Source organism: Nicotiana sylvestris, chromosome 4 (assembly GCF_000393655.2).
Source record: "Nicotiana sylvestris chromosome 4, ASM39365v2, whole genome shotgun sequence".
Classification (NCBI taxonomy): domain Eukaryota; kingdom Viridiplantae; phylum Streptophyta; class Magnoliopsida; order Solanales; family Solanaceae; genus Nicotiana; species Nicotiana sylvestris.
Window position 1 is genome coordinate 2,883,071 of NC_091060.1, and position 72,089 is coordinate 2,955,159.

Below are 72,089 nucleotides of genomic sequence, written 5' to 3' on the forward strand. Positions count from 1 at the left end.
GTTAATTCCTCAAGTCCAAAAATGTCCCATTGGGCATCCGAAACACACCCGAAGCCCTCGAGACCTCAACCAAACATGCCAACACATCCCTTAACATCATTCAAACTTAGTCGAGCCTTCGAATTACTCAAAACAACACCGAAACACCGAATCAACCTCGGATTCAGGCCTAAGAACTTATCAACTTTCAAATTTCACAAATGAATTCGAAACCTATCAAATAACCTCTGAATGACCTGAAATTTTGCACGCACATCCAAAATGACACAACGAACCTACTCCAATTTCCGGAATTCCAATCCGACCTCTATATCAAGATTTCCGCTGCCGACCGGAAAAAGCCAAATTTTCAATTTCGTCAATTCAAGCCTAAATCTACCACGGACTTCCAAAATACATTCTGATCACGCTCTTAAGTCCTAAATCACCTAACAAAGCTATCCGAACCATTAAAATTCACAACCGAGACCTTCTACACATAAGCCAACATCCGATTGACTTTTTCAACTTAAGCTTACTCAAAAGAGACTAAGTGTTTCATTCCTCTCCAAAACCACTCTGAACCCGAACTAACCAATTCGATACCACATAATACAACTGAACAATACATAAAGAAGCAGAAATAAAGGGAAACGAAGTGATAATTCATGAAACAACCAGCCGGGTCGTTACATTATGTTGGGACGTAGGGAAGAGGATCATAAACAAGAACATGAAAACTCATGTACGGAGCATAGGCAAATTTTATAGCTTTAACTAAATTTATTATATTTTAATTTTTGAACTATGTACTTACCTAATACCTATATGCCAAAAAAAGAGAGTAAAATATATTATAATAATATTATATTCATTCTGAATTCATTTAACTCTAAATTCTTGATTAGACTAGGTCATGCCGTTAAATTCAATGGCTGGCACTTGCAGTACTGATTTGGTGCATCAGTGGAAGGTGTGGTTGCATTCACAAATTGCGCATATTTAGGAGAGGTAAAATAAATCTTGGTAGACATGGTGGGATTTCCTATGTGAAGTCATAATTGGTTGTACTATTGGTGTAGTATTTACTATTTCAACTACCCAGTAGCAGTAGCCAGCATTTATAAGAAATATTCTTATAGAGTATTTGGTGTCCGCGGTTCGCTAACTCGACTAATTTGTATTTGCGCCATAAAAAATATGTTATTAGGGGTTTCGCTCTTCTCATCAAAGATGATGTTATTTTCAAGGCTCCAATCGAGATCTATGGTTAAGGCGAAGGAACACTTTGAGTATATGGTATTCAGAATTTATTGGCTCGACTAATCCGCATTCACACGTGGAAAGTACATTATTATGGGAGAAAGGTTGGCTCTTCCTACCAAAGAGAACTCTATTCTTAGGTCTCGAATATGAGACATATATGATTAAGAGTAGATGAAAAATACGCAACAAGGTCGGATTAATCGAGCTAATATATATTGAATATTTGAGTGCCTAAAAAAAAGAAAAAAATTTACCCTGTAAATTCATCCATTAATCTAAAGTGAGTAGACATATAGGAGTAAAACTAGCACGGTATAACTAGTTTTCGGACTGGTCATTCAAAAATAGCCAGCGTTTACCAAGTCAATGAAAAATAGCCACTATTTTGCTGCAGCAGAGACCGGTCCGACATAATATACTGGAATTCGGTGCACCTGTGTATGAACTCCAGCATATTATGTTAGATCGGTATACTTTGCTGGCTCCAGTATAATATACTGGAGATTGGAGCACCGGTGCTCCAAACTCCAGTATATTATGTTGGACCGGTATACTGGAGTTCTAGTGTACTTATGGTGGAACTAGCATAAGTATACTTGAACTCTAGCTGGAACTCCAGTATAATATGTTGGAGTTCAAGTATATTTATGCTGGAACTTCAGCATAATATACTGGCGTATTTTTCGGGTTTTGAACAGTGTTTTCGCTCAGATTTATCTTTACATGAAAAGTGATTAAATTTCGATTACTTTTGAAACTGAGCTATTTTTAAACGACCAGTTGTAAATCTGGCAATTTTTGAATTTCACCCCATATAGGAGGGGCAATATTATATCCCCTCCAACCGGACATTTGTCATAAATTGAAGCTGGCAATGTAGGGTCTTTGCAATATATCACTAAATTTAAAATTTTGTATAGTTTTCGTATTTGTATAATATTGTAATAGGAATAGCATAAATCAGTAGAAAATGTAACAATTGATATATCTTCACTTGTATAATACAGGATTATGGAGTGACTTACCTCCATAGAAATCTTGTTAGACCAATAAATTTTTCTTTTTGTTATTTTTGTTCGATGTTCAGTATCCATATTAGAGTCTTGACTAATTTGAATTCGGATAATATAAGACTCAATAATAACAACAACAATAACATATTCAGTATAGTTCCACAAGTGAGGTTTGGGGAGAGCAGTGAGTACGATAGTCTTACCCCTACCTTTATGCAAGTAGAGAAACTATTTTTGATAGATCATCGGCTCATTAAAAGAAAATATAATTCTATTAAAAAAAAATCCTTTCTTTGTGCTCGAACTCGAAATTTCTTCTATCAATCTCACTCTATGTTGTGCGGACTCTCTAAAATGATGTTGCACTCGTGTCAGATCTTTCAAAAATATACTATTTTTAAAGGATCCGAGACACACCCGACAATATTTTCGAAGAGTTCGAGCAACATATATCTCACTACAACCTTTGGGATGGACCAACAAATTTCTTATACCAAATACCAAAATCAAGAAAAGAAAAAGATCGTATACATTAGGCTGCAGACTGTAGCTGCTACTTTCCTAGTAGTAACTAGCAATTACTAAGTACTCCATTAAACTAATTGGGCGGAATCAAGATTTAGGGTGTGTTTGGTACGAAGGAAAATGTTTTCATGAAAAATGAGTGGTTTTATAACTTATTTTTTCTTGTTTGATTGGTAAATGGAAAAAAAAATTCGGAGAATATTTTCTAGTGTTTGATTAGAGAATAGAAACTCTATTTTCTTGAAGAACTTAATTATTTTTCTAAAAATTCACAAAACCCAAAAGAACTAATGTGTTGTATTAATTTTTTACGCAAAAAATAACGTTGAAATTTGTGCTCCATCACTAAAAAGAAAATACTTTTTTTTGTTCAAAAAGAAAGTACTCTTTCTACAACATGAACATAAAATACTTATTTTGTTGAAATGAAAGAAAATACTTTTTCGACATCATGAATTTTTATTTTTTTTTCAAATGAAAGAAAATTCTTTTTTTGCATCACGAAAAAAAAGTACTTTTTTTTGTTAAAATTAAAAAATATATATATGATGAAAAGAAAAATATTCATTTGTTGAAATAAAAAAAAAAGTACTTTATCTATAACATCAAAAGAAAGTACCATTAATAATATTTCTGTTTAGGGTGGAGGGTTGGGAGTGGGGTTGGGGTAAGGGTGGGGTGGGGGTGGATTGGTGGGGATGGAAATAGGGTGGGAAAGGTTAAAAAGAGTATTGGAAAATATTTTCCCCCATTTTTAGGAAAATGTGTTCATGAGAAAAATGTTTTCCAAAATATTTAAGCCAACCAAACATGGGAAAATTGGAAAATATTTTTCTAATAATATTTTTCTTCATACCAAACACACCCTTAAAATTTATAAGTTTTTATCGCAATTCTTAGATTAATCTATAATATTAATAATTAAGTTTACGGTTAAATATTTATAAATATTTAGTGAATTTATTAATTTATATAGGAAATCTATGAAATCATCAAGAAATACGTGAATCTATAAATAATATTATAAATCCGCCCCTATTAAACTAGCACATTTTTCATGGAAAGTTCTATGAAATCATCATCATTCTTTCACATTTTTGACTTATAAAAAACAAATAGCTTTATTGGGACATGATCATAATGGAGGTTCAGTTTGACCCTAACACAAGACTGACAAGATGGATTTCTTAAAAATATTTTTCTCCTTCATTGTCTTTTTATGTTTGGTAGAAAAATACTTTAAGAAAAGAAATACAATTACATGTTGGCATGTTGCGAACGAAAGCTTGAAGTAACGGTAAAATGATCTGTGTATGGTCTATAGATTACGTGTTCGAGTTGTCGAAGTAGTCATTAAAGTTTGCTGTTTACAATATATTTAACACCCCCTAGGGTATAGCTCTTCCCGAAACCCTACATGAACGGGAATATTTTGGACATGAGGTTGCCTTTTTCTAATTTGTCATTACATATCCTGTCTTGATAGTGATAATTTACAATTGTTTCGTCTGTATTTTATACAGATATTTGACTTGTTTATATAGGTATTTTCTTAATACAGCAAGAAAAATTTAAAGCAGCAGATGTAGAAATACCATACAATTTATAGCAATTGAAAACTATAGCCAGAGAAACAAAATAACTATTTTGAGCTTGTCCATAAACTGTAGGCTGGCCCCTCCATTTTAGGATTCATTTACATTAATACACACATTTTCCTCATTTATTAAAATCTGCCCCTCCTGTCCACCGACGTTTCACAGTAACCCCACTTTCCTGTCATTTTTACCATATTAATACATTGTCCTTTATTAATTTAAACCATATCATAATTAATTTAAAAAGTACAATTACTAAATGATTTTTCAATGAAATCTTGACGGAAATTGAAATAAGAACACATGTTTATCGTTTAATTATTAATTCTATTAGTCAAATTTTATATCTTTTTAAAAAACATATTTAATTTATTGATGAAAATGAAACTTTTAACTTGTATAGTATGTAGAAATACTTTGTTGGTTAATGAAACATTTGGATATATGTCCAATTGCGTGAATTACCTCATTTAGAAATTAGAATTCCATCAAAGTTATTTGCATTTGGAAAAAGTATAAATAATTAAATTTTGCTAAATTGTGTTCAAATAAGACAGAAAATTGATAAAAATTAATCACCAAACTCGATTATGTCTCTCAAAGTGGAATGAAGGCCGTAAAAGTTATTGTAGACAAAGTTCCACCGATTATTTCCTTTCATTTGTCTAAGTTTTTAATGGACAGAGTTACTTATTATTTATAGTGGTTGAAGATAATAAATACCTGATAAAATAATCAAAGTGCGTGTAAGTTTGCTCAAACACTATTATTAAAAAGAAGAAGAAAAAACATAGAACTACAAAAACTTGATTAAAAGAAAAGGACAAACTTGACCAAGTATATATTACCACAATAACAACAATATATCCAGTGTAATCTCATAAAGAGGGTGTGGGGAGGATAGTATGTACGCAAACGTTACCTCTACCTTGTAAAAGTAGAGATGTTATTTTTGTAGACCATCGACTGAATAAAAGCATAATCACAACTGTTTTGAAAAAAAAAAGTACTATAGTGAAGAAGCCATGAGAAAAAAAAAAAAAAAAGCAATAATCACAACTAGAAAAATAAGATAACAAAAACAATGAAAAATCCAGTATAATCCCGAGTTTGGGAAAGATATTGTGTATGCAACCTTCCTTTTACCTTGTGAAGATAGAGAAATTGTTTCCGATAGATCCCGTCTCCTGTTTACATGAATCTATAAATAATAGTATAAATCCCCCTCATGGAAAGTTCTATGAAATCATCACCATTGATTCACATTTTTGACATATAAAAACAAAGAGCTTTATTGGGACAAGACCATAATGGAGGTTCAGTTTGACTCTCATACAAGACTGACATGGTAGATTTCTTAAAAATCTATTTCTCCTTCATTGTCTTTTTATGTTTGATAGAAAAATACTTTAATAAAAAAAATAGCAATACTCATTCCATCCTCAAAAGAAAAGAAAAATTAAAGAAGCTTACTCCTATCCTACCATCTAGAAGTACAAACTAGCTATTGTTTCTTAAAAGTGACACACAATCTGTAAAAAAAAATATATATATATTTTAGAGCACCATAATTTAGAACTATATAAAAAATTATAGCCAAAATAATTAATTTCAGACCATATATTTTTATAACTTTTTAGATGCCTTGACTATTTATTTTAATTGTATAAATCTTTATTTTCAGGCCAAATTAAAAAAAATATTAACTAAAACTTTATTATTTCTAGCCAAGTAAAATTTTTTAGCCTAAATAATGTAATTCTATCCAAGTTTTATTATAAATTGTATTCAAAAAAAATTATCTAAAAAAGTAACATACTTAAAACGTAAAAATATATTTTATTTTTCAAAAAAATGCCACATAAATCCACGTGGTAGGCGAGTGCACCCACACAATTTGCCACATCAGCGTCCAGTGGTAATGACTCTTAAAAGGCCTAGTTGAGGGGGGTAATTAAGATCACAAATAGTTTAAGGCTGTAACTAGTAATCCGTGACAAGTTTAGGGGGTGATAAGGTATTTTGCCTATTAAAAAATAACAAATGCCTTTGATAACATATCATTATATTATATTTCATATTTGACTTGTTTATAAAGATATTTTCGTATTTTGTATCCTGTATTTCATATTTCATATCTCTTATATATTGTTGTTGTTATTGTTGTTATTTTTATTACGCATTTTTATGGCACTAATATATCATCTCCTATTGCTTTTTTGAGCCGAGGGTCTCCTGGAAACAGCCTCTCTACCCTTCGGGGTAGGGGTAAGGTCTGCGTACATATTACCCTCCCCAGACCCCACTTGTGAGATTATACTGGATTGTTGTTGTTGTTGTTGTACAGCAAGAAAAATTTAAAGCAGCAGAAGTGGAAATAGCATAATTTATAGCAATTCAAAACTATAGCCACAGAAACAAAATAGTAAACTATGTTTGTCCATAAACTGTAGGCTGGCCCCTACATTTTAGGACTCATTTACATTAATACACACATTTTGCTCGTTTATTAAAATCTACCCCTCCAGTCCACCGACGCTTCACAGTAGCCCCACATTCCTGCCATTTTTACCATATTAATACATTGTCCTTTACTAATTTAAACCAAAGCATAATTAAATTTAAAAAGTACAATTAGAAAATGATTTTTCAATGAAAATTGAAATAAGAACATGTCTAATTATCAATTAAATAGTCAAATATAATTTCTTTAAAAACATATTTAATTTATTGCTATTTTTTTTATAACTTGTCAAGTATGTAGAAATAATTTGTTGGTGAATGAAACATTTAAAATTACCTCATTTAGAACTTAGAATTCTGTCAAAGTTACTTGCATTTTGGGAAAACGTATAAATAATTAATCCATTTATCCCAGAAGAGTGCCTACTATATATTGTTCCATTAAACTTTGGTAAAGTGTGTTTAAATCAGGCACAAAATTTATAAAAATTAACCACCAAACTCAATTATATCTCTCAAAGTGGAATAAATGTTTGTAAAAGTTGCTCTACACAAAGTTCCACTGATTATTTCTTTTTATTTGTCTAAGTTTTTAATGAACAGAGATACTCGTTATTTGCACTAGTCAACAACAACAACAACAACAACAACGACCCAGTATAATCTCACAAGTGGGGTCTGGGGAGGGTAATATGTACGCAGACCTTACCCCTACCCCGAAGGGTAGAGAGGCTGTTTCCAGGAGACCCTCGGCTCAAAAAAGCAACAGGAGCCGATATATTAGTACCATAAAAATGCATAATAAAATAACAACAATATAAGAGATATGAAATACAGAATACGAAATACGAAATAGATGGCTGATATAGTAAAACTAGCAGGTAAAGCCCTGCATCAATAGACGACCAATGACATACTAGTCAAAGATAATAAAATTATCAAAGTGTGTATAAGTTTGTTCAAACACCATTATTATTAAAAAGAAGAAACAGAAAACATAAAACTACAAAAACTTGATTAAAAGAAAAGGAAAAACTTGATCAAGTATAATTATAACAACAATAACAACAACATCAACATCTCCGGTGTAATCTCACAAGAAGAATATGAGGAAGGTAGTATATACGCAAACGTTATCTCTACCTTGTAAAAATAGAGAGATTCTTTCCGATAGACCCTCGGTTTAAGGAAAGCATAATCACAATACTTTTGAAAAATAAAATAATACTCGTGAAGAAGCCATGAGAAAGAAAAGCAGTAATCAAAGCTAGAAAACTAAGATAACAACAATAACGATAAATCCAGTGTAATCTCATAAGTGAGATTTGGAGAAGGTAGTGTGTAAGCAGTCTTACTCCTACCTTATGAAAACAAAAAAGTTGTTTTCGATAGACCCATAAATAATCACTTTTTTAAAGCTAGAAAAATAAGATAACCGAGAAAAATATAATATATACCCTTTTTGCCCCTTAATCATTTTAACATCTTCCTAATCACACCTCCAAGAAAGAGACAAAGAAAGTTCATTATAACTTCATATATATATATATATATGGAGGTGGAAGATTGAAAGCTACTTAGAGAGAGAAACACAACAACATTCACAAGAATATAGAGCTATCTAGAGAGAGAAAAAAAGTTTTTGTGTGTGTATGTGTGAGAGAGAAAGTAATTTGGCTATGGGATTTACAGCAAAAACCAAAGAAAGCAACTCCAATAGCACTAACAATAGTAGTGAAAGTTGGGCAATGGGCTTCCTCTTCATTTTCTTCCCAGAAGAAGAAGATAACAACAACAACAACAACAAAATTCTCAACAAAAAACCCAATAATTTCTCTTTTTCTTCCTCTTCTTCTCCTTCATTCAAATCCATTAATGCAATTCTCAAACGTTCAAATTCAACTCAACTTCTCTCAAAAGCTCAATCCACCATTTCAATTTGTGCTCTTCTCATTTTCATTACTCTTCTTCTCTTTACTCTCTCAACTTTTGAACCCACTTCACCTCATCATTTCAATTCAAGAAAACAACTAAGTTCTTCATATTTAAACCCTAGGAAAAAACCCAACAAATTAATTTCCCCACATGCATTACAAGGAATGGGTTCTTTATACAGACGAGGAACAAGAGCAATGAATGATGTTATTATTGCTCATGTAGTTGAATCCGTTACGGTTAATGAACTGAAATCATTCCTCAGGCTTATACACAGATCAAGTGTTACGTCAAAATCAGATATTTTGTTAATATTTCCATCAAAGTCGAGTTCATTTGATAACGCCATTGTTGAAGAGAACACCTCGTTCTTGAAACTCATTCATGGCTACTGTAAGGAAACAGACATTTATACTTCTTCGACTACTTTCGACCCGACCCAGTTCGTGATTTCGAGCAAGAAAGAGAATTCAAGTGGAGAACCCATTTGGGGTCGCAAAATTCGCAGCAGTAATGACGAAATTGGGAATAAAACTGAGTCAACTCGGTCAACTCGGTTGAGTTATGGCTCGGTCGTGAGTTTCGACGTGGATGAACTCGACCCTGAGAATTCTTTAAGTGGATTTTTAGACCATGTTCCATTGAATTTAAGAAGATGGGCTTGTTATCCAATGTTATTAGGAAGAATTCGAAGAAATTACAAGCACATTATGCTAATAGATGTTAAGGATCATCTCGTACTCGGTGACTCACTGAGTCAACTCAAGAATCGTAGTCCAGAAACCGTTGTATTACCAACAATCGCACATAAGAAAAAGAACTCGGAGAAAAAACTAGTTGACTCGGGGATTGTATTTGGTGGAGCTAGAGGTATACGAAGAATGTCAAATGCTATGGTAACAGAAATTGCGCGCGTCGCAATTCAACACAAGAAGAAGAACTCCGTGTCCGAGTCAGGATTATTCAACCAACTCGTTGGAAATGAGTTCATGTTAAAGAATGTGAATTTGATCAACTCGGGTGAGTCAATTCATGAACTGAGTTCACTCACTGGGTTGAACTCAAACTCGAACTCGAAATCGGGTTTTAATTCTTTGTCTATAGTATCAAAATATCCTATTGTTAGACGTGGGAATAGTAATTTAGATATTAATTCTGTTTTTAAAAAGTATTTGTGTTCATCTCCTTTGGATTCTATAGCTTATAGTGATTGTTAGTAGCCAAGAGAAAAAAAAAAATATACAGTTTTATATATTTTTTGTGCTCTTTTTGGGAGTTTTTGTAGTATTTTGTTCATAATACAATTTGTTCAATAATATTTTAAGTTTTTATATAGACAATTTCTTTTGATTAACTGGTCAAGTTGTTGCCATGTGACCAGAAGATCACAAGTTCAAGCCGTGGAAATAGTTTTTTGCATAAATGCAGATAAGACCGCGTTATAGATCCTTGTCGTCCGGTCGTTACCTGGTCTCCGCGCATAGCGGGAGCTTAGTGCATCAGGCTGCTCTTACATTTTTATGCTACAGTATAATTTAGTTGGTTATAACTCAATACTGATAATGTAAAAGAATTTTGCTTCATCACCCTTTGTTTTTTCATATAGAAACATATATTTTCACTCCTAAATTTTTGAATAAATTTTCCTGAATACTTTAATATTTAGTCGAATAATTTAGTTTTATTTAATTTCATTTGGCAGTTGATTTATGATAAGAAATTAATTACTCCAATAAAAACAAAGGAGTAATTACAGTATTTAGTGAAGGAACTGGCATTCATAATTATTGGTAGCAGAAAGCCTGCTGTCATTCTTAATGAGGGACAGTCTAATCAGGTCCTTGTGTCTATCTTGCATTAGCAATTCAAACTAATTTTTATTCCTATTTTTTCTTTTTTTTTCATTTAAATAATTCAGTATCGGAATTTGAGCCGAAGATCTATCATAAACATCCTCCGTAAGGTACGATTAAGGCGACGTACATACTACCTCCTCATACCTCACTTGTAAAATTACATTGAGTTTGTTTATTTTTGTTGTCGTTGATTCAGTATCTGAATTTAATAATTTGATTATTTTAAATTCGTGTCAGTAAAATTCATCAGCGGCACAAACATTATTTACCGACTTTTTTCATTTTTAAATCCTAAACTTGAGACTTGTGATTAAAAATCGAGAATATTAGTTACCGAAGGGTTTACTTTGAACATAATCAGTGCACACGCACCATAAGCGGGCTTCACGCACCATAAGCGGGCTTAAACGAGGAGGTCAAAAAGCGCATAAAAATGAAGGAAAAGAGTCATGAAAGGAATGTGATGAGGCAGCTAAAGGCTTGGAGATTGGTGAATGCATTGATTGAAACCATGTGTTATGTAACACATTTTCACCCTATTTTTTCCCCCTTTGTTCCCTTTCTTTCCTTCCTTTTGACTAAATATATTAAAGGAGAGAAAAAATAGAGGTAATCACAGCGGAGGAAACGTGATTATTTTCATGCCTTTGCTTTTCTTTGTTGTTCTTAAATACTCACCTTTCACAGCTTTTTCCAGCTAACCAAACAGGCCTAACACACACACACACACACACATATATATATATATATATATATATATATATATAGATATAAATATAGATATAGATATAGATATAGATATATATAGAGGCCTATGGAGAGTGCTATCTTCGATTTAGTTTTTTAATTATTTGTCTTGTTATTAGTTGCTATCAGGGCTTTTTTTACCTTCTTTAGTCGACGGTAAAAAAAAGCGAACGATATATCATTAAGGACCTTCTTGCATTTAATATAGATAGATAGAACGATATGTAAGTTATTATGTATTCTAGAAATTAATCAATATAGTAGTGTACTTGATTAATCTTCTCTTTCTTTCTTTTTTTAACGTTTTAATTTAAAATCCTACAAATGATATGGAGATTAGACGTGGTAAAAAGCTAGTATTGTTTTTCCTTTTGAAACAAAAGTCTTTATTGTATTAAAATCACGTCTTCCTATTGCAAATAAAATTGTAATACAATCTAATAAGGAAAGATTAACAAATTAATTCTAGTTGATTTTAAAGTTCTAACTTTAGGAAAATTAGCATAAATGGTAATTGAATGTATATTCTTAAATATTAGGAAGACAACTTAAATTACAATTTTATCTAGTGTAAAGTCGATTTTTAAGGGTAAAAAGGTCGAACGACATTTCGCTAAGGGCTTTCGTGCTTTTAATATAGTATATATATATATATATATATATATATATATATATATATATATATATATATATATATATATATATATATATATATATATGGAGAGTGCTATCTTCGATTTAGCTTTCTAATTATTTGTCTTGTTATTAGTTGCTATCAGGGCTTCTTTCACCTTCTTTAGCCGAGGATCTATCGGAAATAGTTTCTCTGTCCTTCCAGAGTCGGGGTAAGGCTGCGTACATCCTACTCTCCCAGACCCCACTTATGAAATTATAATGTGTTGTTATTGTTGTTGTTGTTGTTGTTGTAATAGGCCTATGGAGAGTAATGTGTACGTAAATCTTATCCCTACATTGTAAAAGTAGAGAAGTTGTTTTCGATAGACCCTCGGCTTAAGGAAGCCATAATCACAACAATTATGACAAAGAAATACAGAAGGAGAAGCAGTAACACATCAGGAAACTGATATAATCGAAGCATATATATATCAAATGACATTATACGAAGCGTATAATGTGACTCTATTTGAAAAGGATAAAAAAGGCTAACAATATTTCGTTAAGGGGTTTTGTGCTTGTAATATATTGCTAACTTTCTCCGCTACCAAGGAAAATAAAATAAGAGCTTAAAAGGGTCTTGGTATTTAACTATTTATGAATAGGTAGAATAAAGAGAATAATAATTTATTTCTAAGTTCACATTACTCTATTGCCTTTCCTCGAATCATCATATTGATATGCAAACTTTAATTAAATGTATATTAAATCTTGCACACACAATTTATGTCTCCCCATTAATTACGTCTTAAGAAATTACATTACTTAAATCACATTTATTTAATTAATCACCCAAGATTAATGGCAGGGTAAACTCAAAAAGTTAAAGAGACATTGAAGGAATATGAGGTACTTAAGCTTTTTGAGAGTGGAGAGAACATTGATTGAAACCATGTGATGAATCATTTATTTAACACATTTCCACCTTAATTTTCCCTTTGTTTCTTCCCCTTTTTTCAAACTTTAGTAAAACTATTAAAAAATAAAAGAAACACAACAAAGGAAATCTTAGCCAAGAAGATATGATTATTTCAAGACTTTGCACTTCTTTTTTGTTCTTAAGACTAACTTTTTGCAAGCTTTTCCAGCTAACCAAAAAGTCGAAGAGTTAATCAACCCGGTGCACAAAGTATTATGCGTTCACGTCAAAGGCGAACCTATACTATACCAAGAGGTGTCATCGGCATTTATAAAGTTCGACAAAAACTTCATATATATATAACTTTAGAAAATAGTGATATATTAGTAATTGACACCCTATATACAAAGCAGATTTTGGTTGAATCTAAAAGTGTACCCCCGACCTTCAAATCCTAGGTCGAGCCGCTTCTGGTTCACGCCAATGGCGGACCCAGAATTTTGTGCAAGCGGGTTCAATCAACACATAACTTTAGTAGTAAAATAGTAGTTGTCAAGTGGGTTCAAATAAAATATTTGTACAAAATTTACGCAGCTTTAATCGTAATTTATACATATACACAGTATTATTTTTCGATGAAGCGGTTTCAGTTGAACCCGCTTGCCACCACGTGCGTCCGCCATTGGTTCACGTGGGGTCCCAAGAAGAGCTACATTTTAAAGGATTGTGATGTAGACAACCTCCCTGATACAAACATTAATTGCGGATTTCAAAGTTCGAAACCATGACTTATATGCCACGAGAATACAACTTAACCGTTGCTATAAGGCTCTCATTCGCTAGAGTAAAACATGAAAAAGAGCGGTAGCAGAAAATCTCGTTTTTTGTCCTTAATTCGTAATTTAGCTCCAACATGATAGTAATTTTAAACTATAGGTTAATTAAAAACCTATTGAGCAAGTTATTTATTTAAGAAAATAAGGGAAAACATAGAAAGAATAAATTTATTTTTGACTTCACTGCTCTCTATGCTGATCTCCTTAGTAGAAGCTACATTGACGTTTCCTCGAATAATCTAATTATTGTTATTTTAACTCATTGAGATGAGCAAAAGAATTATCCTTTAATTACGCAAACTCTCTTTAATTGCATCTTAAATATAGTACACTATTTTTTGTCTCCACAATTATTTAAATTCTAGAATATTAAAATACTATAATGGTTACTCAATCTTGCACAACCCAAGTCAACTTTCAATTATTTAATCTTAACTCTCCTTTCATAATATAATATTTTTTGAATGTCTTGGCGGGGAATTGACTCCACTCTCAATAGTTCAAATTTGCCCTTAAAAAACTAAGGGGTCGTTTGGTAGGAGGTATTAGAAAAAATAATGCAAGCATTAGCTCTATGCATTACTAATACCTTGTTTGGTATCTTTTGTCAACTTGTGTATAACTAATACTTGTATTAGTTATACATCATACTTGGCATTATCCTATGCATAAGTAATGCATAGAAAACTATGGCATTAGTAATACCAAAGCTTTAATGCATGCATTAGCATGGTTAAAGACAAAATTGTCCTTAAAGTCCCTTAAAGCTAGAGAATATGGAGGGCATTTTTGTAAGCAACTATTTTTTTAAAAAATTATGTAATGCATTATAATTTTAATACACCACACCAAACTATAGATAAAAAATAATATTTGCATAACTAATGCTTGCATTACTAATACACATTATTCTGCACTATTCTTATACACCCTACCAAACGACCCCTAAGGGAAATAGGGGATTTAAGCATTCAGCACAAAGTCCAACTAATTAATAAAGAGTGGAATATCTCAAAAGTTCTTTCAAAATAAATTAATTTGAGACACAAAGTAGAAATCTGGTGTTACAACCCATATTCATGTATATTAGCTCATGCCATAAGGTAGTCAATGAAAATCCATGAAGAGATTATCTTTAAGATGATAAGAAGTTAATCATATTGGTCTTAAATAATACAAAGGTGTATAAGGGTGGTTAACAAGTATTAGAAGTTAAACGAATCAAGGATGTTGTCAGCCGTATTTTCGGATAAACCTAGAGGTGCTTAGTACACTCAAGAGGTAGTGTTTTAAGGTATTTGAATCATATAATATCCGTATTATAAGTCTTGAAGTCAAACGAGTTATGAGATAAAAGTCGACAAAAGTTGTCACAACTTAGGTTTATAAATTTACTTAAACATTAGGTCAAATGCTACTAAGCTTTTATCCCAATTTACTTAGAATTATGGGGTAATTTACCTACCAAATTGAAGATCTATGAGTCTAGTTTCCAACGCATTAAACCGTTTATCGATACGATCTCGGAGTAGAGAGATATTCGCGTTTTCGTGAGACTGTGCCAAGCACCTCTCTATGGGGCCCACTTAGGCGGTTTAAGACATTTGGGTATATATATGATGCCTCCAACCCGTTTCAAGTCATTTTTTTCACGATATTCAGACCTTAGAACCCTAGGAACACCCTCTCAAGGTTCTCTCAAGATTCAAGACCCAAACAAAGGGCAAACAACATAAATCAAGTGTCGGGAATCCCGTGGCGCTAGTAAGTTTCTTTTTCTTCTTGTTGTTGCTCATTTTTGTGTTGTTCCAACTCGTGTGGGAGGTTGTTTTAAAAGGTTTATGTTCTGTAAATACTCCCTCAAGTTCTTAATATCAACCCTAGGAGATTTCAAGCCTTCTAAAGTGATTTTATTGCCAAAAAACACTAATTGATTGCTAGTTTCGTTTTCTTGTTGTTGTGGCAGCATTGGAGGGATATTTCATGGAAAATTAAGGTCAAATTGGAGTTGTTCTTTCTGTATAAAGGTAAGTAACCTCTTACTCTATATGTATTTAAGATTATCTAAGTTGCGGCTAAGTCAATGAAGCTATAACTTGTGGAATATATATCGAAAGGCTTGGTAGTAATGTTATCGGTTGGTGGACTATTTTGGGAGGTTCAATATGATTAACATTAATGTTGTTTAGGCTTTTTGGTGATTTTTTTCACTTGTGTAAGTCATATAAATAGGGGAGGTGCTGTCCGTTTCATCATAAAATAGGTTGTGGTCGGTACATAATAGTTCTGACGCTTAAACATTAACGATGGTGTCATTTCTCCTATTGTAGACTAAGGAGTCTTGACATTTGCATAGCTTGAGGTTGGGCAGTATATACAAGGTATGTGAGGCTATCCTTTTCCTTCTTTTGCACGACTCCGATTATACATAATGTAATGAACGAGCTTCCAAAGATACTGTACTCTTAGAAGCTAGCAGTACTTACATTATTTTCCCTCTTATGGAACGATTAATGTTGATGTTGCTTCTCTTATTCTTATATTATCAATGTTGTTGATACTTCCTAATTCTTATAAGGTTCATAGTGAAGAGTTAGTCCTAATAACGTGTACAAAGGATACCGACCTTACGTCACTCCGAAAGGTTTAGAACATGATTCCATGAGTCGAGCATGCAGTATTATATATGTATCTATTTTACTCTACCGAGCCGCGCTATAGTCGGCCGGGTACGTCACCTATTATGCAACCACTGATCAGTTGGGTTTTACCGAGCTCCACATGGCCGGGTACGATTCTACTGAACCTTATGATGGTCGGGTACGTTTTTACCGAGCCTATTACGGCCGGGTATGATATGATGATAATGATGCCCACAGAGGCGTATGTTTTAAAAGTTTATGCATATATACATATGTATCATGCATTGCATGTCAGTAGCCCTCAGAGGTACCCAGACGTTACAGGTTATATATTCTTTATTCCTGCTTACATTACTGTTCGTACTTATGGTTCCCTGCCTTACATACTCAGTACTTTATTCGTACTGACGTCCTTTTATTTGTGGACGCTGCATGTCGTGCTGCAGGTCCTGATAGACAGCCAGGCGCAACTCCCCAACCACAGTAGGTGGTCCAATTCAGCGGTGATTGGCGAGATCCCTTCTTCAGACTTGTCGTGGTCTTGGTATGCATTTTTGTTATAGACGTTATGGGTATGTCGGGGCCCTGTTCTAGGAATGTTGCAGCACTTATGTTCTTTTAGAGGCTCATAGACAAGTGCCGACTCATGTATAGTTTGGTATGCTTTGTCGGTTGATTTTTGTTGTACTCTTTCATGGTAGCATGGTAGCATGGTAGCTCGTACCTTATATATAGTGTCTTGATTGTCTGGTCATCCAAACATGTATGTTCATGTCATCATCTTTTGTTGTTAGTTGTGCATGATCCATGTCTACCAATTATATTGATCTCGTTGGCCATAAAAGATAATAAAGAAGGTTAGATAAAATGTACGTTGGTGCTCGACAAGTATGTCGGGTGCTAGTCATGGCCCTCCAGTTTGGGTCGTGACATACAACTACAATAGTGTCAAATCCAAATTACTTACAAGTCAAATTGATAATTGATGCCTCCGTTCACGTTTACTTTTTCACTATACTAAATATAAATATTTGTTTTCACTTGTCCAATTTGAAAAATAAATAAATAATTTATTATTTTATATTTATTTTACCCTTTTTATTAAGTACTACCTTCAAATCTCTCTATAACAACATCATTTGTTTTGATATTTTTTTATTGTTATAGTGAAGTGCTATTATAGAGGACATATATTATAACATAACATAATAATTGGTGCCGAAAAAAACTCGAATTTAATAGTAAATGATTATTATATAGGAATGCTATTATTGAGGTTTAGGTGTTAAACGGGTGGGCCGGGCTAGGTAGGGAAAAGTTGAAACCGTTCGGGTTTCAAACCGAGCCGGTTACGGGTTAGGAGTTACCAGGCTTAACGGGTTCGGGTCCATCCGGGTAAAAAATAAACTGTAAGGGTTACGGGTACAAGAGGTCGGCCGGGCCGGGTTAGTGTAATTTTTAATTCTTTTTTGTATTTTGTATAACTATTGTAAGCTATATTAATATAAAGTAAAAATATAAAGAATACAATGAAGATGGGAAAAAAATTGCAATTATAAATTGCAAGTGCTACATTTATTTCAAAATTCAAACTTGCAAATTGAAAGGTTTACATTTAACAACAAGTAAATTAACGAAAAGAAAGAGTAAATTCAACGGCCATTGGGCAACGGTCCCTTGGGCTATTTGTGCAAAATAGCCATTGGGCAACGGCCCCTTGGCCCAGCAGACTGTTGCCAACAGTCAGAAAGTCAGAAATAATTAAAAAAAAATTAAAAGTAGCCGTTAAACCGGTTTGGGCCGGTCCGATCCGGTCGGGCCTGTTAACTGGTTCTATAGTGAATCGTGTTGATCGGGTTTGACCGATGCGGTTAACCGGTGGAACTAAGGTGGTTGGACCAACCCCCTTACCCCTTAACCCAGCCCACCTGGCCCCCTTGTACCGATCCGGTCCGGTTCCGGCTTCAACTGGTCTGGGCCGGTCCGGAAACGGGTTGATCCGGCCCGTTAGACACCCTTAGATGTGACTGTACTTATTTTCAATGTATTTCTTAAGCAATGTGCCAAGTCAACCGTATTTTAATAAATGAATCTTGAGAATTAATTAAGTACCATTTAACACTCTCAAGTGATATAGTTATCTTGAAACGCCATAAATTAAGGGAATCCTAATTTCACTCTAACAAAAGGTTTAATGATGACTTATGATGCAATTGGTTCTTAACTATTTCCCTACCCCAAAAGGTTGATGATGTTTATCATGCTATTGATTAAGTCAAATTATAATGATTAATCACAAATACGTTTTTTTGCTAATCATCACTAGTTAAGCACTAGCTATTAACCTTGCAAAAAATTATTTCCCTGATAATTTTTACCTCACTTTAGTTAAAAGAAAAAATACTGATTCAAAGGATTCTTTTGATAATATTATAAACACGTTTAATTTAAAATCATAAGATTCAAAAAAATTCTTAATATTTATACGCTTTACTCGAATCAAACTAAAGCAATCCGTTTCAACTTAGTTGATCGGAAAAATATTTACATAGATATTATTACTATCCGAAAATCTCGTCAAAATAGCACGGGCTAACCATTTTCCTGATTGGTAATCGAAAAATAACCAATATTTGTGAAATCATTAAAAAATAGTCACTCTTTTGCTGAAACACGAAAAATTCCAGCATAATATGCTGGACTATTGAGCTTCCGCATATACAATATATTATGTTGGAACTCCTAAATACGGAAAGTTCCAGCATAATATGCGGGATTATAGAGCTTCTGCATATAAACTTTATAAAATTTATGATGGAACATAATATGATGGAACTCCAACACATTATAAAATTTCAGCATATTATGTTGCAAGCTCATATGTAAAAAATTGGAACTCCAGCATATTATGCTGAAATATTTTCGGACTTTTATCAGTGTTTTTGTTCAAATTTTATCTTTACATGAAAAGTAGCTAAACTTTGATTACTTTTAAAACTATAATTATTTTTCAATTACCAGTGATAAATCCGACTATTTTTGAATTTCACTCGAAAATCTTTTTTTATATTTTGGGGGGGGGAGGGGGGTAGTATAAGCTTTTGAAACTACTTGCCTAGGATACCCAACCTAATGAGTGCTTCATTATAAACATTCATATCCAAAATTGGCCAATAGCCAATAGCCACCGACAATCATAATTGTGCCACGTTTCAAACACTCAATTAAAAAGAGACAAAGGAAAATCCTTTCATTTTTAGCCATTTGGAGTGTTCATTTAAATAGTGGTCCAAGCAATTTCTTTTTTGGCACTTTGGGTTCAAGTGGGAAGAGTTGAAGAAGAAAGATATGTAGGTTGGGGGAGAATCATCCATAGAAATTGGGATCAAAAAAGCTTTGAAATTTTGAGTGGACTAAATAGAAACTTGGCATTGTGCTATAATAGAACAAATTGAGGTCCCTAACATATCTTGTGTTATCAAATAATTCCTTTTATATTTTCTATTGTAATAGAAAATATTGTCAAATCTTTTTATAATAGTATTATTTGTTCCGATAATTTTTTGGCTGTTATAGCAAAATCCTTTTATAGAAAATATATAATATAAGATAACATGATCAGTTCTAGAATAAACTTGGCCATTAAATGAAAATATTGTTATAAAGAAAAATACTGTGATCAAATAACTCTTTTATATTTCTTATTATAATTGCAAATACAGTCAAATTTGTCTATAAAAATATTGTTTATTTCGATATCTTTTCGCTGCTATAACGAAATAATATTATTAAGAATATATAATATAAGATAACATGAAAATTAGTTCCAAAATAAACTTGTCCATTATAATGAAATACTGTTATAAAGGAAAACTGTTATAGAGAGATTTAATTGTACTCTTTTTATTTGGAAATTAAAATTGGTATAGTAAGATTTTAGAATGTGTTTGATATGAGTGTGAAAATATTTGCTAACTAAAATATTAAGATTACGTAAAAGTTGTATTTGTTCATATCCCATTTCCAAAATGAGGAAATTAAGCTTTTCTAATTTTGAAAACTCCAGGAGGCACTGTAACAATTAGGGCTGTTCATTCGGATCGGATATCCGAAATCCGAACTGATCCATTCAATTTTGAATTTCGGATTTCGGATTGGATCGGATTTCGGATTATGTTTATTAAAATTTCGGATTTCGGATCGGATTTCGGATTGGTATATTTTAATCCAATCCAATCCGAAATCCGAAATTATTAGGACATGTATAAATACTAACACTTTAATTTACATCAACCTCCAAGTTATTACCTTTATAATTGCTAGATTTAGCTATATTGGCACCATAGTACTCTCATAATTGCATAAACATGAATTTTTCTTAATGTATTGCCTCTTTTACAAAGAAAATATACATATTAGTTTAACTTTGAGGCATCATAATTCGATCCGATATCCGATCCGATCCGATATAATTCGGATCGGATTCAGATTGCATTTTCTAGAATCCGAAATCCGAAATTCGAATCCGAAATATGCTAAATCCGATCCGATCCGATCCGTGCACAGCCCTAGTAACAATTACTGAAACTTCATGAACCTAAGAGTAATTCCAGTAGTCTGGGTACAGTGTGGACCAAAGGTGACATTTCAATATTATCTTTTGGGTCAAAGAAATCTAACTAAAAAGCAAAAAATAATTAAAAAAAATATTGGGTTTTGTTTTATCTTTTACGTGGATGTTGTATTTCATGAAGTGTTTTTAAATACTTGGACTGAACTGCAATTGCATTATTTTTGGATGTATCGAATTTCTTCTTCTAAATTATTATAGTTGAAGTCATCAATCATACAAAGCTACAAAATTTAATTTCTGTCCCACTTTGGTCCAAATAATTGAGAATCTTGGAGATTTTATATGCCTTCCCCCACATGAGAAAATTCAAAGAAAAAAAAAAGAAAAAAAAATACTAAAGTAGCCGTCCCATTTTATTTTTGGTTGGGTCCACCCATTCGGTATCTCGTGTCTGGTACCTGCATAACAGTCCGACTATATTTAGAAGAAGAATTAATCCAAATAGCCGCTCATCCAATCGCTTCAACTAAAAATAGCCGGTAAAAATATAATATATGCATAATTTATGTATTATATGTATATAATTATGTATAATCAATGTATAATCTCTGTATATAATTAGAAAAAGTAAACAACAAATATGACCGATTATTCGTGTAAAGATACCTATTTAGATTCGCGCAACATAAACCCCATTTAAGAATGAAACGCTCGCTAACAGAATTTTTTCCATACCCAATAGCCGTGCTATTTGAACTATTTATTGGCTCTAATGATGGACAAGTTATAAACTATACATTTTCAATTCAAATTTAATATTTTCGATGAAGATTTCATCTGAAAAAGCCAACAATATTTTTCTATGTTAGTATTGGTATTAATAGTTTTAAAGCATATGGTTTAGGTTTCAAATCAAATGCCGTACCTATCAAACTATTAAATATTGATTTTGAGACATGACCATGATAGAACATATCATGTTAGAGAATTTTGTTACGTTGTTCTAAAATGCTCAAATATATTTATGGCAGCTTTTATTTTGAGGCAGAGCAGTTTTAAAAGTTATGGTTTAATATTATAGTCCGATTAAGTTACTGAGTTCTTAATTAATAATATATATATATATATTGCATAATTTTTAAGATAAATACATATTTTGAACCAAAGTTACTGAATTCGACCGAACTCGAAAGGCGTATGCTAGCTACATGAGGAATGGCCGTGGGAATTTAATTTCATTTATATATTATCGGAGAAATGAATAAAACTCCAAATTTTTCGTGTGACCTCAAGCCTTTAAGATTTATGTAGACTTGGATGATAATAGTTTTTTTTTAAATAATAATAATAGCTAATTAAAACCAATTGAATGAGCCTTTAGTTCATTTGCAAGTGAGAAGGCCTAGAAAATCCAGCCCACTAGCTATTTTATTGGCTCATTTGAACATTAAAAATAGAGATTTTTACATGCTTGGTCACTTTAAAAAAAAAATTCTCATAAAACGATAGTAGGCGTGTTTATAATGGATCGATGATATATATTTAAATATAAGACGTGTATAAACAACATATGCATATATACATGAATTTTCCTAAAAGAATATATGATTTATAATGTGTATATACCACAAATATACATTATAATTTTTTCATAAAATATATGTATTTTATTTAATCAGAATATAAAGATGTATAATTTGCTACATTACATGATATAAAATGATCCATGTATGGAAAGGAAAAAATTGTTATAGAATGGATTGATTTCTAACGAAAATATAAAGCATCTTGTGGATTGGAGAGAAACAATAGGGAAAGATATTAAATACTAGGACTGCCTTATTAAACAGCTTGATTCTTGTTGATTTGAATTGATTTAAATGTGATATATGTATAAATATTTTATTGCCATATTTGTTGTCACGGTATGGATTTCCCACCCTCGTGAATCGTGATGGCACTTACTCGTGGAAGCTAGACAAACCACGTATTGTAGAATTAGTAACTCATTTATTAGCCCTTTTTAACAATTTAAACTAACATGTGATCAACAATAAAACATTAACGATAAATAAAAACAAGTGGAAGACTTAATCTGAATAATTAACCATAACCAGTACGACAATGCCAACATACGTCTCTACCGGGAATTCAGTGTCACAATATCACGGACTATCTACGAATACTACATACAAGTGTCTGAAAAGGAAGTACAATCTGTCTCGGAAACAAATGAAAACAGAATACATAATAAGATAGAAGAGAACGTCGGGCCTGCGGACGCTTGCAGGACTACCTCGGGATCTCTAACTGGATTGAATGCAGTCACCCAAATGCTATGGTCCAAACACTGTCGCTCCGGGGTCTGCACTTAGTGTAGAGTGCAGTATCAGCACAACCGACCCCATGTGCTGGTAAGAGTCTGGCCTAACCCCAGCGAAGTAGTGATGAGGCTAGAACCAGACTACCAAATAAACCTGTGCAGTTATATAATATACAACGGAAAATAAAACAGGAACAACAAGTTAAGATGGGAGGGGGTACATGCTGCGGGGGTATATCAATATCAACAGTAAACCAAGAGAAAAGGCATAAGGACAACTTAGAATTCACAGCAAAACAATAAGGAACTTGTAACCAATCTATAAACATTTTGTATCATCAATGTTGCGGCGCGCAACCCGATCCCAACACATAATAACACTGTTGCGGCGTGCAACCCGATCCATATTATTTATCACTGTTGCGGCGTGCAACCCAATCCGATTATATTATTGTTGCAGCGTGTAACCCGATCAATATTATTTATCACTATTGCAGCGTGCAACCCGATCAATATTATTTATCACTATTGCGGCGTGCAACCCGATCCGATTATATTATTATTGCAGCGTGCAACCCGATCCAATTAAATCATTGTTGCGGCGTGCAATGCGATCCACATATAATATTGTTGCTGCGTGCAACCCGATCCAAATATAATATTGTTGCGGCGCGTAACCCGATCCAAATATAATGTTGTTGCGGCGTGCAACCCGATCCACATATACAATCAACAACAATTATAACAAGAGTCCCGGCAAGGGATCAATAAAGAAATACACTATCCCGGCAAGAGAATCGACAGTAGGAGTAAATACATCCCGGCAAGGGAGAAACAGCTATAACCAAACTTGCTCCACATCTAACTGCCTCAGTTAACACTAATACTCAATCATAAGTAATTTCCACGAGAATAATCATAATCCTTGCTCAATACAGAGAATCATCAACTTAAGCATCCGTAGTATTATTTAAGAACACAATAAATTTCAATTTAAGACTCACGGTCATGCTCGACACCAACATATAGATACTCGTCGTCATGCTTATACGTCGTACTTAACAAGAAACAAGTAGCAAATATGACACAACTCCTAATCCCTCAAGCTAAGGTTAGACCAAACACTTACCTCGAACTTCTACGGCCAACTCAAGCCTCAAACATCGCTTCTCCCTTTGAATTTGGCTCCAAATCAATTGTACCTAGACATAATCGACTTAATAACATCAATAAACTCTAAACAATCCAATTCCAATGCTTAATTATAGCCTTCCTATCATTCTTCCCAAAAAGTCAAAAATTGACCCCGGGCCGGCTTGGTCAAAATACGAGGTTCGGACCAAAACCCGATCACCCATGAGCCCATGAGCCCGAATATATAACTAGTTCCAAAATTCGACCCCAAAACGAGGTCTAAATCCCAATTATACAAAAAGCCCTAACTCTACCCAAATTTCTAATTTTCTACCCTTAAGAACATGATTTAAGCCTAGAAATCTAATGGGTGTTAATGGAAATTGAAGAAAAAATGAGTCTAAGATTACATACCAATATATTTGTGGTGAAGTTATCTTTCAAAAATCGCCCAATTTGAAGTTTGGAAGAAGAAGTTATGAAATTTTGATTAAGTCTCGTTTTTGCTTCTGTTTTAAAATCACTAGACAGGCCTTTATCGCGTTCGCGATACGCGATAGGCCTGTCGCGTTCGCGATGGGTTATACCTAGGTGACCTTCGCGTTCGCGACCTTAGGCTCGCATTTGCAGAGCTTTGACCCCTCAATCCTTCGCGTTCGCGGGCCAGTGGCCGCGTTCGCGTAGAACAAGTGAGAACCCCCCTCCCAGGCCAACTGCCTTACGCGTTCGCGAGTGGCTGGACGCGTTCGCGAAGGGTACTCCCCCCTCAGCCTCGCGTTCGCATCTCAGGCTTTGTGTTCACGAAGAAGAAAACTGGTACCTGGGAAATTTGCCTTATGCGTTCGCGAGTGGGACCACACGAACGCGAAAAACAAAATTCATGTGCACTGAACAGCAAAAACCTGCAACTTTCATAAGTTCAAAGACTTTCCGAAAATCACTCGAGCCCTTGGGGCTCCAAACCAAACATACGTACTAACTCAAAAACATCATATGAACTTATCCGTGCGATCAAATCACCAAAATAACCTCTTAAATAACGAATTTAGCATAGAAATCTAAGAAAAATTCTCAAAACTTTCAAAGTAGGAATTTTCACAACTACGGGTCCGAATCACCTTAAACGACTTCCGTTTCTTACCAAATTTCACAGACTCATCTTATTTCACATATAAGACCTAGGGCTCCGAAACCAGAATACGGCCCCGATACCATCAAATTCTAAATACATTTCATTTCCAAAACTCATAGAAATTTCCAGAAAATAATTTTTTAAAAAAATTAATTTCTCGGGCATGATACCTCAGAATTCGATTCCGGGCATACGCCCAAGTCCCATATTTTTCCACGGACCCTCTGGGACCGTCAAATCATGGGTCCGGGTCCGTTTACCCAAAATGTTGACCGAAGTCAACTTAAATCCATTTTAAAGACAAAATTTATCATTTTTCACAGATTTTCACAAAATGGCTTTCCGGCTACACGTCCAAACTGTGCACGCAAATTGAGGTAATACCGAAAGAGGTCTTTAAGGCCTCAAAATGCATAATTTATTTTAAAAACAAGTGATGACCCAAAAGGTTATCACATTTGTTAATCATTAATTAATGCTAATCTTTTGTATTATATTTTTAATAGTGTGTTATTAGTGAGAGTAACCCATTAAAATAGCATGGTCTAGCCAATTTTCGGACTGGTCAATCAAAAATAGTCAGCGTTTGCCAAGTCATTGAAAAATAGCCACTACTTTGCTGCAACAGAGACCGGTCTAGCATAATATACTGGAGTTCGGTGCACCTGTGTATGAACTTCCAGCATATTATGCTGGACCGGTATACTTTGCTGGCTCTAGTGTAATATACTAGAGACTAGAGTACCGGTGCTCTAAACTCCAGTATATTATGCTGGACCGGTATATTATACTGGAACTCCCCAGTATATTATGCTGGAGTATTTTTCCGGATTTTAAATAGTGTTTTCGTTCAGATTTATCTTTACATAAACAGTGGCTAAATTTTGATTACTTTTGGAACTGGGGCTATTTTTGAATGACCACTTGTAAATTTAGCTATTTTTAAATTTCTCCCCATTTGAACCCTAGTTTCTCCTTCCATCCAAAGTCGCCAATCGCGTCCTCTTTTTCGAGCTCACTAAGGCAAGTGGCGCTTTGTGTTTGTCTGCGATCGTGCCTAGATGAGCAGTTCATCTAGAGCTGCTATCTGGGACAAACACTAAAAACTAAGGAAAAAGTAGCTTGATGCATAAAGTACCCATATTCATATAGGGTCCAAAAAACTCGCACCTCAAATATATCATAAGCAACTTATTACCTAATGTAAGCATTAATGACGGATATTAACTATTTCTTCTTCACTTATGCTAATGTAAGAAGGTTCTTAATCAGAAGACTTTATATAAATATTAAGTTAATTAAACTTACTCTTAAGTTCACAAGCATTTGGAGTCTTTTTGTAGAAACTTTAATATAATATATATCATAATATCCTCACGGGTAGCATATATTAGGGGAAAGTGCACAGTTAGCCACTAATAACACATGTATTTACTTTTAAGCCACTGTTTAAAATGTCTTTAGTCTTTAGCCACTGCTTTAATAAACTTTATTTGTCCAGACTAAAATACCCTTCTGCTCATGTCCTTAACTTTTGAACTTAACTTCAGGACTTCAGGACTACATGTCCTTAACTTTTAAACTTGTAATTCTAAGTTCAGGACTACATGTCCTTAACTTTTGAACTTAACTTCAGAACTTCAGGACTACATGTCCTTAACTTTTGAACTTGTAACTGTAAGTTCAGGACCAAGTGTCCTTAACTTTTGAGCTTCTTAGTCTAAGTTCAGGATCTATTGTCCTTAACTTTTGGGCTTCATAGCCTAAGTTCAAGACCTATTGTCCTTAACTTTTGAGCTTGTTAGTCTAAGTTCAGAACTTCAGGACCTATTGTCCTTAATTTTTGAACTTGTAACTATAAGTTCAAGACCTATTGTCCTTAACTTTTGGGCTTCTTAGTCTAAGTTCAGGACCTATTGTCCTTAACTTTTAAGCTTGTTAGTCTAAGTTCAGGACTTCAGGACCTATTGTCCTTAACTTTTGAACTTGTAACTGTAAGTTCAAGACCTATTGTCCTTAACTTTTGGGCTTCTTAGTCTAAGTTCAGGACCTATTGTCCTTAACTTTTGGGCTTCTTAGTCTAAGTTCAGGACCTATTGTCCTTAACTTTTAAGCTTGTTAGTCTAAGTTCAGGACTTCAGGACCTATTGTCCTTAACTTTTGAACTTGTAACTGTAAGTTCATGACCTATTGTCCTTAACTTTTGAGCTTGTTAGTCTAAGTTCAGGACCAAGTGTCCTTAACTTTTGAACTTGTAATTCTAAGTTCAGGACCAAGTGTCCTTAACTTTTGAACTTGGAACTCGAAGTTTAGGACCGAATGTCCTTAACTTTTGAACTTGTAACTGTAAGTTCATGGTCCATAACGTAGCAGAAAACCAAACGTTATTTGCATCTTTTCACAAAAAAAATAAAAATAATAATAATTGCAATTTACATATAAGATTGATGTCGAATTACACAACATAAAGCTAATAACAAAAAGAAACAACTAAGAAAATAAAAGACTACATAACCTAACCAACCAAAAGAAAAAGAAAAATAAATAAAACTCAGAAAGTTTGTTTTCTAATGTTTTCTGTTCTAGTTTCCTGCTAAAATAAATATCAATTAAGGTAATTGGTACTAGTAAATAGGGAGAAATTCAAAAATAGCCAGATTTACAACTGGTCGTTCAAAATAGCCCATTTTCAAAAGTAATCGAAAGCCAAAGTTCATACTATCTGAGAGGTATTTAAAGTTTTCTGTTCTAGTTTCTGTGGTTTATAATTTTCCATAAAATTATTACTACATAACAAAACCAAAATTTACAATGTGTTAAATCTAAGTCTCGCTAAGAAACACTAAAGAAGAAAATCCTTCCGGCACAGTTCTTCTCCCTAACATGAGAGAGATAGAAGAAATGATAACACAGTCTTTTCATATTAATTATAATAGACTAGTGACTACTATTGCTAAGCATTAAAAATGCTGGATAAATAATTAATACCACTTTAAAAAGTGGCTACCCCACACAATTTTTACCATATATTATGAGTTAGGTAGGGCTTGTATTTCTTATTCTTTTTGTGTATGCCATGCACAACAAAGAATTTTTATTCTCCTTTTTTCGGAAACGGAGGTAACTTTTCGGCCGCGAATTTATATGAAATCAATACCCTAAATGATTATAAATATAAATACGAAAATCAACTATAATTTTAAAAATATTATATCTGAATTCATAATTTTAAAAGTACAATTTCGCAAAAAGAACCTTAAAAATCAAATTCACTAAGTCTAAATGTTGAATTTGTCTTTGCTATTATATGTAAGTTTGTGAACATCTTGTGAAGCTTATAGGCCATGTTTTTTTCTTGGTTTCCTATCCTGTGTTTGGTACCCGTATTAGGACCCTAATTAATCCGATTCACACTGTGTAAGATTTATTAACGGGAAAGCGTTCTCTATTATGATTTCTTTCATACCCATAGTTCGAACCTGAGACATGGAAAAGCATTTTCTACCATGATTTCTTTCATACCCGTAATTTAAACCCGAGACATGTAATAATGAATAAAGAGTTCATATCCATCCCATCTCAACCGTCAATGAGAAGCATGTCACTAAACCTACCAACCACTAGTTCCTTAAGGGTTCTTTTTTTTCTATCTATTTAGTACTCCATTTGTTTTCCTTTTTGTTTACGTTTTAGGATCTAGAGTTTTCTACTTATCTCCTCTTTTAGAGTATTGTCAATAATTGTCTAAATTATTTGAATATCAATCATACAAAAGATAGAAAATTTAATATCTGGCCCACCTTGATTCAAATAATTGAAGAATTTCTGATATTTTATATTGAAATTAGCTAAGGTGGACACATGAGATTGCAATCACAAATATAAATAAGAAAAATCCTAACTTTGCCGTCCCATATGAAACCATATTTGGCCCTAAAGATGGACAAGTCACGGACAAATTAGAGGAGATGACGTGCCCAATTTTTTAATTTTAGTAAATCTTTTTTAATAGAAAAGTAGTTTACCATATAATGATTAATGAGAAAGCATAAAATGTGTCATTCTTTCTTTTATTAAATACTAATAAGAAATAGTGTCATATTAAATAAAAGAAAGAATTTATATAACAGGGGAGATCGCATTTGAATAATCCAAAAATAGTAGTCTAATTCCTATGTTTTAATTTAGATAATATATTTTACTTATCGAGAGTCAATTTAACTAAATCTTGAAGCTAAATTGAATTAGTTCAACTAAGTATTTTAAAATTAAAATTTTAAATATTCAAAAATTTTACCAAAAATACTATAAGTTACAATTTTTCTTATGATTAAATTTCGTAACTGTTGTGGATAAATGATTAAATAAAAATATAATGATGTTTTGGATAAGTGATCATATATCAGTATAATTAATTAAAGGGATGTTATACAAGAGAAGTACAGAATAATTGTTAGGTAAAAAGTTATTTTCTATTACTAACACGTACTATTATTTCCATTCTGATCTTTATGCGGATATCCTTTTTCCTCTTTTAGGGTGTGTTTGGTATGAATGAAAATATTTTTCGGAAAATCCAATTTTCCCCTATTTAGTTGACTTAAATGTTTTGAAAAATATTTTTCTCATGAATTCATTTTTCTCCAATTGGAGGAAAATGTTTTCCCTATCAAGAGAAGAGAAAAGATTTTCCCGAAGTCTTACTTTCCCCACCATATTCCCCATCCTCACCAACCCAACCCACACCCACCAATTCTGTAGCATAAAAAAATATTTTTCTAAAAAAGTATTTTTTACTCTTTAACCAAACGCTAGAAAATATTTTTCAGAAAAACTTTTTCACACACCAAACAAATAAGAGAAAATAAGTGATAAAACCACTCATTTTCCATGAAAACATTTTCAAGGATCGTACTAAACACACCCTTAGTCTCATTTTTCTTCTTTTTTTTCATGTGATTTTTGTCCATATTCTAACATTAGCTACTTCATCTATTGCCTTAAGATTTTGGGTTGGATGCTTAGATTTTTTCACATTATCTGCGCTAAACTTTAGTAAGCCTGCTTTCACAATGGCTAACCACTTTCTCTCTTCATGTTCCACCTTTTTAATCTTTTGTGTTCAAAAGGATTAACTTAGAGTCGCCACCTAACATTTGATTTCAGTGTGTCAGGTCACCGTTTTTTTCAAAAATAATAATTTAATTGGAAAATGTACAAGAATTGCTTACACAATTTCAGACATGGAAAGCCGTACAAATATCTAAGGAGGAAAATGCAGAAGCAGACGCATTGGCGAATCTCGCATCTGTCACGGATGTAACAAATGTAGAAAATGCCATAGTTATACATGAATTGATGCAGCTGGTTGAGACTGATACCGAGTATGGATTTAGAATCGGGTCTTTTGGAAATGGATGGAAGGTGAGAATTCTGGCTTTAAGGCTTATAGGTGGGCTTTATTATTTTGGGTTTGGAGAAGGTCCAAAAAGCCCTTAAGCTTAGTACGGTGGCTCTTAAATAATAAGGGCATTTTTGCGAAGAGAAATATGCATACAATGCTAACCTACTACATCTTCAAATAAATCTGATATTTTTATTTATTTCTTTAAAAAAGTAAAGAATTTAGATTAATATGAGGGGTAATTTGGTAATTTAAGAGACATTACAACTTTCTTGTATTAGAATTTTGAGGGTCCTCCTCAAATTCTACCCCCGTTTGGTAAATGATCTTCCGTTGTTTGCGTGCGATGAAACCCTTCGCGAACGCGGGACTGCCATCGTGCATGCGAAGAAGGAAACCAGAACTGGACACCAGAAATTCTTTAGCAGACTTCCAAGTTCAAAATTGATCCGTTAACCATCCGAAACTTACCACCACCACCACCCACGATTGTCGACGGCGGTTCTGTCACTCCGCCACCACCTTAACTTCTCTCTCTTTTCACCTTCACGCACTAGTTTTAGAGCTTACTCTACTTCTTCCTCCTCTTCTCTCTCCAGCCGACTCACCTAAAATGCACAAATGAAAAGCAGATACTCTAATTTATATTGTAATTAAGGTATTAAGCATTTTGACTCAAACTACTTTACTCTTAATACCTTGAAACATTTAGTCCACCACAATATATTTCCCCTGCTTCCACCTTGAAACTTTGAGGTATATCTACCGCGTCCGCAGATCGAGGAGTTCCCCTCTGCGGCTGGGTTAGCATCACCACCCATTTTAGACGCCGCCAAGGGAAGGTCGCCCTCTGAATATACTGCGGCGGTGGGAGCCATTTTGGACTCCACTCGTCGTCTTTTAGACGGACCTTCCCCGTCCACCTAACGGATTAAGGTGCGTTAGGGCACCTAGACTAATTGACTCAATTAACCAGTTTGCATTACCAGAGATTACGGTAAGGGCTCGAGGAATCAAGCTACAACTTCACGATCATGTCCACTCAGATCGAAGCTCGAACCTGCGTTTGAACCTTCAGTTCACCAAAAGCATTTCTGGCTCGGTCAGCTTCGCAGACACCTCAACTTGATCAAAATAACTACTTTAAAAGTCTCTGACCATCGACTAAGCTTATGTGGGCATTAATTACGCGCATTTAAGAAAGGTTGGACCAAGCTATCCGACCGAAATTTTTTATTTTGTGTCTCATACAACTGACACTAGTTGTATGAGACAACTTTTTTATCTCACAGTTTTGTGGACCCAGATTTCTGTGGACCCAGAAGTGTAAGATTGGGATGGGGCATTTGCATCTACACCCGCTTTTTGTGTCACGTTTTAACTTGTGCCAGCTTTATAAAAAAAATTGCAAACGTACCTGCTTTTTCGCATAACTTCAGCATACGGGACTGAAGTAGCAAAGGCAATCACGCAAAACTTCAGCATTCTAGTAGCCGGGCCTGAAGTTCAGCTCTAGAGCTGAAGTTTTTTGTTTTTTAACTGGCGAACTTCATCTCTAGAGCTGAAGTTTTTGTTTTGTAACTAGCGAACTTCAGCTCTAGAGCTGAAGTTTTTGTTTTGTAACTGGCGAACTTCAGCTCTAGAGCTGAAGCACCACAATTAGCAGTGATTTTTTAAGAAAAATAGTGTACATCTTCTCAGCTCAAACACGAATAAACATACAAAAACTCCAAAATTTTACAGCTCATCCTCTTGATAACTTAAACTTTTTCCTAAGACTAATTTGCTGTAAATTTGGAGCTACAACTGCCAAACTGTTCAATTAAAAAAAATTGACCATATAACTAAAGCAACATTGCTTCTGGAGATAAATACCAATTTGTTTTGTAACTTGAAGAAGAAAACGAAGGAGGAGAAAGTTATTTAAAAAGTGGATACAAGTTAAAAGTTTTAAAAAAAATAGGTATATATTAAATGGGGGCGACCAAATAGAGCGCCCCGTGCAATTTTTACGATTGAGATCCACAAATTTGTGAGACAAAAATGGGCCTCATACAACTAGTGTAATTTATACGAGACACAAAATAAAACTTCTCCTATCCGACCTTTCTTTTTCTCCGTCTTGTCCACTCTCACGACGCTATTCCTCTTCATCAAGCTCACTCATAAATTTTTCCACATTAAAACTGATTTTTTATGTTATTGTTTTATGCTTCTAAAATATATGATGGTTTATCCAATGTTGTTTTATAAAGATTGATTGAAATCGAAAAAGAAAAGAAATAATACTGATCAAGATCTCAATAAATTATAAAGCTAAGCTTAGATCAAAATATAATCAATACCATTACCACCACGAGAGTAAACTCCAGTATCCATTTTTTCAGCACCCAAAAACTCAAATACATGTGACAGAAATCTCAATAGCCAATGTGTGAACCAAGCCTTAAAAAGAATAACATAACAATAGTCGAGTTGCATGCGTAAAATAGTCGAGTTGCATGCAAGCTAGCCTGGATACCACCGGTATTAAAAAACGAGGAATAACATAACCAAAGCAGGTACCCAGTAGAATAGTCGAGTTGCATGCAAGTTGGCCTGAATACCACCGGTATTAACAAAAACAAAGAATAACATAACCAAATAGGTCTCTTGATGGCAAACCCCAAATGTTATATTCCTTTTGTATCGGTTACAACATATAATGTATACACCCTTTAATTAACAAATACATGACTCGAAAGAGACGAGACTTCAATGAACACAAACTCAGATACACTGATCAAATCAAAGAATCAATCTGGCTGCTGACTTTCAACCAAAAACCAAACTTCAAGCAGGCATCACATAATCGTAAAAATATAACTATCATGAGCTATGGTCATTGAGAGAAGCAGACGGAAAAAAAAAATGCTACATAATCCAGGCAATATGTACCTATAAAAGTAGGTTGCTCTGGCGAGAAACATGTCAAACAAATGTTGAGAATTGCAAGATGGAGATGGTAGCGTGGGACGCCGTTTGGTTTCCAATGCAGATTCTAGAAGAGATCAACTTTTCTTTTGTGCATATCTTGCTTCCATTTAGGCAACTTATAGAATGCTTCTTTTTTCATACCAAGTACAGACTCAAACTCCTCATCCGATAGATAAGCCTGAAAGAAGACCATCAGAAATGAGAGAAGGAATGAAGTTTCATCAAGATATAGGAATGTCAATGGTATTTGAGCTACAAACCTCTCTTCGCTTAAAGTCAATCCCAGTGACAGGGTTGTCAGATTTAGCCTTCAGCTGTTCATAGCTAAATATAGCCTGCCCGCTTTCATTTCCACCCTCATCCTGCTCTGCTTCTGGCTTTGGTTCTGACCCATTAGACTCTGCAGGCTCAACAATCTCCGTAGGTTCTGAAGCTTTTTCAGAATCTTGGACCTCAGCAGTAGAAAGATCATTTTCTGCTATGGCGGAAAAGTAAGCATCGAGGTATGTCAAACTACTCCAACAACTAAACTTAAAGGTCAATTTTAAGTAAATGATTCAATTTTCCATAGGAACTGTCAAAATTGACTTTCCATGCAGCCAATATTTCCCTCAATATCATTAACTGACAGCCTAAGCACATAAACTTGCTATTATAACACTTCAAGAACAATAAGCGCACATAATTCCATGCATAAACAGAACCATCAACATAATTTATACATGTATGTGCACAGAGATAATTGCATGCGAGCACTTGAAATGTACTGAATTAAAAGCTCGAGAGCTAAGAAAAATGATTTTGTCATGGGCACAAGATATCTTGATACAATAATAGAATAGATTCAAAAAACACACAAATGGAGAATACACCGAAAGCTAGTAGCAAGAGGAAGAGCAAAGAAGATTTTTATACCAGCAGGGCCAGAGTCTGCTGATCGGACAGGAGAGCTTCGGCTTGACCGCACAGGTGAGCTTCTGTTTGATCGGACGGGAGAACCACCCTCAGACGACTGCTTTTTTTCAGCTGTAAGAACACCAGATAACGCAGCAATGGCAGCTGCTCTTTGTGAAGCTGAACTTGTTCCGGCAGGCCTAGTTGCAGAAGTAGCTTTTGGAGGAGATGGGGAACTGAAAGCAGAGTTCAACGCAGCTAAGGCTGACGCCCTTTGGGTTGGCCCACCTGACCCATTTGACCTTTGCTGATTCTGAAATATAGAGAAGGCCGTTAAGCACATTGGAAATTTTTTTAACATCGGAGATTTATCACATTCGATGCTTGGTTGATAATGACAGAAATCAACCCTTAACAATTAATAACCATGAGATCTACACTGATGATTTTGCTTCTGCACATTCTTTCAGAAAACCTTCCCTTAATCTGAAACATTTTGAGACCCAAATATCATTTTTATTTGCAGTTATTGTTCCTTCTCCTATTCCACATTCTTTTGTTATATCATTTTCTTTTTTCTTTTTCTTTTTTTAACCCCTTTTTGGAGAACTGAGGGAGGGGAGCAAAGGGCTTTAATATGATCCTAAAGTAAACCCAGACAGAGATATGAAACTTGGTACCAGGGAACGCCAACCGAAAATATTTTCTTCATTACACTTCTAGTATGGCCAGCTTAGATAGGAAAATGTACATTGTCACACATGCTAGATTGGCCTCTGAAAGGACTTAGCAACTATGCGATTCACGGATTTCAGATGTCTTGAGATGACAGATATGGAAAAACAATTGCAAGTACAAAAAATAAATTGAGCATAAATACATTTTTGCTTGATGAAATCTAGTAATTACCTCTGAAGCATGACCAACCCCAAAGAGTAGCATAACCTTCTTCTGGAATGAGTTTCCATGGGCCTGGTTAAATAGTAAGGTAGTTTAGTGCAAAATAAAGATCATATTATTCCTTAAGAGGTGGGAAAAAACACTCTTGAGATAACTGATAAGATCAATATGTTACAACTACAGATATCGTGGAGTACCAGAATTGCAGTTAAAATATCCATGCAGAAATTCACCCTCAAGGAAAGTAACTTAATTTGTCTTCAGCAGTGAGAAAGAAGAAGCTTCAACATGTTAGTTTAACCCCTATTACAAAGCTATTGACAGAGATCCTTTTTTAAGTGAGATCATTTGATATTATTACAAGTGCATGATTTTGGTTTAAAGATCAGAAACACGTATTCAAATGTTGTCACTACGATAGAAGTAATTAGCTGTTGCTCAAAAACAAATACTAATATACCCCATCAGTGATTGACATATTTAAGTATAGCAATTTGTATTCCCTATCCTCTCCAAAATTATAAAACAAATATATAAATAACGGATGACCCGTGCAACTCTTCTATGGCAACAACATAGTGTCTAAGATTTCCATATCAAAGTTCGTGACAGAAAGTCTCATAATGACAGCCAGGTGAAAGGTTTAGTCGCGTACACTAGCTTTTGCAGGATCCCATGAGAAAAATGTTGTAAAGAAGCAAGGCTCATTTCCTTCTGTTACTTTGTAGAGTGGAACATTTGGTGATAATCCTTCCAAAGATGCAGCCATCTCTACGTATTTCTGTAATCATATTAAGGATTAAAATGTAAATTAGAAGACACGCTTACATAAAAGTAAATGCCTATGATAGCCTTGCGAATTACCTGTCCAACGTCAAAAGCACTCTGCTTTTCTTTGGAGTCTGCTGACTGACCAATCCAAATAAACACTTCAGCATGTGTGTCGAGTAGTAAGACGTCCTCGGTCAATAAATCATCTTGAGAGAAGTTGTAGATTTCTTCAACCTAACAAGTGAGTAGAGAACAAATTTAAAAAGGTAAAGGATCTTAACAGAAATTGAGAGATTTAGAATTCATACTATAGAGTATTACCTCAAATTTTCCTGGATATCAACGTGATAACATGGAAATCATTAAAAAAATCGTTAGCAGATGAAAGCAATCCTTATTGCAAATGAAAAATCAAACGAAGTATATGATAATGGATGCACCTTTATTAAATGAATAAGCGAACAAGTGGGGATCCCGGGAGACTTCTGGAGCCACTTTCTTGCTGGTATAACTTTGTTTTCCTCCAAGAGCAAACCAGAAAGCTGAGCTCTCAGTTCCCTCTTTAGTGTGTTTCACTGTCGCTCCCGGCTGAAGTTGCACAGAAAATTAACTCAATTAGTCCCGTGTAGCACACACTAAGACGATACGGGATAAAATGTGTCATCTTTTTCCAATTGGAGTAGATTGTCACCTTCCATGCTAGCTCGAATTATGAGAATTGCCAGATAACAACTTCAAGCAACTTTTAGCATGAAATAACTCACTCACTGTCTCACTCGCTGTAGATATGGATATATTTTATTTTCATAATTAACTCTATATTAGGGGAACTCTCATAAACTCAGTGGAATCCGCTTGAGAAAAGAAATTTAAATTCCCCTCCAAGTCTTTGGATATTTCAAAGTAAAACCATGAGCACTTTCTCAAAGAGTACTTAAAAGATTGGGCCGTCCTCACCTTCAAGAATTCTGCAACCTTAGCTGCTAATTGCTGCTGCTCGTAAGTACTCTGGTTACCGTGCCAACTGAATAATGAAGAGCCAGATTGCAGAAGAAAACACTCATTAGAGTTCAGCGAAGCTGGCACCTGACAGAGTTTAGACACGAAAAGAGAACAATAAATAATCCTGGTAGAAAATTATCTGAAACTTTAGTAGCCAAAAAAAAGTTGAAGGCCCGTAAGCTTACAGCATCAACTTGAACCGCTTTGTTATTATGCACCGAAGTTCCAGATAACCGAATAAGTGCAACTGAATCAGCAGCATAGGTTTCATCATTCAAGCCTTTATCAGCAATATAATTTTTGTAGCCAGAGCTCAAACCACCCTGAGGAAAACAGAAATTCATCAGGGTTATTGAAGAAGTAAAATCAAGTTCTGCAGCAACAGCAGCATGTATTACGCTGTACCTTGAGAACCAGCATGGGTTGGAAGATTGCAACAAATTGTGGAGGTTCTTTCCCTTGAAACACCCGACCCTGGACAATGGTAAATATCAAATTAAAACCTAGCCGACCTTTTGAGAAAGATAACCAATATGTGACGAGTAATACCAGTACAGGTCTTCCTTTAAGCGAATTGCACATTGTACTGGCCAATCGAGCAGCCATGCTTTGGTCCTCCTGTATCAAAACACATGACTTTATCACGTACAGAAACTGGACAACACGCATTCAGAGTCATTACATATCTACAACAAAGCAGAAAAACGAAACACAAGCTAAAAAAGGGAACTAGATGAAAGCACATGGCGGGTCTTTTAGTCCCTTCAGATTTAATTTGACCCCCTCCCTGGTGGAGAATATCGGAACCTCCAAACATTTCAAAATAAACCAAATAGTATTATTGCACTATAGTACTCAATCCTTGAATTGACATTCCTATAACACACTAGACGCCTCACTTTAAATCACTTCACATATTATAAAAAATCACATCCACCCTATATGTTGCTCGGACTTTTCAAAGTTGCTACCAGGTGCGTGTCGGATCCTCCAAACGTGGTGCATTTTAGAGGACCCGACACGAGCACGGTAACATTTTTGAAGAGTCCGAGCAACATAATATCTACCTCACTCTAATGTAATAAATCATGTTTTATAGGTAAGACATTCTTTTATAAATATATCCATACTGGCCTAATTGAAAAATAGTTCACAAGAAAGTATTAGCATATGAGAATCATTTAAACAATTGAAGTTCTTAGATGTAAACCATTACATATTATGATTTCATTTCCTTTGTTTCACCATGTTCACCATGTCCCTGAAGGACTAGCTCACAAGCAAGTTAAAGACAATACAACAACGACCCAATGTATTCCCACAAGTGTAGTCTGAAGAGGCTAGGATGTACCCAGCCTTAGCCTTACCCCTACCCCTACCCTGACAGGTAGAGAGACTGTTTCCGATAGACCCTAAGCAAGTTAAGACAATGAAAACTATAATTCTCAGAGGCATGGCATATCAAGATAATTATGCAAATAAAAATTATGGAAAAAAAGATGCATGCACCCTTGATTTGCAGTGACAATCCACATTACCTCAATACTGTCCTTTCCAATCCACCAGCATAGATAATAATCTTCTCTCCTATCATGAGAGTGGTAGTTGTAGAGAACTACATAGCAATCTCCACTGTAGAATTTACCAATATCTTCTTTTGGGACGGGTGTCTTTGCACTACCATTAATGCGCCAAACCTAATAAATCTCATGTTTTTAGTTAACAAGCTGGTAAATCAACACAAACATTGTTGATGAAATGGAAATAAGGGTGCTGCTCGAACCTCTACTTTTCCACCCCCTTCAAGCAATGGAGGTACTTCCTCAACTACAGGAGCACTTTTGCTGGCACCTTTGACACCAACACCTTGTTGCTTCAACAAAGCTGTAAAGATGCGACAACAACTTAAAACTACTGACGACAAACAACATTACAATTCTTCACAAGTTGAGAGTAAATATACCTGCTACTTTTCCTCTCCCCTCTTCAGGCGCAGGTGCGGATCCTGATGGCCAAGAGTCAAAGTTGGACTTGAAAGAATGGGGCTCATAACCTTGAATAACCCGGGTTACACGTGTTGCCTTGGGTCTATTTTGAGAGACAAGATATTCCTGGGGATATTATGAGCCATTTAGCCACAAGAAACCATATCAAACAAGAAACATGTAGATTAAGCAATTCTACCTCTGCTGTTTGAATGGCAGCTTTCCTCTCCTCCAGTTGAGTTACACGACCAACCCAAACAAATACCTCAGCACCGCAATCCAAAAGATAGCATTTGTTGTTTTCCAAGCTGGACTTTGAAAGTTCACCATCCATAGAACTGACTTGACCATTGATACTGCAAAATGAGGAAGCAATCAGCTTCAGCACTAACACCAGCAAAAGTTTGACATACGCAATTCAGTGATGAGAAAGTAGCAAGCATAAGGGCATTGCAATTGACATAGAAATGGGGGTAAAAAAAGGGAATCAAAGTCATCAACATGATTTACTTAAAAAGTAACAATTCAGTCAACAATCTCAACCTAATAACAAACATAAGATAAAAGAAGGAAACACTACCTGTAAAGTTTAGGAGGTGTCTTCTCGGGAATAATATCATCTTCAGTAACAACCTTTTTGCTAATTGGAGCAAATCCACCAAACAAAACCCAGAACGAACCAGAATCAGACTCAGCTTGCAAATTTCCATCATCTGAGATATACAGTTGAAAAGGTATTGAGTAGTCAAGCCCACAGGTATGTCACATAAAATTTAGGAAAGTAAAAAAAGAGCGGTATGCTGCACTAGATGCCGTACATGGCGGATAAACATAAACACTGACTCTGTCCAACCGTATGGTATTGGCATCACAATAAAGACCATTCCCCATTAGTTTACTAATAAGTCTAAATATTTGTTCCCTATCTTGGTTGATAATATGCACAAAAGCATGGCAGCATTCAATGGCGAACTCTACTTTTTGAAATTTTCCACCTGATGTTTAAGCGTGATGTTGTTTTTATCGTTTGAGAAAACTTTCAAACATTATATGAACAATATCACTTACTCCATCCATCCTGATATGAGTGTCCTACTTCGATTTTGATGGTCAAATTAATAAAAGTTTAGAATGATATTAGACAGTTACTTTTCATATGAAAAGTACGCTGAAATGCTACCAACTGCTTAATGTATTAGTTGCAAGGGGTAGAAACTAAATTAACCAAAAATCCAGAATTAAGGGCAGATAACCTTTTTAACAATCAGAGTCAAACAAGGACAGCTAAATTAGGATAAAGGGAGTGTAAGAATATATACGAATTGATCCGCTTCTCTTTCTATTTTCCATGGTTTGTACGTACCAACTATTGCAACATCACACGTCCCCTCGTGATATTTTTCCTTCAAAAACTGAATAATTTCCAATGCTTTGGCCCTTTCCTGGATATTGGAGTTGGCACCATTGAACTGATATATCTTGTCTTTAGTGTCCAGAATGAACACATCATCATGATTTAGAGAGGACCGGGAGAACGGGACCTGAAAACATTTTCAACTCAGTTATAATCAAAACTCAACCACAATTTGACGATCTCAGACATTAGCCGTTAAGATGTACCTGCTTCATCCTCACAACTCGTTTACCCTTGCAAATATACAGCCTTGTTTCAAATTCTTCCTCCTCTGGTTTCTTGAATCCAGATGCAATACCACCTTCCAGAGGTATAATACACGGTTTAAAGTATGACAAAAATTTGTCAGATTCGTGACCTTGGATTTCCCGATACTGTACTGCTCGCCCTCCAAGAACCGCATCAAGCTCCACTGTTTTGATAGCTGCAGTTCCAGCTTCATCCTAACAAAGCATTCAATTATAGAAAATGGAAAATAACATAAGTTGGATCTGTAGCGAAGAATGAAACTGAGTTCATACCTGACTAGTATCCTTTCCAAGCCAGAAGTGTATATCATACAAGTAAGCACCTCCCTTTCCTGAAGTTGTCTGAAATTTAAAATGGAAGTATTCCAGGTTATGAATATATAAAAGTCACTATCCCATGAAGTCAACAAGCACAAAACATTTTCTTAAATACCTCAGTATAAAATAAAACAAAAACTTATATATCAATATGTACCTGCAAGATGATGTATGAATCACCCGAGTAAAATTTTCCATAATCGGATTTTGGCAAAGGAACTGGCTGGAAATCCTCAATTCTCCAAATTTCGGTTCCTCTAAATAGAGTTAAGTAGAATTCTAAACTTCAAAATTTTCTGACAGACCAAGTTACGCCATAAACAATTAACAAAAATTGCAAGCACTCACAAACAGTCAGAAAGTAACTAAACACCTTCCAGCTTCCTGTACATAATCCATCAAATAGAATGACCTCAAGAAATATGAAATGAAACTCAGATAAGGATACACTCTTTGACCTGCACCCTGAAATGCAGGATCCAAAGCTTTTGCAGAGCTAGACATTGTGCAAAGTCCTTGTTACCACTTCTTTCAACAACGGAAACTGGAATGTTGAAGGTCCTAAGCTCAGCTATCTCAATATTCTGAGCAAACCAACTGTACAATGGAAATGAGAACATCAGTATTTATGGAATACAGTCCATATTGATAAATGCAACAAAACTAGGAAATTCATCAACATATACAGTACCAAAACATAATGAAATCTTCGTTAGAACATATTATGGGAACAAATCAATCTTCACAACAGAGAGTTCATCACATTTGAAGCGTGATACAGCTTCTTTTACCAAATTCCATTCCACAAAACCAATTTAGAAGCTAGAAATCATCCTACCGGTAAATCCAATCACCATCACTTAAGTATCAGCACTAAGAACTCTTAAGTATTTTCATAAGCGTCTAGAATGGAGATGGTTGAAGTGGCGCAGCTACAGAGAGCAGGGTTGAATCACCAAATCCACTATAAAATAAACAAAGAGTGTAGTAGAAGAGAGATACCCCCTTTAAACGACAAAGAGTGTTAATCTGATTTAATTCGAATTAAGGAGGCATTCAATTTTAAAGACTTGGCAGTCTTTTATTCTTCAAATGAAGAAATCTTGTCATCTGTCTAAAACTGATTTTGGCAAATGCAATCAAAAATAGGTCTTTCAAAAGTAATTTTCTTCATTCCTACAATTCACTAAGTCGTCCATACTTATCAAGTGGAAATATCTGCCCCTCGCAAGCATCAAAATGGCATACGAATGGGCAGTTTAAATTATTCTGAGTAGGAGTGCTCTCAAATGTTTGTTCATAAGTTCCTAAAACATTAAGACTTGCATTGAGCATCTAATAATTGCAGCACATTCAAGAATCAATGATCAGGCACTTTTCCAATCTTAACATGAGAATACTACAACCAACAAAGTTTCTTTCGAGAGCAGGCAGAAGAGTAGTTCGAACACCTTTTCATATATAGCTCCTAATCCAATAAGCAGCCAACAAAAGCAGAAAAGGATTTCAACTGAACTTTTTCTCTAAGTTAGTACACCAATCAAATTCCAATAAACTGAGAATGTAGTCAAAAGTTATAGAATTAATATTCACATTTTTTCCTCTATTCTCATCGAACCCTCTGTGCTCAGATTTAGAGGAAGTATCAAGGAAGCAGAGAAGCATTATCAAGTCAGCAACATTTCATGCTTCATTATATCTCAACTGAACTGAACTGCATTATATCTCAATCTAAGCAACAACTACTACGCCTCAAAACCCAAACTAAGCTGTAGTCAGCTACATGAATCCAATAGCAATTCCGCTTGATTCAGAAACTCAATAATCGGTCCGTTAATACAAATTCGGGGTTCTTTACTTGTCAAAAACAATACAAATTAGGGGTTACTCTAACACTAAATGGTCTCTGCATTTTTTACTAGCATATAAATCTCTAAACTAACAACAACAACAATCGACCCAGTGAAGTCCCACAAGTGGGGTCTGGGGAGGTTAGTGCGTATTACAGCTACCTTGGGAGGGTAAAGAGGTTGTTTCCGATAGACCCTCGGCTCAAGGAAGGTATAATCTCTAAACCAAAAAAAAAAACTCATGGTAAACATCTGAATTTTACATTCCTCAGAAATAATGTGCACCTTATAAAACTAATGATCTATTGTAAGATTACCTAATATAATCAAACATTACTCATCCAAAATTCAGACACTAACCCCCAATACAACAACTTTAGCCAATAAAAATCAAATCAATACGAGCATTTGACAAATTTAATCAAAGAGATCAACTATATCCAAAAGAAATCAAATCTTCAAAAACCCATTTTGACAAATTAAAACAAAGAGTTCATCCATAATCACCTACAGATCAAACAAATATCTGCATACCAATTAATCAAATTTGAAATATAACTGAAAACTAAATAAAAAACAGATCTTTACAATAAAATCAACAAATAAACATATAAATTCAATTCACAAAATCAAGATCTGAGGTAAATATGATCAAAAAATCAAAACCCCAATTGATCAAAACCTCAAAAATGATTGTAGAAATCGCACCTTTTCTTTTCCTAGAGAGAGATCTATGAAGCACAAAATTCTCCCTCCCACAGAAGAAAAACGAAAAGGGTGTGTAAAGCTGGCCAAATATGAAAGAAAGAGAAAAAGGGGTATATTGCAAAGCTGGCCAAATATGAAAAAGGAAGTGAATAATTGTATGTAATGGGGTTTCAAGATTGTATATTTTGGCCCCTCCTCCTTTTTTTTCTTTGTTTCTCTTTTTGCTTTTGAGATTTGGGATTGGCTGGAAATTTTTTGTAATAATTTTTTTCTTTTTGCAGACAAGAAGAAGAAGGAGAAGAAGAAGAAAATGTATAAAATTGTGGGAAATAGAGAGAGAGAGAGAGAGAGGTTAATGATGATGAAGAGAGGCACCGGCCATGCTGGCTTTTTCTTCAGTTTTTCGTTGTATTTTTTGGATTTTTCTTGTTTTTTTTTTTTCTTGATTTTTTTCTAGTATTTTATATTAAGGTTTTATTTTTTCTTTTTGTTAATCATGTGAAAAAATATGAAAATTATTACCTTCCTTCAATTTTATAGTGGCACTATTATCAAAAAAAAATATTTTAAATTAATTTAATTTTATTAATTAATAACATAATGTTACAATCGCAAAAATATCATGGTAAATTTAAGAAAATAAGTTTTAATAATTTTTTTTTTATTTTTTTTTCAATTTCATGCGAGCAAAAAAATAATAAAATATGGCTACATTGAGAAATATATTCAACGTAGTTAAGTGAAATGCAATTACAAAATTCCTGCTCACTGTTATTGGTAAACTCAAAAATAAAAGTAAAACTAAAAATAATAAAATCTTTATATTGTTAGACATGATCTGTAGCAAATTTTTCAAGTGGGTTAATAACAAATAAGTCAGCAGTTTGCAAATGTGACTATAATCTGGAAACTCTAATCTATAATATAATTGTTCTTCACAATAATATTATGATGTTAAAAAGAAAGATTATATATATATAGTCACATGTCACAAGTTCAGTTGTATAATAAGCTACTAATACTTGTATCGGGATAGGCTATCTACATCATACCCCTTGGTGTACGGTCCTTTTCCGGGTCCTGCCTGGATAAGGGATGTTTCATGCACCGTACCGCCCAACCATATTGTCTGAATCAATTTGACTAAATGATAGGCTATCTACATCACAGTCCTTGGGGTGCGATCCTTTTTTGGACTCTACCCGAATGCGAGATATAACCATATAGTGAATCAGTTTGACTACACCTCAACTATGTCATCGGATATTTATTATGGTGCATAAATCGAATAATTCTCTCCCAAAAAAATGGTCCCGATGTCCAGTACCCACATCGAGGCCCAACTAAATTCGAATTCCCGGGTAATCCCACATTGGGGAAAACGCTCCCTAACAAAGGCGACTCCATACCCAAAAACTAGAACCCGAGACATCTGGTTAAGGATGAAGGATTACTTGCTACTCCATTTTTTTCTAGTATTTTATATGAAGGATAACAATATTGTTATGAATTTTTATTCATGAAAATGGGAAGGAAAAAAGAGGCACAAAAACAACTTTATTGGTTTATGTCTATTTCTCTTTTTTCTAAATAAAAATAGGAACTCTTTCAATGTCACAAAACATACTTTTTCTTCACTCCTAAAATAAAATTGGTCCTCCACACATTGCTTCATGTGAGTTTTGAACTGTCAATTTAATGTTGGTACTATTTTTCTTGTTTTCCTTTTTCATAGTTGGATTTGAAACTTAATGCATAATATTAATAATAGTTAATTAATGTACATGTGGTCAATGTATTTGTTTGAACAAAATATATACATTGTCAATATTATAGTTGTCCCTCGTTATTTTGTAGGGATATTATCACGTTTAGCCCGCGCCATAAACTATTTATATTTGTTAGCCAAAAAAGTATATAAAATTTATATAATTTTTGTATGTAACATACAGAATGTATATATCTACAAAAAAAAATATATAAATTTTATACATTTTCCGGCTATTATTTTTACAGCGGCTATACTGTGTCATTTTTCCTATTTTGTAATGGTTTCTTATGGTCTTTATAATGTTTTGAGTCATTCTAATAATTATTTAACATTTCAATTGGATGTTTAAATTCTTTCACATGGTATCAAAATTAAATATTGATGATCCTGATTGCATAATTTATTTTTCTTTTCATATTGATCGCATCCATTATAAAAGGATTTACAAAGGAATTTATGATGTCTCGAGTCATTCCATTCATTGTAGGGGTGGGCATCGGTCGGTTCGGTTCGATTTTGAATATTATCAGTTTTGCCTATCGGTTATCGGTTTACAAATATCATAACCCGATAATCAAACCGATAAGATATTGGTTATCGGTTATCGGTTATATATCGTTATCGGTTCGGTTATCGGTTTACCCGATAACATAAAACAACTAAAAAAATTTGCAATATATAAAACAAAGAAACCAAACTGCCAGAACGTGTAAACTGCCAATTTTTGTTGTTTCTTAACAAAAGCATGCTCCCACTTCTGTGCAGTATCTACTGATGTCTGGCGGAGAACTGGTGGTGAGTCTTGCATCTTGACTCTTGGGGGCTGCGACGGAAACAAGAATGAGAACTGAGAGACAAACGACTGAAGACTGAAGAGTGAAGAGGGAATTAGGAAAATAAATAACCCTAGTATATACTTAAGGGTAAATTAGTAAATTATATCATTCTTATTGGGTTATCGATTTTTACCCAATAACAAAAATGCAAACCGAGCCCGACCGATAACCCAATAAAAAAAAATTAACCTGTTACCGAACCGTTAACCCAATAACCCAATACCGATAACCCAATAAAGAATTAACGGTTCGGGTTATCGATTTTATCCGATATATGCCCACCCCTAATTCATTGCCTTGAATATTAGATTAAATGCTCAATTTTTTTTTTCACAAAATTAAATAATAGTTGTATTCCTATCATATCAAATGTATGTATTACACTTTTTGATTGATTGTTTGGAATACACCCTAGAGTGGGCCAAATGTTGAACCAAGGTGGTCTCCAATAACGGATATCCAACCGACTTTTCGTCATTTGGCCATTTACATGGATTTTTTATTTTTTTAAAAGAGACTATCTTAATATGGGAATTGAAAATCTAAAAGAAAATTTAAGTAGTAAGTTACAACTTCCACATTAAAAAGCGCGTGACGCATAAGACATCTCGCGTTCACGTAGGGTTCAAGAAAATAGCGCACTCCAAAGGTATGATATAGTTAGTCTACCTTAATGCATGCATTAATTATGACTGCTTCTACGGCTCGAATTCATGGCCTATAAATTACATTTTTCCGTTGCTTCAAGGTTCTCCTTTTATGTTCCGACTTCAACAAAAAAGGCAGTCTGACGCACATGGCAACTTGCGCTCATGTAGGATTCGGAGAAATTAAGGCGGCACCTCAAAGGGTGTAATATAGATAGTCTACCCTAATACAAGTATTAGTGGCTACTTACACGGCCCGAACTCTTGAACTATATATTATATTTTACCACTGCTCCAAAATTCGTCAACTATGTTCCAACTTCTACATGGTTAATATATAAAATTATAAGATGGTAGCTAGTAAATTTTTTTTTTTTTGGGGTCATATAAAGGCAAAGTAAATTAACTTGAAAGTTAAAATTTGAATCCATTAAAAGTAGAGCTTATATTAAATTTTCAAATGAAAGAGTTCCTTTATAACAAATGATTCAGTTTGACTCCATCCCTGCAGAAAGCATTCACGTCATTTCTCAATCATTACTGGTCAAACTAAACTTTTGCCCCCAATAAAAGGGATTTTTACGCAAATAGCCAGCTAAGCTAGCGTTTGGCCATAGATCTCATATTTATTTTGAAAAATCTAATTTGGGGGAAATTTGATTTGAAGATGAAAATGTGTTTCGACATACGTTTTCAAAACATATTTCTCAACTTTATTTTGGAAAAACATGTATATAATTCCCAAGTTTTGGGATTTTGGCCCAAAATCAGCAATTATGGTGATTTTAAAATTTGGGATTTTGCCAAAATGCGAGAAAATTTATGGCCAAACATGAGTTTTGAAAATAAATTCCAAATTTGTTTTGGGAAAACTCATGGCCAAACGGGGCATAAGTTTATTGTTTAACTTTCCTAGCCGATATACATAGATTATATACTGATTATACATAATTATACACAAAAAAGCGAAAAATTATACATTTGGAGATATTTTAGAAGAACATTAACACAATGATGTAACGTCCCATCAGAAAGTCTTGAAAATTCACGAATAGTTATAAGAGTACTAGATCCTTGGGTTGCTTAATCAACCTTATTTGGCATCTGCCACGGAATATACTCTTTTTGCTAATATTTCATCATAACAATTTTTCCAATTATTTAATACTCGTTTCGTTTCAATTTAGACGAGGTAATTTGACTCGACACAAATTTTTTAAAAAATAAGGGAAGATTTTTAAAATTTATGGTCTTAAAAGCTTAAGGGGCCATAACATTTGTGTGGTTATAAAAACTTCTTATTAAGGATAAAATGGATAAAATGAAGAGTTTAAAGTTGAATTACTTCCAAAATTAGAAACGTGTCATTTATTTTGGAACAGACTAAAAAGAAAAATACCTCATCTAATTTGAAATGGAGGGAATTGGTTGAGAAACAAGGTAGAGAAATTTTTATAAAGCACTATCTTTTAGTTTTAATTAGTTATTTATAGATACCATTTGCTATATTACGGATTGTAGATACGTTTTCTGTTGATATAAGATGTATTAGATGTATTGAAGCTACTGTATTCATGAATACAGTAGCAAAAATAGGCGTGAATCAGGGAAGTCCAGTTAATCAGTTATTGTAGTCGACTGTATTCATGGCGTGAAACATGGGATTACAACTGGACAAATTAATGTATTCGACTATATTCGACTGTATTCACGGCGTGAAACAAGGGATTACACTATTTTTGAACGGACAGTGAATCAATTAACATAATAGACTCTTAATATAACTCAACAAACTCAATTATAACACACAAATTTTGTATTTCCTTGTATAAAAAAAGATTCTCAACCAAAAAATACCCCAAAAATATAGCAATCTTCAGAGAAATTATATAATACATCTGAATACATAAATTATATTAATTTAAAAAACATATGAATACATTCATGGCATAAACGAGACAGTGAATACAATGAAATACATGGAATACAACGAGATACATTGAATTATAATGGAAAAAAACAACGAATACAATGAAATACATGAAAATACATCGTGATACGTTGAAAATACATTGAAATATATTAACAGAAAATCAAGTCGGTCAACCCCAAACTCCGTCATCTTTGTTCAAGAACAAACCCTAATTTCCGGCGAATCTCATCCTCACCACATCCACCAACACCCGTGTTTTCTTTAAACACATCACCACTCTCTTCTTGTTCTTGTTTAGCCCAAGACCTATCATCAAGAACCTGTGATTGTATACCCTCAACACTTTTTATGTATTCATTGATCAGTAATTGATCAGTTTCAGAAAAAAGTTTCCACAAATCAGAAGATGATGGCTCTGAATCTTTGCCATTGTTGTTGTTACTTGTGGAGAAGAAATGGGAGTTGTTGGGGAAGAAACATGGCTTGGGAATAGGAAAAGAGGGTATAGTGGAAATAGGTTTAGGGTTTAAGAAGTGGGTTTTGGAAGGAAGCAAGGTTAAGAGTCGGAGGTGTGAGGATTTGGAGATGAAACGAGAGAGCATTGTGGAGACTTGACAAACAGAAACAAAGAAATATGGCAGCGAGCGGAGCCCTGAGTTGTGTTTTCAGGGAATGGGGGAAGAGAATGGCATATATCAAAGTAGAGAGAGAAAGAAAATAGTGTAATTGAATAGCGTATTTAGTGGCTTAGGGATAAGAGGTAACCAAAATTATATATTTTGTTATAAACATTAAAATGTATCTATAGAATATAATTTTTTTAAATGGTATTTATTTAAAATAAATAAGGTGTTAACCTTTGCTACAGAAGGTAAAAATACCTCATGATTAATTATCCCGGAATTAGTTATATTGGGATTAGTTATCCTACCCTTCCATAGGGATAAAAAAACAGTACAATCCCGAAATAACTAATTCTGATATTAGTTATACACTTATATTACGATTTTATTCCAACAAAATATGAAATAAACTTATCTCAAATTTAAGTTCGAAGCTGATCATCCCTTGTCCCTCCTACTAAAAGAGCCCTTAGAAGTTAATAAGAGCACGTAATGTAAATTATCATTAAATTATTGAGAAAATTGTTCCAATAAAATATGGTCTCAAGAAACGTGGCAAAGAGAGTTGAAATTTCTAATAAAGGTCTCAAGTTTTAACTTTAAAAATAGAATTTTTTTTTTTGGTAGAAACTAATTACGGGCGTTTGACCATTTTAATGGACCTATTCTACTCAAATTTAAAGTAATCTAATCAATAAATTTCGAATATCAGTACCCAAAAAATTATAAAGTTATAACTCAATTAAAAATAGGCAATTATCTTACTACATTTTAAATTTCAGATAATCATCACAAAGCTTTCATATGGTTAGCCATTTCAATAATATTAAACTCCAAAAGAAGTGGACGGCTCGGCCGGTTGCGGACCACAGATGACTGAAAATGACATTTCAAGAATTAAAAAAATTAATTTATTAAATTAATGGGATGTAAAACTTAACCTCCAACTGTAACTTATTAGTAAAATTTGGAATTAAACTGCTAATAAAAAACTCAGACATTCTTCTACATATCCTAGTGTTGATTATGACATTTCAAGGAGTATTAACCAATGACACTTGTGTGACTTTTCACACCATGTGACAAAATCTATGCTAGCGTTTGTATATAGATTTAGTTGAAACTTGAAAAAAAGAAAATTAAAATATGATAAAAAATAATTTTTAAAAATTAAAATTATGTTTGGACATACATTTTACTCGAAAAAATTGAAAATTTGTGAGTGAAAAACTTCAAAAACTACTCTAGAACTATTTTTGGGATTTGAAGATTTTGTTTTCAAAATCTGTCACAAAATGGTTAGAATTTATAAACAAACAAATATTTGGAAACAAAATTTTAAAAAAAGCTCCCAAATTTTATTGTCAAACGGGAGTTATATTGTTTAGATGAACCCAGCATCGCTATTTTACATTCGCCCCTTCTAATATTACAACGCGTTTCATTGTTTGGTTGAAACTTGCTTGAACAAATTAATGCAAAAAAATTATTTTCGAAATTTGTTTGTTTTAACGTTTTTTGTTTAATTTCTTTGAAAAAAGAAAAAGAATTTATTTATCTATATATTTTTCCTTTTATTTCTTTTCTTTATAATGCTGGTGCAAAGACATGACATATTGGCGCAATATGGGAACAAAATATGGACTTTAGAGAAATTCAGTATTGGAATATCAGCCAGGAAGGCTTTACAGAGCATGCTTATTGTCCCAAAAAGGCAGTAATAAAGATAATAAAGTAACTGAGGACCCCCACTCCCTTTTCGCCGTGTCGTAGAATTTTTAATAAGCGGTGTTAATATTTAAATTAAATATAATAATAATAATAATAAATTTAGTATAATACGGTAAGTAAGGTCCGAGGAGGGTAATATATAAACAGACCTTATTCCTGCCTTTAAGAAAATAGAGAAGTTGCTTCAGGTAGACCCTCGGCTTAAAATAATAAAGACAATAAAGTAACTGAGTATCCCCACCCACTTTTTTTCGCGACGTAGAATTTTTAATAAGCGGTGTTAATATTTGAAGAAATATAATAACAATAATAACAAATTTAGTGTCATCCCATAAATGGGGTCTGGAAGGATTAGAATGTACGCGGACCTTATCCCTCTGTTAAGAAGGCAAAGAAGCTGCTTCGGCTTAGAAAAAATAAAAGAAAGGGCTAATATTTGAAGAAATAAAAAATAATAATTATAAGAATAAGTGATATTCTTTTTATATTTATACTTGATAGTTTTATTTTACTTATTATTTATGTATATATATTTCGTAAAAATATATGATGAAGCGGTGTCGCGTGACGCTGTTTGTTCCGGCCTTTTGTCCTACCATGTCCTACAGCCACCGGCACACTAGGCTGACAAGTACAATACACAGCCATCAATTTCAATAAAAGAGTACAACACTCCAGCCTTGATTGGTTTCAATTAATCACAACCATATTCATTGAAGCAATACACAAAAAGGATAATTTTGGATAAGAATTTAATCAACTTTGGTTAATGTGTATAAATTTTGACAATATAACGTTGCAGAATCTGAGCAGTGTTGATCTATTCTTACAATTCGATGTGTAAAAGATTTTGGTTTTTGTCTGTGTTAGTTTTAAGATTTTACTTTCTTAAGGAAAGCCTTAGAGCAACGGTAAAATTGTCTTTGTATGACCTGTATGTCACAGGTTCAAACCGTAGAATCAGTCATTGATACTTGCATTAAAGTAGGTTGTCCATATCACATTCCTCCTAGATTTCCCGAAGGCAATGCCAGGGCTTTTTCAGTACTGACGACTCTTTATGCCAAGAAAGAGACCAACTAGACGAGACAGACCATTGTTCATAGGTTGGTTATAAGCTCGGAGATCGAATGAGATTCTTCCTCGAGGTGCGGTCCTTCCTCAAACCCTACGTGAATGTTGAATGCTTCATGCACCGGCCCGCCCTTTACTTCCCGAAGACTCTTAGCTAGCGTTTGGCTATAGATTCCCAAATTTATTTTAAAAAATCTGATTTAGATGAAGTTTTGATTTGAAGATGAAAATATATTTGGACATAATTTTTCAAAACATATTTCACTTTTTTTTTTTTGAAAAACACGAAATGTGACTTATAGCCATAAATTCTAAAAATTATCAAAAATACCCAACAATACCAAACGAATAAACTTGCTAATCTTGTATATGTAGAATCTTCATTGATGTCATTCGTTATCATTATCATAAACTATAGTCCTGAACATAGATAAGTTTGGTACAAAAATATTATTTTTATAATGAACTACATAATACAATATCCTAAAACTATAACCTGATATTTTGCTAATAACACAGTTACTAGCCACTATAATTCGTCAAATTGCAATAATATTACAAGATCCATCAGTCGAAAAGAAATAATAGTAATTAGCTGATGGTTAGTTGGGTCATAATAGATGATGGTTTTTTTATAAAATATAAAAGTTTGGGATAATTTTTGAAATTGTTAACAAATAAAAAAAATGATATTTTGGGCCAAAAATAGGTCTAGAGCTAATTTTAAAATTTGAAAATTTTATTTTCAAAATCTTCCAAAACATGGATGAAATCTATAAACAAACATGTTTTACCAAAAAAATTTTAAACGAACAAAAATTCTTATAATATTTTGAATCACCAAATTTTATTTGTAGAGCAACCTGGCAGTCTTCATGATATGGGAAAATGGAAGGTACATGAGTACAACGTTGCTTTTGCTATATATATATAGTTGGCTTGAATATTTTTTGTCTAGTTAAAATGTAAATATTTACCTGGTAAATATAAAATCTATAATTACCAAAAAAAAAAAAAATGTTCTTTGTCTAACCAAATTAATAGGAGTAATTAAGATAACTTTACACTTTCTCATTTTGGGAAAAACTTTAACAAGTTATCATACAACAAACTGTTGCAGCTATTGATCTATGAAAAGGTTCAGTAGTATAATGCTACATCGACATTTGAGCTATCAAGTTGTATTATCATATGCAATAGCCGCTCAATAAACCGTTTAAACTAAAAATAGCATATATATATATATATATATATATATATATATATATATATATATTGAATAATCTATCCATATCCGTTACAAAAAGTAACTAATGAATCCAGTAAATTATTTGTGTGAAAATTCCTTATTATAACTCATGTTTTAGAGGAAATATAGAAGTTAACTTATATTGACCTCTTTCCAAAGAGATACAGGGTCACAGGCCAACTAGACTCAACCCAACAAGCTGCTTCTAACTGAGATTGAACTCAAAAGGTTGCGAAGAATCATTATTATTTAGTGGCTATTAACTTTTTATAACTACTATATACATAATTACTTTCTTTAGCTACTATTAAGTTATTACGGTAGTGTGTTCATTGTATTCGCGCTATTGTATTCATGAATACAATAGCAAAAATCGCCTAAAAACAAAGGATTCCAACTGTATGTGACTGTATTTCGCTGTATTTGCGCCATGTATTCATGAATACACTAACGACAATCACCTTAAAAATACGTCTGCACAACTGTCTAATAACGGAAAGAGGATCAACTAGCGTGATACACTCATAATATAACTCAACAAAATCAATTCTAACACGCTTCATTATCAACCCAATTAATTAGCATGTTTTTTCAGACGCTAAACACAAAAAACAGAGTATTGTATATTCAGCTTCTATATAACATAATCTGCAGAGCTTCAGAGATTTAGTCAATTTTTTTCCTGAGATAGTTCGAGGGTTTGATTCGACCGTCATTGATAGGAATTTTTCTGCCCGACATTGATACAAGTATTTACAGAATATTTAATAATTCGATTTACTAGATGACAAGCTTAACAATGCTAATTTGTCACTCTGGGAAGTGGAACAATGAAAATTGTTATGTCGATTATTCGATTGAGGGGATATTGATAAAGGAGTATGCTTTTGACATAGATTTGAATACCAAGTCAATTAAAATTGAATATAAAATGGAAGGAAATTGCACGCCTAGGGAAATACATAACGACATGGGTTTTATGGTGTATGTAGAGTTGAAAAAGAAGAACAAAGAATTCAGGATGTATCCATTGTGTATAACTACATTGGATATTGTAGAAGGAGGAAGTATAATTCAAAATGGCCTAATGCAACTTGACTCTACTGATGGTGTGAATACATTTGATACGTTTGATATACTTACACTTGCGTCTTTAAACTCAGGTGAACCAATTGAGGTTTTCGAACCGGAAAGGGATTTGATAATTTCAAATACTAATAAAAAAAGGTGATGGTTTGATAAGTATTTAAGGATACAGCCACATTAAAGGCGGTGATGGAGCAATATACAATTGCTGAAAGATTTCAATTCCGGGTTGATAGGTCAAATGTTATCAGATTTGACTGCAATTACATGCTACAACTTCATACTATATGTTGTATTCAACTGTATGTTTGTGTATTCAAAATCGATTTATGTTGTATTCATAATAGCATATTATGAATACAGCACATATTGTGGTGTATTCATAATATATGTTGTCTTTCACTGTATGTTTCTGTATCAGTGTTTGGAATAATATGTGCTGAATCAATTATAGGAGTAATGAACCATCTATATTAATGTATTTATAATACACTGTTTTATATGTTGTATTCAACATTTTCCATGATGTATTCATGTGACATACATTGTATTTCATTGTATAATGCCTCGTTTATACAACTGTACTCAACATTATCCTGCTATGATCTGTATATAATGTACTCATATGCCAATATAACCAATTGTATGTGTAACAAAAATGTATTTGCAGCTATATCTTGTTATGTGTTTAGGAGCATTGTGAATGGAAATTTAAGGCTTCTAATATTAACAAGTCACAAATGTTCAAAGTGAGGGAGTTCAATGATAAGCATACATGTTCGTTGAAGGATAAGGTGTATGAGCAACGTCAAGCAACCAGTAAGTTGTTTGGGGGAATGATTAGGTCCAAATTTACTAATCATAAGGGGAAATACATGCCAAATGATATAATTGATGATGTGAAATTGGACTTTGATGTCGATGTTAGTTACATGTTGGCGTGACGCGCAAGAGAAAAGGCAGTAAATTTTCTGAGGGGTGAACCAGCTGATTCAATAATAAATTACCAGGGTACTTATATACATTGAATATAACTTATCCTGGTTCACATATTAGAATGTAAAAATCTCCTAAAAATGAGTTCATGCATTTGTATATATCGTTGTATGCTTTTATAAAGAGATTCGATTATTGTACACCTATCTTCGTTGTGGATGGCAGCCACCTGAAATCAGCATACATAGGGACATTCGTTTCGGCTAGCACGTTGGATGGTACATGTTAGTCAATTAAAAAAAAGTCCATACAAGTTACACTAACATATAAACTGCTAATCTAATTATTTAATACAACCGTAATGAGATTTTTTGTTTGTAGGCAATTGTATATATATGATATATACTGCCACTAGCATATGATGCAGTTGATTCAGAGAATGATGCTACTTGGTTGTGGTTCTTTGAGCAATTCAAGGTAGCTTATGGCGAATGGAAAAACATGAGCATTGTTTCATATAGGAATGAAAGCATCATCAAATTTGTATCCAGGGTGTATCTTACCATTCCCCATTTTGCTTGTATATGACATCTATGGAACACCGTATATAAAAAATTCAAAAGAGTCATGAGAAATTGAGCAAAGTATACTTTTCAATGGCAAAAACATACACCCATGATGAATTTGATAGTCTAATGGAAAAGGTAGATATTCGGGTGAAAGATTACTTGGAATTAGCTGGATACGAAAAGTGGGCTAGGTTGTATGCACTTATTAATCGGGGATGGACTATGACATCAAATATTGCTGAGTCAATCAATTCGGCACTGATATGTCACGATCCAAAATCCACTAAGGATCATGATGGCACCGGACACCACTGTCAGGCAAGCCAACACCCAATAACTAAAAATTTCTCGTTTTACTATTTTGAAATCATTCCCTTTTAAATATTAAATAATTAATAAAGAATTTCACTAAATAAATAATGATCTCTTTAACAAACCTAAATACTAAATAATTCTTTAGTCATCCCAAAACCCGGTGTCACAAGTGCATGAGCAATTTCTAGGGAACAATGTAATACACTAACCATCCGAAATACAAATTGGACAGTAAAGGAAATACAAAACACTACTTTGAAGGAGACTCTGCTGGTTGAGGACCGTCTCGAGAAATGCAGCTCACCCCAGTCTCCGTATCAACCATGCCGCTGCGCTGAATTAAGCCACAAGAAAAATATGTACCTGTGCAACAAAAATGCACAGCAAGTGTAGCATAAGTACAAAAACAACGTGTACCCAGTAAGTATCCCGTCTAACCTCGAAGAAGTAGTGATGAGAGGTCGACTTCGACACTTGCTAGTGGTCCAATGACATCAAATACAGTAAAGAAGTGAATAAATATGAAGCAAAGTAAACATATTAAACAAACATGTATAAAATGCATGAAACAATTCCCTTCTTTACGACTATACTCAAGCTCTCAACTAGCATGTTCCCTCCGTAATCGAAACATATACATAAAGGTATAGTGGCTTTCATAAAATGGTTGTTACAATTTCAGGGAAAGATCCTGAAATACACTGGCTGCTAGCCAAATGTTATGCACGAGTCCCATAAGAATGATGTGTGTGTGTGTGTATATATATATATATATATATATATATATATATATATATATAGAGAGAGAGAGAGAGAGAGAGAGAGAATGCCGAGGCGTACGACCCGATCCAACATAAAAGAAAAATGTGCACTGCCGAGGGTCGAACGGCATGAACCATGCATCTATTAACCTGCCGTGGCGAACGGCCCGCTCCCATGAGAGTGTGGTACATAAATCCTGCCGAGGCGAATGGCCCGATCCCATAAGAGTAGTATAAGGAAATACCCTGCTCGCAAATCAAACGTGCGACGCGGTAAAATATAAATTTAAGGAATCACCCCGCTCACATATCATACTTATGACGCGGAAATATAAATTTAACATTAAAATCATCTATCTTTCTTGATTCTTTTCAAAATAAGGAAAATTCAGCTTGTAGCTTTTTAAGGAAATTACCCCACTCGCGAAACATACATGCAACATGATTACACATAGATTTCTTAAGCTATTATAATATTCCTTCAATTCATTTCAAAAATACGAAGTTCAAATAAAAACTTTTAAGATCTCAAATTCCTCAATTTCGACTCTTTTCAAGAGATTTACTAAGCAAACTCAATCTCTCTTCTTCTCAAGATAAACAATAAACATAAATCAACAATAATATCAATAAGGCATGGTGTAAATCTAAAACTACCCGGACATAGGCATAACTAGTAGCTACATACGGACTCTCGTCACCTCGTGCGTACGTATCCCCCACAAATAGAGGCACATATTAATTTGGTTCACCTATGGGGGTAATTGCCTCTTACAAAGTTAGGAAGGAGACTCACCTCGCTCCGAAGTTCCATAACCGGCATTCCACGCCCTTCCGAAGACTCAAATCGATGCAAAAATGCTCCAAAACTAGCCAATAATTATGTAAACCTATTAATACATGTTCAATTACTTATTATAGTCCAATTTATAATAATTCCTAACTCGATAGAAAAGTTGACAAAATTGCCCTTAGGCCCACATGCCCGGATTCCGAAATTTTTTGAAGATAAAGTTCCCATGACCTCACGAACTCAAATATATAAATTATTCTCAATTCCATGCCCAAAATCGTGGTCAAAATCCAAAAATCTCAATTTCTAGGTTTTTCTTTAAAACCCCAAATTTTCCTTTAGATTCTCATGAATTTTGATGTTAAATCTAAGGTATAATCACAAAATATAATTGAAAATTGGTTAGAGTCACTTAACCAATGATTTGATACAAAAATCCTTTCTCAAAATCACCCACTCTAGGACCTAGGGTTCAAAATATGATAAAATGAAGCAAAAACCCGAGTTACACAGCTGAAAACAAGCTGCAGATGTTGCATTTGCGATCCAGGGTTCGCAATTGCGAACAAGGAAGGGCTGGAAAAGATCGCATTTGCGACAAAAAGTTTGCAATTGCGAACTGGGCATCGCAATTGCGATGGATATGTTCACAATTGCGACCATACCAAAAGCAGCAGTTTTTCCCGACACAAAAATGAGCATAACTTCCTCATACGATGTCCAAATTCGATGATTCTTTTTGCTATGGCTCCGTAATTACGATACTGATCTAATGGTTCAATAAAAACTGAATTTGAAGCTCATTTGATTAATGTAGTACCCTTTATTCCCAAAGAAACGACGTTGAAACATCAAATAAGAGTGCAATGCAACCCGAAACACACCCGAGGCCCCTGGGACCCCGTCCAATCACACAACTTAGTACCATAACATAACGCGGACCTGCTCGAAGCCTCAAATCACGTCAAACAATGCTAAAACTATGAATCACACTACAATTCAAGCTTAATGAACTTTAAATTTTCAAACTTCTACTTTCGATGTGTAAACCTATCAAATCACGTCCGATTGACCTCAAATTTTGCACACAAGTCATATTCGACATTACGGACCTATTCCAACTTCCGGAATTGGAATCTGACCCCGATATCAAAAGGTCCACTTCCGGTCAAACTTCTCAAAAACCTTCAAATTTCCAACTTTAGCCAAATGACTCCAAACCAATCGCGCTCCCAACACCAGAATCACCATACAATGTTATTCCCAGACTCAGAATCCCAAACAGACATCGATAACAGTGAAATGCACTTCAACCCAAACTTATGAAATTTTTCCAAAAATGCTAACTTCCACAATAGGTGCCGAAACGCTCCCAGGTCTTCCAAAATCCAATCCCGACATACGCCCAAGTCCAAAATCATCATACGAACCTGCTAGAATCATCGAATCCCGATTCCGAGGTCGTTTACTCAAAAATCCAATCTTACTCAATTCTTTCAACTTAAAGCTTCTGAAATGAGAATTCTCGCTCCAAATCAACTTCGAACTTCTCAGAATTCAATTTCGACCATGCGTACAAGTCATAATACCTAAAGTGAAGCTACTCAGGGCCTCAACCCGCTGAACGATGTGCTAGATCTCAAAACGACCGGTCGGGCCGTTACATCCTCCCCCACTTAAACATATGTTCGTCCTCGAACGTGCCGAGAACTGCAATAAAGTAGTCTGAAATCACTACTTAACACCTCGTGCACCTACCCGTGCTACCAAAACTCAGTTGAGTAGATTAGCTCGAGCAAATCTAAAGATGTTCCCTTTTATTCTAGCAAATAAGCTTAGAACCAAAATTTCGACACTCGAAATTCTCTGCCAGGCCTGCTGCCTGTAGACATGTGATTTTTGACCCTCCCCAAGATTTTTTATATATTAGCACGTAAATATTTAGTTTAGGCCTAATATAGCTATTTCAACTAATTTTGACTTTTTTTTTACTTTATTTCGTCACAATAAAAATAAAAATTACAAAAATATTTTAGTTTATGCATCTTTCATAAATTTAAATAAAAAATATACAAAAATAGTAGCTTATTTTTATTTTTATATATAATCTTAAAAATACAAAAATAGTTTCATATTTTAATATAGTTTAGTTCAATTAATTAAAATTAGTTTTATATTTTTATATTATAATTGTATATAATTTTAGAAGGAGGAATTAGTTTTAGGTTGGTTTATCCCGTCTTTATAAATCTTGTAGTCCATTTTTTAGTCTTTGACCCAATTCCCTAGCCCATAATTCCTAGGCCCATATCCCTAACCTAATTTAGTATCTAACATCTAAAATAGAGGGGGATCCCTAAACTCTATGAAATCAACCGTTTTGTAAAAGAGGGCAGCAGCAGCTAAGAAAAGACGGAACAATTCCTCTGAAAAAAACAAAAAACCAACAGCTTTCCTCCATGGGAATTAGCTGAACTTCAGACCTAACACCCATTTTCTCCGTTTGCATTTTTGTACAAAAATGAACCAGTAGTAGATAGTACCAAAAATAGTAGCTAAGAATGACAAGTTTCTATTTCCATCATTCATAAACAACACCCGTTTTCCACCATTAAAAGGACCTTTCTTTTTCAGCCAAACTCCACCCTCAAACCAGTTGAACCCCTCCGAAATTCCAACCCATAATCACCCCTTTCGAAATGCCACTACTTCAGCCATTAACCCCCAAAGCATCGACGAAAACTCAGGCCTGAAACGCTTCTTAATCCACCCAAAAAACGCAGCAAACTTCAGTCACAAATAAGCACCAAAGACCCGCGAAATCTAGCCATGAACTCCACAAAAACTCAGCTGGAAAACAGTGGAAACAGCCCCATAAATAGCCATTCTGTTAGCTTCAACGTTGGCATCAATGGCAGTGGGTTTGAGTCAAATTCGAGTTTGTGGCGAGGTTCCGAGCTCCGGTCGGTGGTCAGGCTCCTACACTTTGTTCACCTTTGGAGTGCAGATGTAACAAGCCAAATTTGTCAATCAATATAAAGGTTCATCTTCCCATTTCATTCCAGTTCTATATGATTCTCGTTTAGGTTTCGTGAATGTTCCATTTGATATTTTGTTAGTGTTCATTTTTACTCATTAAGCCAATATGAAATTTATTTTATTTGCTGTTGTCTATTTATGAGTCTTGTTTGCTTCCTTGCTCAATCTTTCATAAATGCCTTCCATATTTTTAATTCATTTAATTTTGTTGTAATTAATCTACTAAATAATTTGATGAATTATCTGTTGTTTTGTATTGTGAAGTGATGATTAGATTAATAGGTAAATTAACAAATAAGGAAAGTAAAGTTTGAAATTTAGACTGAATTTTTGTACATTTGGGTTACTGTGGCAGTCATTGAAGAGTGGAATTTCTTTGGTAAAGAAGAGGGGGGTTAGTAAATACAGAAGCAAGCCAAGAGGGCGAAAAAAAACAAAACCAAGACTCCATTTTGCCTTTGTGTTTTTAATTTCTCAATGTTGTTTTTGCTTCTCAGTTCTAATGTTCTTTAGAATTGTTGTATTCTGGATTTATAACCTGCCAATGCAAAGTAGATGTAGGTGAAAAGGTGTCTTAATTTAATTTGCTGGTGTGTCATTTGTCTTTAGTTAAGTGAGATGGATGTTGGTGTCGTGAGCATTTGTAACAAATAAAGAAAGTAGTTTGCTTTAGGCGCGTTTTGTTCTATCATCGTGATTGTGTACACGTTCGCGTGACACGGTTACGATTTCTAAAAACAAAATCGGAGTATGCGTTCACGTAACTTCGGCTAAACTTTCTTAATAATAATAAGCGTTATTAATTGTGGACACGTTCGCGTGACATGATTTTTGACGTGCCAAACAAATGGGTACACATACGCGTGACTCAGTTCAAGATAATTTTCTTAATTAAAAAGAGGTAAAGAGGTAAATGCACATAGGATCTAAAATCAGTAATTTTAATAAGCCAAGTATGATCAGAGCGACCGTGTTAGAACCACGGAACTCGGGAACGCCTAACACCTTCTCCCGGGTAACAAAATTCCTTACTCGGATTTCTGGTTCGCAGACTGTAATACAGAGTCAATCTTTTCCTCGACTCGGGATTTAAACCGGTGTCTTGGGACACCCTGAATTATCCCAAGTGGCGACTCTGTTTTTTAATAAATAAACGATCCCGGTTCGATTGTCCTTTAATTGGAAAAACTCCTTTGTATTTATACCCTTTACGGGGTGTAGTGAAAAGGAGGTGTGACAGCTCTGCCAACCTACAAACACCGTATCAATCACGACACGCTGCACCAATACATGATTGCATACCCTTGTTGAATCCACACTATGCGCTGCATAATTCACATAATCCTAACAACATTCGCTGATAGCAATAGCTGAAATTCCATGAATGTGATGCTCCCATTGCACCTCATGATATATATAAATTTTGCCCCCAACTTTTGCAATACCGCCGTGACGTAAGAGATGCGTGAAAACTCATAACCAACTGCCGAGTCAACAAATCATTGAGTCTACACCTCTGACAAGAACCATTACCTCATTCTGGCCAAATAATGATCTTTGCTCTTTATTATACTTCATATAATCTGACTGCACCGACCCTAGATCCAATAATCTCGTCTCACCCAGTATGAACTGCTCAGGCAATAAGCCACCCCCGGTCCCGATCAAAAGTCCCATATGATGCCACAACGTGCCAATAGGCTGCAAGCTCGAACGTGATACATAAGGAAAACGAACTCAGGAAGGGACTACTCAACTCACGCAACTAATATGAACTTTCCTAAAAAAAATGGGAAACAAAACACACAATAAAGATATAGGGAATTGTACTCAATATCACACTGTTGCGGCATGCAACCCAATCCAAATAATATACCCGCGGTGGCATACCACCCGATCCACATATAAAATTTCACATAAGGAGATACACACCGAGCTAAATTGCTCATTACTACAAAATATCGGATATCGGCCACAAGCACGCTAAGTGCACAATAGTATCCCCGGGGAGACATATAGCGCCATAGGCTACAAAACTCAAGCACAACTAAAGTGCGATATATGATTTGAATCTCAAGAGCCATCCTGCTCACATAACACCGATCCCAGGTGACGTCGAAGACAATGCCAACTTACTCTAAACATTCAAGCCCCTTTACTGCTCATCCGAGATCGTGACATCCTCGTCAACACCGATCCGCAACCTTGATCCTCACTTTCAAATTCCATACCACTCACTGCACCCAGCATGCCAATATGCGATAGCATAAGATTTCATCATAACTCCGGAACCACTAATAGATTAATACTTCATCCTATAGAAACTTCTCACTTAAATCATTTCAGGAGGACCATGGCCGCACACAAGTGAATTCTCATAACCGTAGAATATGCAAATCTCTAAGTAGTGGTCTAAGCCACCATAGCCCTTCCGGGATCTGCCTACACATAACAGGGCCATACACTAGAATACTTCCGAATAAAATCAATTGCGGCGGTCGTTAAGCCTCGCACATATCCTTACAAATCACTGGCATAACTCAATCACACTGGAGGAACTGACCACTGCCACTAATATGCCAATTCAACCATGGCTAACCAATCTAACTTCTTCCAATTTATCCTTAATCGCCTCAGAAACAATAGTAACTCCATTCAACACATAACAAACTCAATCTGCACTCTTCTCGAGTGGCCTTGTATCACGTGACTAGGGGTGGGCGTTCGGTATTTCGGTTCGGTATTTAAGAATTTCGGTTCGGTATTTCGGTATCGGTTTATCAATTGTGTATACCAAATACCATACCAAAATATTTCGGTACAGTTCGGTATTTCTTATTTTGGTTCGGTACGGTTTCGGTTTAACAATCAATGAATAATCAATGCTAACAGTGCACATGCACAATTGAAATTTTCACTCTAAAAGAATCTGATGGCTGATCTAACAGTCTAATTGACACTCTAATTGAAATTTCCGATATATAACAGTGCACAACTGCACATGGCTGATCTGATGGCACATGCATAAATGAATTAGTGAAAATCAAAAGTTGAACAAGACAACAACTTCTTTACAATCTGCAGTTGCACGCCAGTATATCTGTATCATATTATACAATATTACAATCTGCATTCTGCACGCCAGTATTAGTATACAAGTGAAAAGCAAAAGTTGGCCAACTGTACAATGCACATTACACAACTATATTAAACAACTTAAACACAGTGCAATCTTGGCACCTAAATCCAATTTAGCACATTCCATGTGCTTTGAAGTTATAAGTATTGTTGCACCAAAAAATAAAAGTTATAAGTATTGCACTTTGCACGTTACTAGAAGTTATCGATAGAGAACATGATTTTGCACCATCATAGTGCAGACCAAAGAGGCACTGATAGAGTTCGCATTCCTATCAGGCACTATAAAACATCGGACTGAAGAAGAGCGTGAGCACAAACCTCCAGCTTTACAAAATTTTGATATTTTTAGTAACTTATTTAATATTGGTAAAAACGTGTTTAACTATTTGAAATTTATTTTTTGCTTGAAAAACGTGTTTAGGAACTTTTCAAGTCTTGCATTATTTAGAACCCTTGATTAATCTAAAGCTTACACCGTGGGTTATCATAAGAGAGATAGCAATCAATTGGGAAGTTACGACTTTCTCAAGTAACTAAAATGATGTAAAGACCCAAAGATACAAACGCACACCTAAAGCTACTACTTCATTTCCTTATAAAGACCAAATTCTGACCAAATATAAATCAATGAAAAAGCTGTTAGTAATAGCAAAACAATTAATTTGATATAACCATCTACCAATTCGGGTGCCAGGAGCCATTGACAAGGGACTTGGGATAGAAAAGAGAACCTGCTTTCTACGATAAACTTCAAATACAGACCACAATGTGCCATGTTATTGCTGCTTCTTTGAATCTTTTTCAAAAAAAATATACACAACAAGACACTAAGGCGCTTTGTCAAAACTGTGGTGGATCTCTGGTGCGCATGTTCAAAGCCAGCAGCGGTGAAGATGTCTCAACTTACCTATAACACAAAAGTAGTGAAGTTAACCGGTGAAGATGAGATGAGACTCGAGCTCGACTATCCACTAATCGTAAGTCGTAACTCATAGACTCGCAGAGCCGCAGTCGATTCTCGATGATATCCTAAGCCCTAATGCCCTAATTTGATTCAGATGGTCTAAGAGAAGAGAAGAGAAGAGATTAGACTATTAGAGAGGAAGAGTAATGGGCTTGGGTATTAACTGACTTGGGTAATTGGGTTTGGGTTTGGGAGTTGGGGGAGCTGGGTGGGACGACGGGACTTAGATATATTATATAGGTAATTGGGCTTAGATATAGTCATATATATTATATAGGTTCACCAAATTTTCGGTATTTCGGTTTACCGAAATTGTAAAATTATAATACCGAGAACCGAATCGAAATACCAAAAATCAAGTACCGAATTAGACCGAAATACCGAAAAAACCAAAACCAAAATACCGAAAAACCAAAACCAAAATACCAAATTAATTTGGTTCGGTTCGGAATTCGGTTTTTCGGATTTTATGCCCACCCCTATACGTGACTATGCTATCTCAAATCCCACAAACCGTCTCATGCCCTCCTTGTGCGCATATTCACATCTTCATCTGATACACCCATTCTGAAAATCCCTTTGCGAATCCGAAGTCATTCCCTATCATTCCTCCAAAGGCTATACTACAAGCCAAAGATATCATAGAACCTTCCGAGCCTCTTTTCATAATCCGCTGCAAAGCTCAATTCTTAACCGTACTTATGGACTCGAAATCCTTAGGTGCCATGCCTTAATCTCTGAATCCACTAGGACCGTTGTTAAGAGTCACCCACTCTTACTTGGTCCTGAATATAATCAACTCCAAGACGCTTCTAGCACATGAACACCCTCTCAATGAAGCACCCACATTTACACGAAGCGTAAATCCTAAACCTTCCCTAAGGCTGAACATAATTGATAAGGCCATTTATGACACACATCTCTCGAACCATTTGCTCAAATTACCACTTATATTCTTTTCCCTTAGCTGAAATAACTCGCCCTTATGCCGATAGCCAGAAACCTCATAAGTAGTTAACCGCGCAACCCAATTGTAGGCGGTGGGACTCTCCCACTTAGCTTGAAGCTACTATTACACAATTCTAGGGCCCACCAAGATTCTTTATCTCTCATTGATATAACCTTGCGCAATCAACTGCCAAATTCCTCGAAATCATTCCGTTAGCATTTTATGAACACTCTGAATCTCTCGCGACATTCACATATTCAACTTCTTGCGGGATAGCCAGTAGGATTCTTCGTCGAAGCTTCGGCAACCACGCGACCGCTGATCTGCTCATAGGAGATAACCCACCTGTGGAAATTACATGCCGACATCTTCCAACGCTGATGCGCGGGGTACAATCACTACGACCTCAATAACCCACCTTGAGCCCGTGCTCATTCACCAACTGTACTAGTCCGTTCACTTCTTATGGACATCAACCAAATGTGCGACAACATCATCCAATTCACAGTTATATTGCATCCTTCTTCGTATCAAGCAACCCCCTTCCTGTTGCATCCATTCTCCTGCCATATAATAGCCAATATTTCAAATTAAGCCCGTGGACCCAATCACCGTCCATTAAAATTCCCAAATCACTCTAACTTTTCCTCAAGATGTGTAGTTACCCTGCCATTAAACCCATATGCTATTCTACCGCTCTCCCACTTTGGTCAAACTCACTCCTTTAAGCAACTACTCGACTCTTGTTTCCCATACTTGGCCTTCTAGGAGTTTAATCACCACAAGATACTTCCCACATGCCCTTCCTCATCCTTCGCTGCCCAATCAAACTTGTAGGAGGAAACATCACGCACCATCTGCAGTACCATTAAAATTCCTCAATTTTTGATTTATAATAAGCACTTCGTGTTGCATAGATTGAGTAGGAAAGAAGTAAAGGCATAAGCCTCAAAGAAATTAAACCGCACGATGAGAAATCAAGAAGAGAAGTGCTCTTAACAGCGCTGTAGCCTCTCGAAGATAAGTACAGACGTCTCCGTACCGATTCGCAAGACTCTACTAGACTCGTTCATGACTCGTGAGACCTAAGAGAACGTAGTGCTCTGATACCATGTTGTCACGACCCAAAATCCACTAAGGATCGTGATGGCGCCAGACACCACTGTCAGGCAAGCCAACACCCAATACCTAGAAATTTCTCGTTTTAGTATATTGAAATCATTCCTTTTTAAATATTAAACAATTAATAAAGAATTCCACTGAATAAATAATGATATCTTTAACAAACCTAAATACTGAATCATCCTTTAGTCATCCCAGAAATTGGTGTCACAAGTGCATGAGCACTTTCTAGGGAACAATGTAATACAATAATTATCCGGAATACAAATTGGACAGTAAAGGAAATACAATTCGCTACTCTGAAGGAGACTCTGCTGGCTGCGGACCGTCTCAAGAAATGCAGCTCACTCCAGTCTCCGTATCAACCATGTCGCTGCGCCGAATTAAGCCACAAGAAAAATATGTGCCTATGCAACAAAAATACACAGCAAGTGTAGCATGAGTAAAAAAAATAACGTGTACCTAGTAAGTATCTCGTCTAACCTCGAAGAGGTAGTGAAGAGAGGTCGATTTCGACACTTACTAGTGGTCCAATGACATCAAATATAGTAAAAAAGTGAATAAATATGAAGCAGAGCAAACATCTTAAACAAACATGTATAAAATACGTGAAACAATTCACAAAAATGTCGCATTTGTGACAAAAAGTTCGCAATTGTGAACTGGGCATCGCAATTGCGATGGATATGTTCGCAATTGCGACCATAACAGAAGCAAAAGTTTTTCCCAACACAAAAATGAGCATAACTTCCTCATATGACGTCCAAATTCAATGATTCTTTTTTATATGACTCCGTAATTACGATGCAGATCTAATGGTTCAATAAAAACTGAATTTGAAGCTCATTTTCTTAATATGATACCCTTTATTCCCAAGAAACGACGTTGAAACATCAAATAATAGCGCAATACAATCGGAAAGGGCCGAAACACACACGAGGCCCCCGGGACCCCATCCAATCACACAACTCAGTCCCATAACATAATACGAACCTGCTCGAAGCCTCAAATCACGTCAAACAACGCTAAAACCATGAATCGCACTCCAATTCAAGCTTAATGAACTTTAAATTTTCAAACTTCTACTTTCGATGTTTAAACCTATTAAATCACGTCCAATTAACCTCAAATTTTGCACACAAGTCATATTCGACATTGCAGACCTACTCCAACTTCTGTAACTAGAATCTGACCCCGATATCAAAAAGTCCACTTCCGGTCAAATTTCTTAAAAACCTTTAAATTTTCAACTTTAGCCAAATGACTCCAAAATGACCCACGGACCTCTGAATTCACTTCCGATTGCGCTCCAACACCAGAATCACCATACAAAGCTATTCCCAGGCTTGGAATCCTAAACGGACATCGATAACAGTGAAATGCACTTCAACCCAAACTTATGAAATTTTTTCAAAAATGCTAACTTCCACAATAGGTGCCGAAACGTTCCCGGATCTTTCAAAACCCGATCCGAACATACGCCCAAGTCCGAAATCATCATATGAACCTGCTTGAACCTTCAAATCTCGATTCCGAGGTCGTTTACTCAAAAATCCAATCTTAGTCAATTCTTTCAACTTAAAGCTTCCGAAATGAGAATTCTCTCTCCAAATCAACTCCGAACTTCCCAGAATTCAATTCTGACCATGCGTACAAGTCATAATATTTGAAGTGAAGCCTCAAACCACTGAACAACGCGCTAGAGCTCAAAACGAACGGTCGGGTCGTTACATTATATCAGCAAGAGAATGGCAATATATGAATTCCTAGAAAAAGTTAGGAAGATGTTTGGACGTTGGAATTGCCAAAATATATCAGTAATATTCTGCTTTTCAGACGGTTGTTAGGGAGATCTACAATATTTTGAGCAGGAAGGATATTTAGAGCCTGTTTGGATTGACTTTAAAAAGTGAGTTTTCAGCAAAAATAGCTTTTAAGCCAAAAAGCAATATGTTGGGTATCCCAGCTTATTGCTTTGGCTTGTTTTAAGTAGTTTTTAACTTATTTTAAACATTTTTTGACTTTGCCAAATACTGAAAAGTACTAAAAAGAGCTTAAAAGCTTATTTGACCATCTTAAAAGCCAATCCAAACGCCCTCTCAATCTCAAGAGCTCCAGAAAAAGTTTTCTGGGCAACTAGCAAATGGTAAGACTGATTTTGCAAGCTGATGGAAACCAAGAAACAGATGCAGAAACAAAGAAAGGCGGATGTTGTTCATCTTAAGCTATAGTATGGGAAGGACATTTTCTTACTGTGAGGCCTAGACATGTCAACATCTCTTCTCCCATTTATTATAATTCATTTCTTGTTACTGTTGAAGAAAAAGTAAAACTTTCTTTCACTGTTATAGGAAAACTTTCTTTAGAAAATGTAAATTATCTCAAGGGGAGAAGAACCTTTTTGACTGATTTTGAGTTTTCAGTTTTGTATAGGACACGAGTTCGGCCATGGAAGCAGCCATTAATGCTTGCATTAGGGTAGACTGTCTACATCACACCTCCTGGGGTGTGACCTCTCCCCAGGCCTATATGAAGGCGGGAAGTTTTGTGCTCCGGCTGCCCTTTTTTATTTTTGTATAATTCAATTTATTCATCTGCTTTTTTCTGTCTATGTTTCGTCTGCCATTTGTTTCTCTTTGATTACTCTTAACAAAATTTAAATATGAGTATTCAATCGATCCACTATACCTTAATCTCAAGCTAGTTAGAGTTGCTATACGAGTTTTTTGTATCCATTTCATTCTAGTCATGTTCACACTATCTAATACAAAATCATATGTCTTGACAAATTAAAGGTTTTAAATCTCACACTTATCTATACACGTGCATACAAGTCTCTAATCAAGTTAAAAAGGATTTTGTTGTAGCAGCTAATCCTATTTACCAACTAGTTTGAATCACATATATGAATTTGCTTTCATTTTTAGAAAAACATTCTTGATAAGTCCCCATTGCTTCCTAAAAGATTTTATTTTTTTACGAGTTGTGATTATTTTCATTGGAGGTCTATCTTGTCCCATCACCTTATATCACCATATTGTCACACCTGTGGATCGGTGCATGTAAAGGTCGATGGTTATACCAGCGACTTGAGAATTGGGTGCTCTCTTATTCCATGTTCTGCGATGTGTTCAAGTAATTTAAGTCAGAGGCGAATTTAAGATTTGAAATCTATGAATTCTGTCAACCCCTTACTTGGCCACCGAACCCAAAATTCATTTTGTGCTACTAGGTTAGTAGTTATACAAGGAAATATCTTTCGTGTAACTAATTAACCCAAAAAACTTAAATCTTAACAACAATAAAGTTTCATGGTCTACCTTTTTAACGATGAAATTTAAAAATAGCAAGATATACAAGTGGTAATTGAAAAATAATCACAGTTTTAAAAATAATTAAAATTTAATCACTTTTAATGTAATGGTAAATCTGAACGAAAACATTGTTCAAAATTCTGAAAATATTCTAGTATAATATACTGGAGTTCCAGTATAATATACTGGTCCAACATAATATGCTGGAAGTTCATACACAGGTGCACCGATTTCCAATATATTATGCTGGAACTTTTTGTGTTGCAGCAAAATAGTAGTTATTTTTCAATGACTTTGCAAACGCTAACTATTTTTCAATGACCAGTCCGAAAACTGGCTAGCTCGTGCTATTTTCATACCTTTTTATCTAAATTATTTTTCTTTTAGAATTCTAATTTTGTCCAAAAATATAACTAACCCTAAATTTGGGAAATTGATTAGAAAAATTTACACCGTTATCTCCTTAAGATTAGTTCTCTTAATAATTGTCACGACCCAAAATTCCCACCTTCAGGACTCTGATAGCGCCTGACATTTCACTTACTAGGCAAGACAACATTAGACAACCGTTAAGTCAATTTTTGTTCAATTTCAATAAATAAAGTCGATTAAGCCAAAACGAATTAAAATCGAGTGCGGAATAACATAAAAGCCCAATAACTACTACAATACAGATCTGGAGTCACAACTCATTATTTTCTAGAATTTACTACAAATAGAGTCTGGAAGAAATATAATTGTTTTGAACGAAAAGAAACAGTGAAATAAGAAAAAAAGAGTAGAAGGGGACTTCAAGGCCTGCGGACGTCAGCAGATCTACCTCGAGTCTCCAAAGCTATTCCAAGCTGCTCCACCTCATGGACAGCTAGGGCAGGTACCAAAATCTGCACAAGAAGTGCAGAGTGTAGTATGAGTACAACCGACCCAGGTACTCGTAAGTGTCAAGACTAACCTCGACAAAGTAGTGACGAGGCTATGACAAGACACCTACATAATAAACCTGTGGAAATAATAATATATGTGCAAGATAACAACAAATAAAAGCTAAGCAAGTAATATCGACAGGGGGGACATGCTAAAGGGGATACAAGATATGAGAGATATAGCGAAATGATAACCAGAACAGTCAGTATGCCTTTAACCAGTAAAAATTGATAAGCATAATGAAGAAAATTGCACGGCATCACCCTTCGTGCTTTTACTCTCAACC

At 34.7% G+C, this 72,089-nt stretch overlaps 2 protein-coding genes and 1 long non-coding RNA gene across 3 annotated transcripts; 2 read left to right on the forward strand and 1 right to left on the reverse strand.

Annotated features, from left to right (window-relative positions):
* The first annotated feature begins 8,415 nt into the window (after positions 1-8,415).
* Positions 8,416-10,133, forward strand: LOC104245758 (uncharacterized). Its single transcript, XM_009801418.2, has one exon. The coding sequence runs from the start codon at positions 8,497-8,499 to the stop codon at positions 9,994-9,996; it is 1,500 nt and encodes a 499-aa protein (XP_009799720.1). The 5' UTR covers positions 8,416-8,496; the 3' UTR covers positions 9,997-10,133.
* A 23,458-nt stretch (positions 10,134-33,591) lies between these two features.
* LOC104245759 (villin-3-like) lies at positions 33,592-44,322 on the reverse strand. Its single transcript, XM_009801419.2, has 23 exons — positions 44,027-44,322; positions 41,917-42,065; positions 41,626-41,725; positions 41,424-41,492; positions 41,109-41,345; positions 40,852-41,029; positions 40,069-40,201; positions 39,688-39,844; positions 39,467-39,614; positions 39,287-39,387; positions 39,042-39,200; positions 38,053-38,121; positions 37,909-37,977; positions 37,689-37,826; positions 37,459-37,587; positions 36,942-37,089; positions 36,823-36,833; positions 36,595-36,735; positions 36,386-36,511; positions 35,740-35,802; positions 34,852-35,143; positions 34,197-34,411; positions 33,592-34,114 (listed from the first exon to the last, which is right to left on the reverse strand). Exons 2-23 carry the CDS (start codon positions 41,970-41,972, stop codon positions 34,001-34,003), a joined length of 2,853 nt encoding a protein of 950 aa, XP_009799721.1. The 5' UTR covers positions 41,973-42,065; positions 44,027-44,322; the 3' UTR covers positions 33,592-34,000.
* Positions 44,323-60,718: 16,396 nt separating this feature from the next.
* On the forward strand, positions 60,719-61,972 carry LOC138888963 (uncharacterized). Its single transcript, XR_011406477.1, has 2 exons — positions 60,719-61,391; positions 61,745-61,972. It is a non-coding gene; the product is annotated as an uncharacterized lncRNA (long non-coding RNA).
* The last annotated feature ends 10,117 nt before the right edge of the window (positions 61,973-72,089 follow it).

Coding starts and splice junctions, on each gene's coding strand:
- LOC104245758 (XM_009801418.2), top strand. CDS start 8,497: ATGTGTGAGAGAGAAAGTAATTTGGCTATGGGATTTACAGCAAAAACC.
- LOC104245759 (XM_009801419.2), bottom strand. CDS start 41,972: ATGTCTAGCTCTGCAAAAGCTTTGGATCCTGCATTTCAGGGTGCAGGT. Junction 41,346..41,423: donor TTGGAAAGGATACTAGTCAG/GTATGAACTCAG, acceptor ATGCTTTGTTAG/GATGAAGCTGGAACTGCAGC. Junction 37,090..37,458: donor AGGTTGCAGAATTCTTGAAG/GTGAGGACGGCC, acceptor GTGCAACTTCAG/CCGGGAGCGACAGTGAAACA.